The following is a 72089-nucleotide window of genomic DNA, read 5'->3' as shown; positions in this document are numbered from 1 at the left end:
CGGAAGGTAAATTATCACTTTATATTGTTTGATAATAAAAAAAAAGTTAAGAAATATTGACCTAGGATGTTGTTTTATAAATTAAAGTGATGGCCAATGTGATGATAAATGTAACCTCAGCTGGTCTACCTCTCTTAAAACTCCTAGACCAGATATTAGGAAACACAGGTTGAAATGTATTAACACTTTGTGACATAAACCCGGCACAAAATGTTGTGTTGGGAATTTCTTTCCAACACAAATCATGATTTGTATTGGAAAGTTGCATTAAAAAAAATGCAAAGTAGCGCTATACCCTACTTTGTGCTATTTTGTAACAAAGGTACATCCAATGGGTTGCACGTAGGAGCTCCCATGCAACCATCTATAGGTTTGAGGCCTAATACATATCTATGAATATTTGTAGACAGGGATTTGCGCAAAAAAATGTCCATCCTCTTTAAGGCAAGTGTAACAGTGGAGCAAGTTCTAAAAGTCTCCACACTTTTCGAACTTTGCATGCGTGCTGCACGGTACATCACACATGCAAAGCTGGACCAAAATTACTATGTCAAAGCATAGTTTTATTCTAGAACTTTAACTTTTCAGTACAAAATCTATGCTTGATAGAACACACAGAGCGTTGTACTCCGGTGCAAGGTTATGTGCGTTGGCTGCTTTGTTTGCTGTGCAGCGAGCCAAAAGTTAGTACATTTGGCCCCGTTATCCTACATGTTCAAGACAGGAAATAATAATTTCCTGACTTTACAAGGTTTAGATGAGGCATATTTTCAGTTTTTGACGGTTGGCCAGCTAGGTTGCGATGGTGTGCAGATGTTAGCAAGAACAGAGTCTTACAGTAGGGTGGCCCTGAAATGTGAAACACCGCCTTCTTTAGGTTGGTGGTGTATTTCAGGAATCCGTGATACAGTATGGTTTGGAAAGCAGAACTGCCCAGCTGGACTGGCCATATGGGACATAGGACTATCCCCATGTGGACTGTTGACAGTGGGCAGCTTTCAACAATTAATTAGCCTAGTGATTCTCAATCCACCAACCCTTCAATCAAGACAGAGGGAAAGTGCATAATTTTCTTAAAGGCATATGCAATATTTCCTAGAAATACAGGTTCTTAGCCCTCCTGTACTCTGAAGTATTAGGCTATTAAATTAGTTTATATTCAAAGCTGCCTATACATGATATGGCTTTATGTCACAATGTTTAGAAAATGGTGCTGTCAAAAACAAATATTGTGGTTTCTTTCAAAGAAAGAAGGTCTTAGAAATCAATGGGTGCTCCTCTGCCCACCACCCACCAAGCCACCTGAAGAGCGTCACATGCTCTTTCCTCTCGATCAGCTGCCATTAAAATATTTTCCAGGGTTGTTTTGTGCTCACCATCCAGCCTTGAGAACTTGATCCAGCTTAACCCTCCCAACGCCCAGCCAGCATACATGGGAAACTGGGGCTTTTCTTATGAGTCTGGGGTGGGTCTGCCATCACTTATGACCCTCTTTCCGAAGACTTGATGGAAAAGTAGCCTGCTTATAGAAGCATATCCATTGGTGGGGGTTGGCTTATCAGGGAGTTTGACAGTAGTACAAAAGCCATACCAAGTGAAACTGAAGGTGTGTTCCCATAAGTAATTAATGAAGAAACTAAGGGTCAGACATATCAAAGGGTTTTACCTATTCTGTGTCTATCGGAAAATGTGTTTGTACATGTGGCTCTAAAGGCCTTATTTAGAGTTTGGAGGAAGAGATATTCCATCGCAAATGTCACAGATGTCCAGTCTGCCATATTGTAAGTGCCTTATAGTCTATTGCAAACTCTAAGTAAGTCCCAAAGTCAACAATGATTGAAGGCTCATTGAAGTGCACCACTAATTTTCTAACTAGCAAATGCCTCCCACATGCTACTTGTGAGCCATACACAAATGGACAGCCTTTTTGTTGACAAAGGTACATCTGAAAAAAATATACATTTACTCACATAAGTAGGAAAAATTGCACCAGTTTCGGATTCACCCATGTTTTCTGTACATTGTATAGATGAAGTTGTAATCTGATACTGGTTGTATCAATAGCAGCACATGGTTGCCGGCATCTTTGAAAAATGGAATACCTGCCAGTCAAGTTGCAGACTTCCACCAGTGTTTCCCAAACTGTGGCTCCTGACCCACCAGCCAATATTTGTGGGACAGAAAAATCTGAACAATAAATAAAGATGCCTTTAAATTCTGGGTCTGATTCACAAAGGGCCTCTGCACTGGTGGCGGAGGCCCCCCAGTCGTGGGGGAGTCTCCGCACTAGGGGCGGAATTTCCGTAATGAGAATCTGCCCCGTGTGGAGATTCCCCCTCGACTGCGTTGCCTCCACCACGAGAGCGGAGGCCCTTTGTGAATCAGGCCCTCTGTGCTTATCTTATCACATTGGCTTGCTTCAAAGACAGAGGTCAAATGTCAGGCTATGTCTTCTGGCAAATTCCTGCTTATTCTTTTAACATGGGGATTGGTGTTTACTTTTCCTTCTCTGCCAGCAAAGTGAGAGGAGTTTTGAAAGTGAATTATGTGACAAACTTCCTTGTGTGCAAGGAATGTGAAAGGAAAGGCTGCAGGATGCGGTTAATTTGCAACGCACAACAAAATGTAAATACTTGTAACTGCACTATACATATTCATCAGTTAGGAAAGAAAAAATAAACCACATTTGTTTTGTGATTTTGAAGTGAGCTGGAAATAGAGATTTTAATAGGATCAAAATATATCAAGGCACTTTACCTGGTGATGCACAAATGACAAATATTCACAGAAACTCGATTTTCAATGGCAAATGTGCTGTCTGTAAATGAGAATGCTCTACCAGACAATCAAAAATAGACCTGCTACATTTCCATTAAAAGTAGGTGGATCACATAAGTTTGTTGTTCTAAAAATTGAGTTGTGGTTCTAAAAGGTCTGGGAAGCACTGTCTTACACTATTAAACAACATCTTGTTCCATACATCTCAGCTTAACTTCTTGTCCAAGTGGACACACTACATGAAGCAGTCTCCTAATATACTTATGTGTTTTGTATCGACACGTTTCAGTGTTATATGTCAACAGAAATAACAATCTGGGGTGTCACTTGCGTTTATCGGCGCATAAAGCTCCGGGGCACCCTGTTGTTGATGCGGGCAAAGCATTGTGTGGCCAACACATGGGGCGGGTGTAAAGTAAATGAGATTGTGATGTGTCATTAAAGGATACAGACTGGGGAGTGGTAACCGATGGAAGATGATGGAGTACTCATTGGCGCAATAATACAATAAAATGTCTACCACTGTTACCACCCACTTGATCCTCTATCTTGCTCTCCCCTTTTACTGGACGATGGGCCAAATCCAGACGCACTGGGTAAAACAATATGATCAGCGGTTATAAGAGATGGTATATTGTGACCAAAGATGGCGGCTGTGGGGTGGTCTCATGGTTGTGTCAATGACTGTAGAACTAGATCCTAGCCTCAGCCTCCTTCCTTGTGCCTCGGTCCCATTGCCTGCCAAGGCAGGTAGCCCTTAGAAGCAGGCTAGTGCCACTATTAAGCGCTATGTCTGGAAACAGCCAAGTCGAGCCCAGGGAGACTTGAGCTCCATGGTAAATGAATATCCTGCCTGTGCTGCCAGAGTGATACCAGTTTGGGATCTCCACCAAGAGGCAGGGCCAGAGTCCAGGGGTGATGCAAGCGCCAGACATGCGTGATTAATCTTTGCGAGCATCCATCTTCGTAAGTTAGGCTTAATTACGGAATGACGGCATGGCACCGCCCGGCCAGCTCACATCTGAGGCCCATTTCATGCGGGCGAGGGACATTCTCCGCTGTCAGAGCCCTCGCACGAAGCAGGTGCTGGGGAAGCGGTGATTAATAGACACAAACACTGGAGCAGAAACACCGACTATTTGCAAAAGGAAATGTTTCATTCTGGTATTTTATAATTGCAACCTCCTGCAGAGGGCCGGGAGGATGCTGATGTGGGGCCTGCCGCTGTCGGTTTACCGCTTTCAACAGATTTCTCGCTGAATCCTTTCTGGATGCCTCCACGCTTGTCGCCTTAATTTAAATGATGTAAAGTTACAAACTGCCTTCTGCTCGGGTAATATTAACATCACACGTGTTGACCTTTATCTCTAGCGCTTATAAATGGACACGTGTACAGAGAGCTGTGGTAGTTTTCTTTTTTCACCCAGCTATGCCTCCTCCCATTCACCCACATCCATCCATCTATCTTTTTATTCATCCTCTTATCCACCTCTTCATCCATCTGTCTGCCAAACTGTCAATCCATCTATGCATTTCGACTACTACAACCATCCATCCATTTCATCCACCAATCCATCCAAGCACCTATTCATCCAAAATCAATCTATCTATCTATCTATCTATCTATCTATCTATCTATCTATCTATCTATCTATCTATCTATCTATCTATCTATCTATCTATCTATCTATCTATCTCTGACCTCCTCTACAGTGTCAGGCTCTCCCCTCGTGCAGCTCCGCAGAAAGTCTCCTGCCACTTGTGCTGCCGTCCGGTGTTCAATGCCCCTGTGCCTCGGTGCTGCCCTTCGTACTTTTGCTGGTTTTTGCATTACCTTGCTCTGTTTTGTCTGTTGCCTGCGCTCTGTTTCTCTTTTGCCTTTTTCACCTCCCCCCGACCCCTACGTAGTGACTGGCGCGTGCAGTGAGCATGCCGCTGGCGCACCCAAGCGCACCAAAGGCAACCCTGTTTGCGCCTGTCCGCGACCCGACCACGACCAGCGCCAGGAACCCTGGCCCTCCGACCCGCCAACGCTACAGCTCCTCAGCTCTCTATGCACTCAACTGCTCTCTACGCACTCAACAACGGCAAGAACAACAACTGCAAGCTCGCCTCACCCCTCGACACCCACGGACCCTTCACCTGCCGACACTGCCACCACTCCTTCACTTTCGCCAAGGCACAAGACCCACCTCCACCCGTCAGCAACATCTCCCTAGCACCCCAATCCCTGCAATGCATCCTCCTCAACGTCCGCTCCCTCCACAGACACGCTGCAGAAATCTGGGACCTCCACGAGAGCACCTCCCCCGACGTCCCCTTCCCCAAGGTTCCTCCATCAGTCCGACCCTGTTCAACGTCTATATGGCCTCGCTCGCATCCATCATTAGATCACACGGACTCAACACTGTATCGAATGCAGACGACAACCAACTCATCCTCTCCCTGTCCAACGAACCCAACCTCTCCAAACATAACTTGCAAGACAGAATGGAAGCATTCGCCAGGTGGATGAAGAACAGCTGCCTACAACTCAACAATGACAAAACCGAGGTGATCATCATGGGCCCACACCCAGACGCCTGGAACGACATCTGGTGGCCCCCAGCCCTCGAGAAGCCTCCCTCCCCCACGGACCATACACGCAACCTCAGAATCATCCTGGACTCCGAACTTAAAATGGAACACCAGATCAACGCCGTCGGATGTATGACGTTACAACGCACACTTTTACAACGCATGCACTTACAACGCATTTTTTACAACGCATAATCCATTACAACGCACTACACTTACAACGCATGACACTACAACGCATTTTTAAAAACTACCATTACAACGCATACCATTACAACGCATAATATTTAATTGCATTTAAGGTAAGTATTAGATAGTATAGGGGTAAAAATTACTTTTCTAACTCCAGGGGGTGCAACAGTAGGGTAAGTGTTGGATAGTATAGGGGTAAAAATTACTATTCTAACTCCAGGGGGTGCAACAGTAGGGTAAGTGTTGGATAGTATAGGGGTAAAAATTACTATTCTAACTCCAGGGGGTGCAACAGTAGGGTAAGTGTTGGATAGTATAGGGGTAAAAATTACTATTCTAACTCCAGGGGGTGCAACAGTAGGGTAAGTGTTGGATAGTATAGGGGTAAAAATTGCTATTCTAACTCCAGGGGGTGCAACAGTAGGGTAAGTGTTGGATAGTATAAGGGTAAAAATTGCTATTCTAACTCCAGGGGGTGCAACAGTAGGGTAAGTGTTGGATAGTATAGGGGTAAAAATTGCTATTCTAACTCCAGGGGGTGCAACAGTAGGGTAAGTGTTGGATAGTATAGGGGTAAAAATTGCTATTCTAACTCCAGGGGGTGCAACAGTAGGGTAAGTGTTGGATAGTATAGGGGTAAAAATTACTATTCTAACTCCAGGGGGTGCAACAGTAGGGTAAGTGTTGGATAGTATAGGGGTAAAAATTACTATTCTAACTCCAGGGGGTGCAACAGTAGGGTAAGTGTTGGATAGTATAGGGGTAAAAATTACTATTCTAACTCCAGGGGGTGCAACAGTAGGGTAAGTGTTGGATAGTATAGGGGTAAAAATTACTATTCTAACTCCAGGGGGTGCAACAGTAGGGTAAGTGTTGGATAGTATAGGGGTAAAAATTACTATTCTAACTCCAGGGGGTGCAACAGTAGGGTAAATGTTGGATAGTATAGGGGTAAAAATTACTATTCTAACTCCAGGGGGTGCAACAGTAGGGTAAGTGTTGGATAGTGTAGTGTAATATTATGCGTTGTAATGGTAGGCGTTGTAATGGTATGCGCTGTAAAGGTATTTTTTAAAAATGCGTTGTAGTGTCATGCGTTGTAAGTGTAGTGCGTTGTAATGGATTATGCGTTGTAAAAAATGCGTTGTAAGTGTAGTGCATTGTAACAGTTGCGTTGTAAAGGTTGTTCCCCACGCCGTCACCTCTTCCTGCTACCACCCGCCCTGCCTACACCGAAACACCTTCAACTGGATTCCCATCGAACGCAGGAAAACTGTCACCCACACCCTCATCAGCAGCAGATTGGACTACGGCAACACACTCTACACCAGAATAAATAGGAACTTCACCCGTAAAATCCAGAAAATCCAGAATGCCACCGCCAGACTAGTCCTCAACCTACCGCGCCACAGCCATATCAGCCAACACCTTTGGATACTACACTGGTGACCCGTCAAGAAGAGAATCACCTTAAAATTACTCATCCACGCCCACAAAACCCTCCACAACACCGGACCCGCCTACATGAACCACCGCCTCACTTTCCACGCACACTAAAGGTACCTCAACACGGCCCAGCTCTCCCTTGCAACGGTACCATGCATCAAGAAGACCAGATCGGGAGGACGCTCCTTCTCCCTCCCAGCAGCCAGAACTTGGAACTACCTCCCTCTCCACCTCCGACAGACACCATCGCTTCCCAAATTCTTGAAGGACTTCAAGACCTGGCTCTTCGATGGAGCACCGTGATCTTCCTAGAGCTGAGCCCCCCCTTCCCACCCCCTCAGCACCTTGAGACCCCTTCGGGTGAGTAGCTGCGCTTTATAAACCTTGATTGATAAACTTTGATTGAACTTTGATTGAATCTATCTATCTATCTATCTATCTATCTATCTATCTATCTATCTATCTATCTATCTATCTATCTATCTATCTATCTATCCATCCATCCATCATCTTGTAGGAATCGGATTATCATGCGCTCGTTCTGCCAGGGTGCTTGTTCAATGCGCTGCTTGCGTGCTGCTGAAATGTCTGGTCACAAGTTTAAATCCTGATAGGCACACTAGACCTTTTATCGATCCTTGTTCAGCAAACTTAAGGCTCTGTTGAGCAGATGATGTCCCTTCTTTGGCCAATGCAAGCGATAGAGTAATTTTACTGACATGTTTCGGTTTAGGGATGTCAAATGACCTTCCTCAGAAATTAATTAATTGAATTAACAACAAACATGCATTTTAGATGATGAAGAGATGACAGGGAATAGATCTAAAAGCAGGCTGGTGGTACTTTCTTTCTTGAAGGTAGTCACTCAAAAAGTAGAGTGTGAGAAAAGCATGAACAATGTAAGGTTTCATCCACAGAGTTGACAAGAAAATCCCTACTCTGGCTCAACTCGGTGCCTAGATGTGGTAAAATCATCACTGTTCTTTTGAACATGATAAAAAATGAAAGCAGGCTAAAAATGTCACATTCCTGATGTGGGATATTAATGCGGAACGTGGAATGTGGAACGAAACCATCGACGGAATCAAGGTCATCAGTTATGGAGTTCAAAACTTTCATATATTTCGGTGCACAGGGGAACAATACAGTGCAGTTTTGAAATAACCAAGACCCATAATTCCTTAAAACTTTTCACTCCTCTGTTGTATTATTAGAAGTCCAGTGGGTATTGGGTGCTTATATTGAAGGGTAACAGGCATCATCTTAAATTCCTAGTTACACAACCCCCCACCGACGTACCCCCCACACACACGCCATCCACCTCTTCCCCCAGGGAGCTGATGCTACTCCAAGCTTAGTCCATCTCCTTCTGAACCCCCAAATGGCTCCTACTGGAGCCATCAGGTAGAGCTTTTTATTGTGTTGTGTATGCCACACGGTTGCGCAGGGGCAAAATATCAAAAGGTATACAAGCATGAACAACGAGACAACTCCTCAATCTTTTCAAACAAACAATAGAACCAAATGGGCAAACTATCAGTAGGAATCCAAGGCATAAATAACATGACAAACATTAATAAAACTCACCACTCACTTCAAAACTAACCATGTGCCTATACCACAGATCCATGGTCGAAGTGGCTTATAGGACTGTCTGGTAATGCCATCAGAGCTAGGCTAACTGGTGCGTGGGCTAGTTTCCTGGGTGCAGGTTGTTTTTCTGGCTGTTTGTGGGCCTGTTTATGGTTTGATGGGTCGATTTTTATTGCTGATTCCCCTGCCTTCAGCAAGGACACATGCATGCAATCTCCCATACCTTGCAAAATACCTCAACTGTGGGTTTTTAAAAGTTCAACTTTGCCCCTATTTCCAGAATGTGGGACACTTTTTAGCTATCTATTTTGCTAATGGAGCCCACTTTTAGTTTGTTGCATGGGCCTATTTTATGTGCCAGTCCGACCCTGAACACATCCAAATAAACCAAAACAACACAACTCAAGGAACTCACGTACCGGTCAACTGAAGTGTGTATCATACCAACCACAAATGTGGCAAATGATAAACCGGAATAAAAAAAATGCTACACAGAAAAATCCCAAACGCATGAACGTGGTAGGAAGAGTGACAGACTCAAAAAACGGTACATTTCTGTGGCTACAGTCGACCCCACTTACCAGAGAATGGAAAATGACGTGCCATCCACCCTATGTGGTGTAGGAATACTGGTTGATGCACAAAGCCCATAAAAAACAGGCTAATCCTTGATACAGCTTGCAGCCTACTAAAAACTGATCACCGCTGTATACACCATCCAAATAAAGAAGAACTGGCCATGTCACAACCCACCTTTCAAACAAGAAAATTCCAGCCACATACCTGCTCAGTCTTAACTATGGAAAGCAGGCTGGGGCACAAACACTCTTCATTCTAGGGAGAACCTACCCTTTGCTACCATAAACACACACAAGCAACACCAGCAATCATTAGACGGGCACCCAGGATATATAGCCATACCCATGCAACCAATTTACCACCGAAAACAATGGACACCAGTACAATGAAACAACAAATGTAAGAGAGACAGCAAGCCAAGAAAGGCATCTTATACCATGCATCTCTTTACAAAAGATGTAAATCAACACTTGGACCACAACACAGCAATCACAAGAGAGGCATCCAGGAACAAATGCAGCTTACCATGCATCTACTTTGCCATCAACACTAGTACAATGAAACATCAGTCATTAGAGAGACAGCCAGTAAACACCTGCATCAGATACCCACGCAACACATGCAGCACAAGCCGAGTGACAAAAACAATCTCAAAGAGGCAGTCAGAACACAAAGGTGCCCTGTGTGCAACACATGCAAGTGGTCAGGATCACACAATCGAAGCAGTATTCATGCTACCACGCAGCCCCAATCAGTGTGAATCGGTGGTACTCTCAACGACAGCGAAATATACTTTAAATACAGAATTTAAAACCACAATTCACATCAAGCATACAAGCAAGCCCACCGTTAATTCTACAATGTAGTTAAATGTACAGAACGACGTATTTTTAGAAACACTTGACATTACAGTTTGTAAATTTTTTACGATACTAATGCTAACCTATGGCAAAGGAAACCGCCATATAAAATGTTAAAAAACACCCACCACAGTGACACATTGTAGCAACATAGAAAACACGTGGATAGTATAATATGCTTTGCAACAGTTCCAAACAGTTTTCTATAGAAGTAATCTGTAGTTAAAAAAAGGTCACCGTAAAACTAAAATCCAATTTATGCTGAAACGACTCCACCTGTATGCATGAATATAAACATATACATGCCAAGAATCCAGCAACAGTAGCATAAGGTCATGGTAAGAAGGAGTCTTTGAGGAAAATGCAACTCCATTTGTACATTTTACCACAGGCCGAACTTACTTTTGCCAGCCTACCTCAAAACGAGGCCTAAATTCTGCGCCACAAAAATATAGTCCTTCTTCGCTTTCAGCGCGCCGCGCCCGACAAACATAGTGAAAGCAAGCCACTCGGTAATGTGTAGAAAACACTCACCCACCCCACTGCTAGCACCACCACAAATAACGCACATGAAAAGGTAGTTTTCGTCCTAGGAAGGACTGTGCGCTTAAAGGCATTCATTGTGGAAGTGGTAACTTGCCACAAGCAAACAGTTGCCTTGTCCACAGAACTCCCTACCAGTGTGCACAGCTCGTTCTCACCCTTGACACAGCATGTTGTGGCCTGTGTACCTGACTCACACGGATGTTACAAGGGTTCCATTCACAAAGGCATTTTAGGGGTACATAGAATAGGACACTGGTAGTACTCTTTAGCCGGGTCTGGTGGCTCAGTGGACTAATGTGTCTCCTGTAGGGGCCTGTGTTTGACCTCATGGTCACCGGATCAAATCTAGGCGATCCACTCAGCCTTTCCTCCTTCTGAGGTCGATAAAATGAGTACCATAGAGTTGGGTAACAATAAACATTTGTTACTTAGCACCAAGATGCTTCGGTTGAGCGTGCGATTTACAAATGCACGTTTTATGTACTCTTACATGCTTTTGTGAACCGGCCTCAAAACATCTGACATGGGAATAAAATGGGAATATGCAGGGAGTTGAACCTTTCAAGACCAATTAGCAAAAGAATGTAAAAGACTACTGCAGAAGGACTAATTATAAACGCTTTGTAACTCAGCTCCTAAATCTCCAATGGTGTTCACCCGCTACCAACCACGCCATATCAAAAGGTAGGAAAAGAGATTTAAGAAAAATGTAAAGGGCTGTGTCACATAAAATGAGCCCTGGAAGGGTTAATTTAAGACTGGTCTCTGACACAGTTTTGAACTGAGTAATGTCCTAAAGAATTAAACAGTGATATTATAACACCTTAGAAAGAGGATAAACTTTTTTTCACTTCATCTTTAAAGGAAAGTGCCTCTTTCGGCTTGAAATATAGTATCATTTATAGGCATCTCTACAGTTGTGGCCCGTACAGGTAAGAGGGGTGAGGTGGTGGGGGGCGAGTCAACAGAAGACAACAAGGGAAAATAAAATAAATAAAGAAGACCAGGTACCTGCGCTCGCCGCATCACCGAGTCGGCGATGTGGCGAGCGGAAGATAAGTGTTTTTTTTATTTTTTATTTTCCCTCATCGTCGTTCGTCGACTCCCCCTCCACCCCACTGCTCTTATCTGCACCGGCATCCCTAAAGTCATTTAGAGAGCACAACACAACATAAATATCACAGGACTGACATGATAAAAAAGTCAAAATAGAATGCAACACAACAACCACAGTGCAACACAACAAGAAAATGCACTACACAGCTCAAAAGTGTAGCAGTGCAAAAAACAAAACAATATGTCATCACCAAAGCACAATGCAACAAATATGCAGACATATTCTTGTCACATACGACCATTACCACCCCTACAAATCTGTTAATCCACCAACAATACTGGGGCCACAGGTTCTGGCACTAAACATTACCTCCCTTACCTCCAAGTGCATGCCATATCACTAGCCAGAAATATTTTGTGACCAAGTTCTAGATTCCTGAATCGGTTCCAAGACTATGTCAAGTCAGAAGAGCTATAGATAATTAGTTGTCCATCTCACAAATCTATTGAGGTTTGGTAGCTACCAAGGAAACCAAACAGATTTCAAAAGGGAAAAGAGTATTTTGTTTTCATCAATGAAGAGGCAAGTTCAAATTTGGAGACTCATTCCGTAATGGGCATGACTGTCAAAAACAATCGACGGCCTGTGGGTGCAGGGATGCATTGAATTACTGGTGTTCTAGGTCTGATGCAATTTACTAGAGGAATGCTCGTAGGAGGACTATTGATCGGCTGTTGTTCTTACTTTTTTTCTCCCAAGGTGTGTAGACAGGAGAGAGGGATATAAAACACATAAGAATGGTTTGTTTTCCTGTCAGGGTGCACAATGGTTTTTGTTTCCAGAGCAGCCCAGTGCAACTGAAGGTGTGCAGGGTACGATGTTGGGTGGACTATCCCCAAAAGGCCGTCGGTGCCGGTCCTCCCGACAGACAGACCATCGGTCTGACAGCGGCATTGTAATGCAGACGGTTGGACTGCAGCAGTCGGGGGAAAGACCACCGCCTCCAACAGGATCCTCTGATCCCAACGGGGCGGTGGGCGGAATCGTACTCCGAACAATAGGCAGTGCCGAGACAGACACCTCCGTCAGGATTTAGATGTCCCTTCCCGACAGCCTTTTCATGGTGGTCTGCCTGCCATGAAAAGGCTGTTGGAAAGGGACTTTGGGGGGCCCAACTCCGTCCCTCGTGGGCCACTGCAAAGTGGCTCAGGGGGCACATGTAGTGCCCCAACGGACATCCATGCACCGTGTGCCATGCACCAGATAGTGTATGGCACACAGTGCATGGATGTGCTGCTGGAATTCACAATCGCTCATCACTCAATCCAAGACAAGAAAAGAAGACCCTCTGGTTTTCCAATTGTGTATCTGGCACATTTAATCTAGATCTGGTACCAACCACACCATGCTAATATGCAGGAAATACAAGGTAACCATGTGATTGGATTCTGTTAAGCCCTAAAGAGAAACCAACAGAATCAGCTTACCCATTGCAGCTCAAGTATATGCAAATTGCTGAGATTGAAGCAAGCATCTCAGCCATAATCTTTTTGTTTACCTCAGTGCAAAGCCCTAAGTGTGATGGATATACCCAGTCGAGGGTTCCGTGCTCACTTTGCCCCTCGAATCAAGCCGCGGTGGACTGAAGAGATCCAATTAGGGCTATAACAATCTTGGGTTGCTTGTGTTCCAGTTCATGGAGGACTTGGGCTAGCAGTTTTGTTCCTATTGGAGCAGGATCAAGGCTGATGCCCATATGACTGTGCCTAATCTGAGGTGGCATAGTGGGCAAAGGAACAATTGGTTGGAATGCTACACTGAGTGATTGTCAGTAGTTCTATTGTATTGTACTGTATTTCAGCATTTAGATAGAACTTACTGCCCTGATGTGGGGAGCTTAGGTGCTTGCCTACACGACTAGCATGCTACACTGTGTAGGGTGTGTGGCCAGAATGATGTTGTCTTTGATTTGATCTTATGTGGGAAGTGTTTCCGTATTGTGCATGATGTCCATAGTGGTGTGGTTATTCTGTTAGGGACACAGTGCTTAGCAGTGTGTTTGATGATGAAGTGCAAGAGACAGATACCCAGTTTAAAGGTTTCTAACAGGCTGATAGCCCTGTACAGCTATGCTGTTCCCTTTATGGTATTTCATAATATATGGTCTGCTTGGCTGGTTACTCCATTGGGTTGTCCAATTTGACATTTTGTGTATATTTGTGGTCCTGAGCTGGCATGGTTGGAGGGAGAGAGAGAAGTGTTGGGGCAGGAATATTTAGTATCATCCCATATCTGAATTTCTTTGTGAGATGTAAAGAAGTGGTCAGATTGTATAGATATTTGGGCCTGTTGTGGTGGACTATATTAAAGTCCTCTGAATTGTACAACAACATGTGGCAGATCTCTTCAGTTATTCCATGCCTGTTCCTTTGGTTATGTTTCTTTTATTGGCTGTACAGGGGTGAAGGGCAACCCTCATAGCCGATTTGTCTGATGTGAATTTAAGAAGTACAAGTTATAATTTGTTGTTGACTGCTACGTAATATGGCTTTAGAGTTACTGTGAACCATAACTGTTATATATGCAAGTACATAACTATATAATGCCATGGTAAACCATAGGCCAGCCCTTGTTAGCTTGATGCATTTCGAAATCAGTTTGTTGGTTGAGATGTCTCCAATTCGTTGGTTGTAAGTTGAGGATTGTGCTTGAGGTTGCAACTGTTTCCTGGGCTCTGTTACCAGGATGTGGAAGGTGCCGTTATCTAGGAAATAGCCATGTTTTCAACTGTCTTCAGAAGGGTATATGCTCCTAGGTGCTTCTAATGTTGGCTGGTAGGGAATTCCTGAGCTTGGCAACTTGTACTGAGAAAGCAGTGTGTCCTAAGGGTTTGTTATGGCAAACTGGTATGTTAAGTGGTGCAAGCATGGAGTGCAGCATTCTGTTTGATTTGTGTCACTTGAATTTATTATATAAAGTTTAATAAAGTTTATTAATTCTTCCTATACTTTATCATGGGGTGATCTCCATCCCAATGGTGGACTCTCCCTATGGTAAAGCGTAACGTAAAGTTAAAAAGAGTTTGTTCAACAAAAAATATTAGTACGTATATTTTTATGATAACCATTAATGTAAATTGTATTTATATATATATACATATATATATACATATATATATATATTATCTACTGGCGGTCGCCAGTAGATAGTTATAGTTAGGACCGAGTTTCCATAGGAAATCTGAAAATTCTATTTTGAATAACTTTGGCGCCGGTTGACGAATCCTCGCAAAATTTTCAAAACTAATGGGGCGCTTCGTGCAGCTCCTACCCTGAAAGTCTCGGGGTGATTCGTCAAGCGGGGGCCGAGAAGAAAGGGGGGTCCCAAAATGCGTTTTCCCCATGCATTTTTCCATAGGACCTTTAGTCGAAGGTACAGCCCGAACAGCTGAACAGAATGTCATCAGTGATGTAATTTGAGATGTCATCAGTGATGTCATCAGTGATGTCACTGACCATGTCATGAGTGATGTAATATGTGACGTCATCAGCAGTGCATTGCGGGGGTGCGAGTAATAGTTAGCTGAACTAACTATAACAGGGGAATTTCTAGGGTTTTGTACGAGGGAAATGTCCAGCTAACTATAACGCCCCTGAAACCTATGGTTTTTTTCAGTGAATTTCTAAGGTTTTTTAAATGCTAATTCCTAACTATAACGTGCCTGAAACCTATGGTTTTTTCAGTGAATTTCAAAGGTTTTTTAAATGCCAATTCCTAACTATAACGTGCATGAAATCTATGGTTTTTTCAGTGTATTTCAAAGGTTTTTTAAATGCTAATTCCTATCTATAACTTATCTCTAAAGATATCATGAAAAGCATTCTTTTTTAAAAGTAGGGTGCACAATAGTTTTGTGGAAAAGCATCTTTGGGATTGGTTAAGAAAGCAGTTTCAACGTGGAGTACATATCATAGGATAAAATTTGCTGAGCTCAACAACTCCTGCTACTTGCATTTGGAAGGCACTGTTCGAACTTAAAACAATCGTCAACTTTTAACCTGCACGTGTCATTAAATGTTCAAGAAAATGTTACATAAAAATATAGTTAAGTTTTAAAAAACTTGATGAACTTTTAACCTGCACGTGTTGTAGAATGTTCTAGAAAGTGTGTTGATAGAATACGTTGCAGTTCTGACTTCTATGTGTTGTTGAATATTAAAAAAACGGTTCATATGGAAAATTAAAAAGAAACCAATAGAGAAGTTTTGAAACCTAAAAGAATCAAGGAACTATTCTAATTTATTGTTTACATGTATTTATGTGTGCAGCAACAAAATTATATGCACAACAGCACTAGGAAGATGAAGAAGCAGGGAGTGGGGGGAGGGGGGAGATGGGCAGAATGGCACACATGCACAATTAAGTACAACACACATATAGACTAACAATGGCCAAAATGAAACACACCAACAAGGAGCACAAGTCACACAACCCGCCAACATCACACCACTGAACGAGCATAGAAGTGAAAACCACGCTGCATTCATACAGGATGTGTACAAAGGCCAGTCGTTGGTGTTGTGGGATGTCTGAGACCGTGGTCATCATGGATGAGATGCCCAGCATGTCGCACATGGTCGAGTTGACTGTGTGTTATGTTGCCAAACGGCTGCTCCTCCCTCCCACGAGCCCCCACAATTTTGTACGGTGCACTGTTGTATCTCGTGCACTCATACGGCACACCATTGTAATGCCTATTTGCGCATGTCCTGCTACATTCCAACTACAACATCACAGTGCCGTTTGGAGGTGGTGCATGCCACTTTACAACATCGACTGCTGCGGCTCTTGTAGCAGGCCACACCAAAACACAGAGACACACTTACCTCACTTCCTGTACACGGACATGTCTGAGACACCCCGTTTCCCTTGCCGGATAGGCACACCCCTGCACTGACCTGTGAACCGCAGACCAGCACACGCCAATTGTGCATGCAGGAGGATGCATGCGTAGCTACACATCCAGGCTCACTGCCTACGCTGAGGTGACAGCACACTGTGATGTTGCAGGGCTCGTGCCTATCATGCTAAGACAATGACCACAGGGACACACTTACTAAGATGTGGGTTTGGGGGGCATTGGCGGTCCTGGAGTTGTTGAGATGAGTCTTCTGGCCCTTATGGGTATCCCTGTATCATGCTTATTGACTCTATGGCACCTGTGGGTGTTCTGGTGTGGCTCTTGGCTGTGTTCCCTTTCATGGTGCAGGTAGTTGTCCTGCTTAACACCAGCAGAAAGCAGGTGTAAAATCCCTGGTGCTAACGTGTCTTATCGCCGGAATTTGTTTCGCATTGCAATTGGTGTGAAAGTTGTGATGTGATTTTTTTCGTGTGCAGAACAATATACGAACTGAGCAGTGTATCTCGTCAAGATCCAGCACCTGACGCACTATTCCCAATCAATATAAATACAATGAGATTTCTTAATAGATTTTGTGTGTACACTGTAAGTGCAGCCAATACCTCAGTGCAATTCAATACAGGATTTTAGTATTTAGAATAAATCGGAAAGGTGCACCTTGTGTCTTTTTGCACGGGAACAGCTACTCTCCATTTCATTATCAGCACTTTAACGGAAGTAAAGTTGAGATAAATCTAACACATTATTCAGAAGTTGGTGCAAACTGCAGATATCAACAGTATTCCAGCGATAAGTGCCCCAAAATTTAACACCATAGTGGACTCCATCAAATAACAGTAATAAGAACAAGAAAGAGTCACACAGCAGTTAGAGAACAACCAAAAACGTTATACATTTTTTTTTCAAACTTTATTTTTTATAATAATAAATATATAAACGATAAACTATTTTCAAACTTTATTTTTTTATTAACATATATATGAACAATAAACTAATAAACAAAATGTAACAACAATAATACAAAACAACAAGGCGGAACACTCCTGTGGGGACCATGGATGTCGACGACAGACCTGGAAAATCAGAAAGATTGTTAAAAAAACAACAACATGGTATTCTGAACAAAATACCACAAGAAACAAATCACAGATATATAAAATGCATACAGCTAACAACATTTTATAAGTTTAACTTACAAAAACTGTAAATGTTGCCGCTTTAAAATATTTACCGAATCTGAGGAAATTTTTTTGCAGAAAGCACCACGCCCACAACGTTTTTCTTCAGTGGTGAGGAAATTTTTTACTTTTCCCAAGGGGCAAACAAAGACCAATGCCACCTTCGTCACTCGTAAGATTTGCCAAAGAGTTCTGTTACGAGGGGATCCTAACAAAAAATACTCGTGCGGCACAGCAAGTATGATGAAACACCTAAGGACCCTTTATCCAAACAATCTTGCACGAGAAGAGTGCAAACAGATGAGAAATACTCCTGTTCTGTATCTGTTAAAAAGAATCACAAATAAATGTATATTAATAACTTTCAAATTTATACTATTCCATTACTGTACAAACACATTTTATATAAAAACTGACTAAGAAACTATAGCCCTGAACCACAAGTGTGACGATTGTTAAAACACTACATGCATAGTGCACACTACTTTGAAGCAGTTCATGCCCTAAACCCTACCTCACTAAAAGACTACATGCTAACTGACTAAATGATTACAGTACTATAAGGAGACACACTGGGTGAGTGACAGGGTGTTTGTTAGAAGAGTATGAATACTAACTAGGGAATAGAAGGTGTGAAACACAACTGTGTAGGTGATTAGAGGACTGCATCCATACTGCATAGGCATTTAAAGCAGTCCATGTGCTAAGGCCTGGCTCACTGCTTGACTACTTGGGTACTGACTGAATGATTGGAGTACAGCAAGGAGAGTGCCTAGGTGAATTTATAAGTGCTAGGCTTTTCGCACAGGGAATGGATTAGTACTTGGTACTGAATGGGTCACAGAGGAGTGCAAATGGATGCTGACTAGGAAATTGAAAGTGTGAAAGACAAGTGTCTAGGTGGTTAGAAGACTGCATGCATAGTGCATAGGGGTTTGAAGGAGTCCATGTGCTAAGGCCTGGCTCAGTGTATGAATACTTAGGCACTGACTGAATGATTAGAGTACTGCAAAGATAGTATCTTGGTGAATTTATAAGTGTTTGGGTTTTAGCACAGTGAATGGATTAGTACATGGTGCTGAATGGGTCACTAGAGGACTGCAAAGGGAGTGACAGGGTATTTCCTGGAAGTGTATGGATACTGACTAGGGAATTGTAGGTGTGAAAGACAATTGTGTAGGTGGTTAGAGGACTGCATGCATAGTGGATAAGGGTTTGAAGCAGTCCATAAACTAAGGCCTGGGTCACTGGATGAGTACTTGGGTACTAACTGAATGATTAGAGTACTGCAAGGAGAGTGCCTGGGTGAATTTATTAGGGTTTGGCACAGTGAATGGATTAGTACATGATGCTGAATGGGTCACTAGAGGAGTGCAACGGCAGTGACAGGGTGTTTGCTGGAAGTGAACAGATACTGACTGGGGAATTGAAGGTGTGAAAGACAAGTGTGTAGGTGGTTAGAGGACTGCATGCATAGTGGATAGGGGTTTGAAGAAGTCCATGTGCTAAGACCTGGCTCAGTGCATGAATACTTAGGCAGTGACTGAATCATTAGAGTACTGGAAAGATAGTGTCTTGGTGAATTTATAAGTGTTTGGGTTTTGACACAGTGAATGGATTAGTACATGCTGTTGAATGGGTCTCTAGAGGACTGCAAAGGAAGTGACAGGATGTTTCCTGGAAGTGTATGGATTCTGACTAGGGAATTGAAGGTGTAAAAGACAAGTGTATAGTATGTTAGAACACTACATGCATACTGCATAGACATTTGAAGCAATCTATTTGGTACTTAGAAACTGACTAAATAATCAGACTACTTCTAGGACAGTGCTTAGGTAAAACTTTTAAATTTTCAGTTCTGCCACAGTGAACAGAATAGTACATGGTACTGCACCTTAGTGTCAAACCCTGACTCATTTTATCAACGCATAAGCAAAGACTAGCTTCTAATGCTACAAAAACTTGACAACATGAGAGGTTTTAAATTAGTTATCTGTCAGCAAATACACGATGTTACCAAATGCTTCTCTCACAGTCGTTCCCAAATGCACACAGACTCACAGTGTGATTCTAGACAACAACCACTATACCTAGGAGTTTACCAAAAATCATTCACTACTGTGGAAGTGGTAAGGGAACTGCACACAATCTTCAAATTTTAGGACTGCACTTTTGTGTCAAAGCCTGACTCATTTAATCAAAGTATAAGCAAAGACTGGCTTCTAATGCTACTAAAACTTGACAACATGACCGGTTTTAAAACAGTTATCTGTCAGCAAATACACAATGTTACCAAATGCTTCTCTCACAATCCTTACCCAAATGCACACAGACTCACAGTGTGATTTTAGATAAGCAACACTATCCTAGGAGTTTACCAAAACTCATTCACTAGTCTGGAAGAGTTAATGGTACTGCACACAATCTACATATTTAAGTACACCACATCAGTGTCAAAGCATGACTCATTTAATCAACGCATAAGCAAAGACTGGATTCTAATGCTACTAAAACTTCACAACATGACATGTTTTAAAACAGTTATCTGTCAGCAAATACATGATGTTACCAAATGCTTCTCTCACAGTGAGCCCAAATACACACTAACTCACAGTGTGATTCTAGACAAGTACCACTATCCCAATGAGTTTACCAAAACTCATTCACTACAGTGCAAGTGGTAAGGGAACTGCACACAATCTACATATTTCACGACTGCAATTTACTGTCAATGCCTGACTCATTTAATGAAAGCATAAGCCATAACTGTCTTCTAATGCTACTAAAACTTGACAACATGACCGGTTTAAAACTGTTATCTGTCAGCAAATACACAATGTTACCAAATGCTTCTCTCACAATCCTTACCCAAATGCACACAGACTCACAGTGTGATTTTAGACGAGCAACACTATCCTAGGAGTTTACCAAAACTCATTCACTAGTCTGGAAGAGTTAATGGTACTGCACACAATCTACATATTTAAGTACACCACATCAGTGTCAAAGCATGACTCATTTAATCAATGCATAAGCAAAGACTGGATTCTAATGCTACTAAAACTTCACAACATGACAGGTTTTAAAACAGTTATCTGTCAGCAAATACATGATGTTACCAAATGCTTCTCTCACAGTGATCCCAAATACACACTAACTCACAGTGTGATTCTAGACAAGCACCACTATCCCAATGAGTTTACCAAAACTCATTCACTACAGTGCAAGTGGTAAGGGAACTGCACACAATCTACATATTTCAGGACTGCACTTTTGTGTCAAGGCCTGACTCATTTAATCAAAGCATAAGCCATAACTGTCTTCTAATGCTACTAAAACTTGACAACATGACATGTTTTAAAACAGTTATCTGTCAGCAAATACACGATGTTACCAAACACTTCTCTCACAGTGGTTCCCAAATGCACACAGACTCACAGTGTGATTCTAGACAAGCACCACTATCCCTAGGAGTTTACCAAAACTCATTCACTACAGTGGAAGTGGTAAGGGAACTGCACACAATCTACATATTTCATGACTGCACTTTAGTGTCAGTGCCTGACTCATTTAATCAACGCATAAGCAATGACTAGCTTCTAATGCTACTAAAACTTGACAACATGACAGGTTTTAAAATAGTTATCTGTCAGCAAATACACGATGTCACCAAATGCTTCTCTCACAGTGGTTCCCAAATGCACACACACTCACAGTGTGATTCTAGACAACAACCACTATACCCAGGAGTTTACCAAAAATCATTCACTACTGTGGAAGTGGTAAGGGAACTGCACACAATCTTCATATTTCAGGACTGCACTTTTGTGTCAAAGCCTGACTCATTTAATCAAAGCATAAGCAAAGACTGGCTTCTAATACTACTAAAACTTAACAACATGACCGGTTTTAAAACAGTTATCTGTCAGCAAATACACGATGTTACCAAACGCTTCTCTCACAGTGGTTCCCAAATGTACACAGACTCACAGTGTGATTCTAGACAAGCACCACCATCCCTAGGAGTTTACCAAAAATCATTCACTACTGTGGAAGTGGTAAGGGAACTGCACACAATCTTCACATTTCAGGACTGCACTTTTGTGTCAAAGCCTGACTCATTTCATCAAAGCATAAGCAATGACTAGCTTCTAATGCTACTAAAACTTGACAATATGCCCGGTTTTAAAACAGTTATCTGTCAGCAAATACACGATGTTACCAAACGCTTCTCTCACAGTGGTTCCCAAATGTACACAGACTCACGGTGTGATTCTAGACAAGCACCACCATCCCTAGGAGTTTACCAAAACTCATTCACTACAGTGGAAGAGGTAAGGGAACTGCACACAATCTACATATTTCACGACTGCACTTTAGTGTCAATGCCTGACTCATTTAATCAACACATAAGCAAAGACTGGCTTCTAATGCTACTAAAACTTGACAACATGACAGGTTTTAAAACAGTTATCTGTCAGCAAATACACAATGTTACCAAATGCTTCTCTCACAATCCTTACCCAAATGCACACAGACTCACAGTGTGATTTTAGACACGCAACACTATCCTAGGAGTTTACCAAAACTCATTCACTAGTCTGGAAGAGTTAATGGTACTGCACACAATCTACATATTTAAGTACACCACATCAGTGTCAAAGCATGACTCATTTAATCAACGCATAAGCAAAGACTGGATTCTAATGCTACTAAAACTTCACAACATGACAGGTTTTAAAAGAGCTACCTTTCAGCAAATACAAGATATTACTAAATGCTTCTCTCACAGTGGTTCCCAAATGCACACAGGCTATCTGTGTGATTCTAGACAAACAACACTATCCCTTGCACTATACCAAAACACATTTCTTCATCTACAAGGAGTACTACATTTTACTGCAGAAACATAACTCAAAGAACTTTATTTGCATAATTAATTAAAACTATTACAACATACACATAGTGAATACAGTTATAATAAGTAAAATCTCTTTTTTTCCATTTTAAAAGGTAGTTAATACTGGAAATAAATAATTGGTCTTTCTATCAGAAGATGTACTTATATTGTCCAGAATTTAAGAGAGGAGTTTCATTACTTCTTCGAAGAATTTAACTCCACGGCAAGCTAAAATAATCGAGGAGCCACTTAGCCAACAAGTGACTGCCTGTCTGCAAGTTCGAATATTAAGCACCTTTAAAATTTGTTTCAAAAATTGGCGTCTCTGTTTTATCAGGGCCGGGCATATACAGAAAAGATGATCCAAGGTTTCTGTATAATACCCGCAGAGACGGCATTGTTTTGTCTGGTGCGGCGGTTTCCAAGACGGTAATAGGTCTTTTGAGACATGCATCCCCATCCTATAAGCAATAAATACGTTTTTAAGATGGGCATTGAAGTGGGAAGCTAGGTAGGGCAAAGGTTTTGAGGGTCTGAAAGAGTTCATGATTGTCCAACCATGCCGACGTTTTGCCAATGTCTCTTTGTCTTCCATAAAAGATTTCCTTTTGGCCGCCGCATTAGCTAGTTTACTAAACAGTGCCTTTTCAGACCCAGATTTCCAGACTGAATCCAACTCCAGCATTTCCACACACTGTTTCAAATACTGACCCCAAATGGTCGGCTTTTCAGATTCTCCACGTTGTTTTATTTCCTCCCAACTCAGCCAATCCAGTGTGTCTGTGTGAGCAGATCGAAGTTTATTACAAAGTTTCACAAAACTGCTCATACTCCGATGTTTCTGGTTTTGCAGTCCGAATTCAAGCCTAACTTGTGCGGCCAAAGCAGATTTTGGCAGGTTGAAGACCGCTTTATAAATTTTGGTCTGTAAGATGTTTAGTAAATCGGCCTCCTTCCCACACCATGTTACCAAACCGTAGGATAAAGTCGGAATTATCTGGGCTGCCATTACTTTTAGTTGGTGGCTGTAGTTGGGGCAATCCATTTTAGCTTTTATGGAGCGATGGGCGAAGATAAGGGCTTGTGCCTTTGTTTTTAATGCTGTTAAGGGGCGAACGTCAGAAGACAAATCAGGTGCTGGGGCCATGTTTTGCGTTGTTGCCACAAGTCTGCCCATGAAGAAGTGCGCGAGACGCACGAAACGCGTCGGCAAAGAGACTTTGATGTTCAGGTGAAGGTTTCAACTTTGAGGCTGCAGCTCACGTTCATTAAACGCTAAAAACTTACCTTCCTGTCGTGTGGCTTCCTTCAAGGGGACAACTCTGTTCGGTTGTATTTAGCGGCCAGTCCTGCCGCGAAAGAAGCCCCCGCCGTGTTCTATGGTTCTGTGCTGGTGCCAAACGACGTCAGCATTCATGAGCAGGGAGGTGCGTGAAGTGAGTAGCATGGTGCCGCCTCAGATGTGTGGGATTATTCACCGCTCCACTTGGATTTTATTTTTGTGAATTATGGCGAAGCGCGGACAATTCACTTGAAGAATACTTTGCCCAGCACTACAACAACCAGGAGACAGTTCGACTGTCCCCGCCCACAGGGTCGAACGTCAGAAGACAAATCAGGTGCTGGGGCCATGTTTTAGCGTTGTTGCCACAAGTCTGCCCATGAAGAAGTGCGCGAGACGCACGAAACGCGTCGGCAAAGAGACTTTGATAATCAGGTGAAGGTTTCAACTTTGAGGCTGCAGCTCACGTTCATTAAATGCTAAAAACATACCTTCCTGTCGTGTGGCTTCCTTCAAGGGGACAACTCTGTTCGGTTGTATTTAGCGGCCAGTCCTGCCGTGGAAGAAGCCCCCGCCGTGTTCTACGGTTCTGTGCTGGTGCCAAACGACGTCAGCATTCATGAGCAGGGAGGTGCGTGAAGTGAGTAGCATGGTGCCGCCTCAGATGTGTGGGATTATTCACCGCTCCACTTGGATTTTATTTTTGTGAATTATGGCGAAGCGCGGACAATTCACTTGAAGAATACTTTGCCCAGCACTACAACAACCAGGAGACAGTTCGACTGTCCCCGCCCACAGGGGCGAACGTCAGAAGACAAATCAGGTGCTGGGGCCATGTTTTAGCGTTGTTGCCACAAGTCTGCCCATGAAGAAGTGCGCGAGACGCACGAAACGCGTCGACAAAGAGACTTTGATGTTCAGGTGAAGGTTTCAACTTTGAGGCTGCAGCTCACGTTCATTAAACGCTAAAAACGTACCTTCCTGTCGTGTGGCTTCCTTCACGGGGACAACTCTGTTCGGTTATATATATATATATAAATGCTAAATGTGGTATATGTGGCAAACATGCAAGTTTTGCGGCTTTTAAATGTATCAACTTTTGAAATTTGGCAGGCTGGGGTCACGCAGAACCATCCCAGGGATATATGTGTCATTTGTGTGATTATCGTTTCACAGATGACAGTCACTATCCTTGTAATAATATGGAATGATTAGGGCACCTGCGTATCTCGATGCCCCTGAGGTAGCATGTTATGTAATTGTTATGATGTTGCATGATTTTGCATTAAGCAATCAAGATTATATTGTGGATATTTGCCCAGGCTCTAGTAAGCGGAGAGTCCTTGTACCGTTGGACTACGAGTCTGTTCTCTAACGCACTGGGGTTGTAGTCATATCATGTGACGTGTCACGAGCGCAAGAAACTATGTAAATAAGGCACTCGAGCTCAGTTGAATTGTTGGTGATCAAGCCTGCTTGTCAGGTGAAACGCGTACAAATCGGCTGATTGAATAAAAACTTTATCGAGCCCAGACACGGCGTCGTCATCCTTTGGCTGCGGGCAGAGGTTTGGTGGATAATTGGCGAACTTTGCTGGAGTAGTTCGCGTAAGACGACGCACCCTCTGGTTTGGCGTGCGGCGGCAGTTACTCGAGTGAGGAGGAGCAACAGATTGGACCGCCGCCCCCCCGTACCGATTACGAAGGAGGTGCAGGTGTGCACCCCGGAGCGGGATTCCAGGGCGTGTACCAGCAGACACGAGGTGGAGACTGGCGGGGTAGTCTACCAACGCTGGACACCAGTGCCGTGCCAGGTACGAATCTCCCTGTAAAGCGGTAACGGGAAGAGGGGAAGTCAGCAAACGTAGTTAATAACTGCAAGAAATAGTTCTGTGTAGTGGCTGACGGTTCTGGGCTCGCAGCAACCAGCTGTATATTGAATGCCAATATGTCAGCCGAAGAATTGAGAGAGAGGGAGGAGGCTGCACTTGCCATTTTCGATGACGCATGTGCAATATCGGCAAAACCTGGCAAGTACACAATCGGTGATAAAGGCACTGATGTGCAAGCACGTTTGAAACGCTTGGAAAAACTTAAGCGCAGTGAACTTTCTAAGTGGTGGGAATCGAAGTCCCTCCAACGTTATTTAGAGGTGAAGAGAATCCCCCGGGGGCTTCGAATTATGGTGGCCCCGACATATGAAGACCCAAACCCAGCAATGCTGAATGAATGGGCACAAAACAACTTCGAGTCATCATGCAGGATGCCGGTTATTCTAGTGAAATATGCAGATATTGATCGGTGTAAAATTTTGGAAGAAATTTCTCAAATTTCAGAAATGCTGGCCAAGGAAAGTAACCAAGAACCGATTGAGAAGTTTGAGAAGGAAATGAAAGAAAGACTTCTCAAACTGGAGAAAACGATCAAGGAGAGAAAAGCGCAAAAATTCATCCGTGATAAAAATGACTACGAACGTGGTCAAATATACACCTTTGCGAGGAAATTCGACACAATCCGCAGACAGAGGATGAACCCACAAAGCCATACACAGACAGATGCCCAGGCTGAACTCAGTAGTATCCAGAGTTCTGAGGTTGATACGGATATTGAGGATAACCCAACCCGCCCCATTGGCACTATAGTACCATCAATAATAGATGAATTTAGTTTTTTAGAGCACGAAAGGAGATTCAATCTCCGTCCACGTCCGCCCCAGACAAACGAAGGCACACGAAGAGGAAGAGGCAGAGGCAACAGAGGCGCAAGGGGGCAAAGCTCTGGCAGAGGAAAAATCAACAAACAATGATGGATGAAATGGCTGATAATGAAAATCAAATAATCAATATGACTAACATCAGACTAACGAAAAAAGAGGAAAACATTCTAAGTCTTGGCCTATCCTACTGCCCGCCGGCGGACTATGACTATGTAAAAACGAGAGTAGATGTCTTCAAATTTGTGAGAGCATTGAAACTAAAAAAACACTTTGCCTCAAATCTTGATAAGAGAGCATATTCCACGCAGCCCAATATATCGGAGGAAGTCCATCCAGCGGGCTTAGTGGTAAATGATATGGACTTGCTCATGAATTTAAGACCAATGGAGGAGGCATCTGATATTACTATGGGGGCTGTTGCAACCGATACAACAGATGAACTAGTATCGATTTCCCAGGCTCAGGAAATAGCCAGGGAACAAGAGGTGGACATTGGGGGCAGTGACCCCACTAGATTCAAACTACCCTCGAGATTCATCCCGCTAACCGCAAGAGATGCGGTAGATGTCTTTAATGACCTCGTTGTGAATGACTTGAAAAATCTGGAAAAATGCACAAGTGTCAAGAATAAAGCATTCACGAAACATCAACAAGATTACACTGCACTGGTGAATAAACTTGCAACAGATGACACCTGTATAGTGCGGAACGCTGACAAGGGGGGCAACATTGTCCTGTGGGACAGGAGTAGCTACCTGGCAGAGGCACATAAACAACTTAATAACATCAATAACTATGCTAAAATCAAAGAGAATGTCATGCAGGCAAGCTATAAAATGTTTAATGATCAACTGTACATATGGTATAATCAAAGTCTGTTGACACGTGATGAATTAGCGTTTTTGAAGATTGTGAATCCGGTTGTACCAGTATTTTACCTGATCCCCAAGGTCCATAAGAGCAAACAGAACCCCCCCGGGAGGCCGATTATTTCTGCCATAGGAGGGGCGTTTGAGAACACTTCGAGATTTATAGATTCTTTTCTATGTCCCTTGGTGAGAAATCTACCAGCCTTTATTCAGGATACTGGCGACTTCTTGAAAAAGATCTATGACCTCCCCTGGGAGGAGGATTTGCTGTTGGTTACAATAGATGTGGCTGCATTGTATACCAGCATTAGGCATGAGGACGGCCTCCAAGCTGTTAGGCACTTTTTGGGCAATCGACCAATTAAACTGTGGTCTCACACACAAATGCTGCTTTCCATGATCTCTACCTGTCTTAAGAATAATTTTTTCCTCTTTAACGACCAGCTGTACCATCAGATCTGCGGTACAGCGATGGGCACCTGCTTCGCCCCCAGCTATGCTAATTTGCATATGGGCTGGTGGGAGGAGCAGGTGGTCAAGGTTAGCCATCAGAGAGAATGGGAGGAGAATGTGCTACTTTGGAGTCGCTATATCGACGACCTTTTCATAATATGGAAGGGGTCGGAGATAGCAGCGCAAGACTTCATTAAAAGGCTACAAAATAACAACTTGAACCTTAGCTTTACCAGTTCAATCAGTAAAACCGAGGTAAATTTCCTTGATCTCACGGTCTACATCAGTGAGGGAAAAATACAAACTAAATTATTTAGAAAACCTACCTCGACTAATACACTGTTACATGCTAAGAGTTTCCATCCTTTCAGCCTTATTAAAAGCATTCCATACGGAGAGAGTATCAGAACTATCCGGAACTGTAGTGAGAGTCCAGTGATTGAAAAAGAGCTTTCGTGTCTGCAAAACCGGTTTAAAGCTAGAGGTTATGCAACAGATGTGATCGAGCAAGCGATTACGAGAGCCAAAAAAAGAACCAGGGAAGACATACTGTTTAATGAAAGCCGTGGTCAAATCAATCGCAAAAGAGGTAACACCAATGAATTACGGATGATCACCACGTACAACAAAAGCCATAAACAGATCAGGGGCATCCTCTCCAAACATTGGCATCTGATCCGCAATGACCCCTCATTAGGGAAATTGGTTCAGAAAAGACCATTGTTGTCCTTCAGGAAGGCACGCTCGTTCAAGCAGATGCTGGTGTCTAATATGATTACATCCAAAAAACAGCTGCCCATGGGCAGTGCCTGGCTGGCGAGAAGAGCGGGCTTCATAAAATGCAACAAATGCAAGGCCTGCAGCCATGGCAAAAACACGACTTCTTACACATTAGGCCTCTCTAAAAGAATCAAGAAAATAAAAGGGAGCCTCTCCTGTAAGACGGATTATGCTGTCTACGTCCTGCAATGCCCTTGTGGCTTGCGGTACGTGGGCAGCACAATCCATCCTGCCCATAAAAGGATTTTGCAGCACTTGAGGGCCATCAAGAATGGGGACAGGGCATATCCCGTGGCCCGCCACTTTGAGTCTCATCATGAGAAGGATGAGAAGGGACTTTCTTACTTTGTCATCGATAGTGTACCGCGTAATGTGAGAGGGGGCAATAGGGAAAGGAACCTGAGGAGATTGGAGTCAAATTACATCTTGGCTCTCAATACCCGTTCCCCCACAGGTCTCAACATTGAGGAAGATCTTATTACACACCTGTAATGGGATCTGTTTAGAAGTCACAGGAAATGGCAGCAGCAATCCCCCTCGACTGTGTTTTTAAAATCTGTTAAAATTGTTTTCTTGTTGCTCTTTGGTTTTGATTTTTATGGTGTGCACACACACAAATTTTCTTTTCTTTTTATGTAATTCTTTGGTATAGTCTATAGTAAGATACGTCCTATAGGTAATTAACGAATGCCCACTTGGGCATAAATGCTAAATGTGGTATATGTGGCAAACATGCAAGTTTTGCGGCTTTTAAATGTATCAACTTTTGAAATTTGGCAGGCTGGGGTCACGCAGAACCATCCCAGGGATATATGTGTCATTTGTGTGATTATCGTTTCACGGATGACAGTCACTATCCTTGTAATAATATGGAATGATTAGGGCACCTGCGTATCTCGATGCCCCTGAGGTAGCATGTTATGTAATTGTTATGATGTTGCATGATTTTGCATTAAGCAATCAAGATTATATTGTGGATATTTGCCCAGGCTCTAGTAAGCGGAGAGTCCTTGTACCGTTGGACTACGAGTCTGTTCTCTAACGCACTGGGGTTGTAGTCATATCATGTGACGTGTCACGAGCGCAAGAAACTATGTAAATAAGGCACTCGAGCTCAGTTGAATTGTTGGTGATCAAGCCTGCTTGTCAGGTGAAACGCGTACAAATCGGCTGATTGAATAAAAACTTTATCGAGCCCAGACACGGCGTCGTCATCCTTTGGCTGCGGGCAGAGGTTTGGTGGATAATTGGCGAACTTTGCTGGAGTAGTTCGCGTAAGACGACGCACCCTCTGGTTTGGCGTGCGGCGGCAGTTACTCGAGTGAGGAGGAGCAATATATATATATATATATATATATATATATATATCAAAACACAAGGTTGTCCCCAACTGGCAAAGCCACAACTCGGCGTGGTAATCCATATACCCAGGTAAGTAGCAGCCCAGCGATGTGCACACTTTTTGCCATACGCGTTTTGAGGGTGTATCAGCTCTTGTTCACTGGCGGCAAGGAGACAGGAAACGGAATTCAAGAACATGTAATTTATTTAAATGAAGAGTCCCGCCCCAATAGGCGCAGTGGCATGCTGGTCATAGTAGTCTTAGTAACTGCCACCACTACTCAATGTTCGTTAGCCAAGTGGTTCCGTACCTGCCTCCAAGTTAAAAAATAAACACCCGGTTGGGTAAGCGCTCACTGCCTGGCTTGCATCAATACATCTTGCCTGCGTTGGCCACGTCGTCCCTCAATGCCTCTTAGTATCCTGCAGAGAGGTCCCGCATGTGACGCGGTGGGGCTTCGCCGCGGCTGGACCAGCCGCTCAACATCAAAACACAAGGTTGTCCCCAACTGGCAAAGCCACAACTCGGCGTGGTAATCCATATACCCAGGTAAGTAGCAGCCCAGCGATGTGCACACTTATTGCCATACGCGTTTCGAGCTTGTATCAGCTCTTGTTCACTGGCGGCAAGGAGACAGGAAACGGAATTCAAGAACATGTAATTTATTTAAATGAAGAGTCCCGCCCCAATAGGCGCAGTGGCATGCTGGTCATAGTAGTCTTAGTAACTGCCACCACTACTCAATGTTCGTTAGCCAAGTGGTTCTGTACCTGCCTCCAAGTTAAAAAATAAACACCCGGTTGGGTATGCGCTCACTGCCTGGCTTGCATCAATACATCTTGCCTGCGTTGGCCACGTCGTCCCTCAATGCCTCTTAGTATCCTGCAGAGAGGTCCCGCATGTGACGCGGTGGGGCTTCGCCGCGGCTGGACCAGCCGCTCAACATCAAAACACAAGGTTGTCCCCAACTGGCAAAGCCACAACTCGGCGTGGTAATCCATATACCCAGGTAAGTAGCAGCCCAGCGATGTGCACACTTATTGCCATACGCGTTTCGAGCTTGTATCAGCTCTTGTTCACTGGTGGCAAGGAGACAGGAAACGGAATTCAAGAACATGTAATTTATTTAAATGAAGAGTCCCGCCTCAATAGGCGCAGTGGCATGCTGGTCATAGTAGTCTTAGTAACTGCCACCACTACTCAATGTTCGTTAGCCAAGTGGTTCCGTACCTGCCTCCAAGTTAAAAAATAAACACCCGGTTGGGTATGCGCTCACTGCCTGGCTTGCATCAATACATCTTGCCTGCGTTGGCCACGTCGTCGTCCCTCAATGCCTCTTAGTGTCCTGCAGAGAGGTCCCGCATGTGACTCGGTGGGGCTTCGCTGCGGCTGGACCAGCCACTCAACATCAAAACACAAGGTTGTCCCCAACTGGCATGCCACTGCGCCTATTGGGGCGGGACTCTTCATTTAAATAAATTACATGTTCTTGAATTCCGTTTCCTGTCTCCTTGCCGCCAGTGAACAAGAGCTGATACAAGCTCGAAACGCGTATGGCAATAAGTGTGCACATCGCTGGGCTGCTACTTACCTGGGTATATGGATTACCACGCCGAGTTGTGGCTTTGCCAGTTGGGGACAACCTTGTGTTTTGATGTTGAGCGGCTGGTCCAGCCACTGCGAAGCTCCACCGCGTTACATGCGGGACCTCTCTGCAGGATACTAAGAGGCATTGAGGGACGACGTGGCCAACGCAGGCAAAATGTATTGGTGCAAGCCAGGCAGTGAGCGCATACCCAACCGGGTGTTTATTTTTTAACTTGGAGGCAGGTACGGAACCACTTGGCTAACGAACATTGAGTAGTGGTGGCAGTTACTAAGACTACTATGACCAGCATGCCACTGCGCCTATTGGGGCGGGACTCTTCATTTAAATAAATTACATGTTCTTGAATTCCGTTTCCTGTCTCCTTGCCGCCAGTGAACAAGAGCTGATACAAGGTCGAAACGCGTATGGCAATAAGTGTGCACATCGCTAGGCTGCTCCTTACCTGGGTATATGGATTACCACGCCGAGTTGTGGCTTTGCCAGTTGGGGACAACCTTGTGTTTTGATGTTGAGCGGCTGGTCCAGCCGCGGCGAAGCCCCACCGCGTCACATGCGGGACCTCTCTGCAGGATACTAAGAGGCATTGAGGGACGAAGTGGCCAACGCAGGCAAGATGTATTGATGCAAGCCAGGCAGTGAGCGCATACCCAACCGGGTGTTTATTTTTTAACTTGGAGGCAGGTACGGAACCACTTGGCTAACGAACATTGAGTAGTGGTGGCAGTTACTAAGACTACTATGACCAGCATGCCACTGCGCCTATTGGGGCGGGACTCTTCATTTAAATAAATTACATGTTCTTGAATTCCGTTTCCTGTCTCCTTGCCGCCAGTGAACAAGAGCTGATACAAGGTCGAAACGCGTATGGCAATAAGTGTGCACATCGCTAGGCTGCTCCTTACCTGGGTATATGGATTACCACGCCGAGTTGTGGCTTTGCCAGTTGGGGACAACCTTGTGTTTTGATATATATATATATATATATATATATATATATATATATATATATACATATATATATATATATATACACATACATATATATATATATATATATAATTAGACAGGTTTTAACACCAAATTATATTTATTTATATTTACCTATTTTAATTAATTTTAATTTAACATTATTTCCTACGGGATATTATTTTAAGTCCCTTCCTTCATTATTTTAAATGAGAAGTTGTTGCTGTACCAGTGAATGGTAACGTACGTCGCTAGACTTCAGCTCTGAGGTGGAGTAATTTACTACTGTTTTGGGTCCCTTTTTGGCTGCAGTAACTTTAGATGCGCAGTTTGTGAATATCATTGGGCTTACTCTTTTGTGGGTAGTGCATGTCCCTCCCTAAATTCCTCCCTAAACCTCATTAAACTCCTCCTTACTCCTCCCTAAACCCACCCCATTAGTAGTAAGTATGCCCCTTTTTCTACCCACTACCCTGTTTCTCCCACATTTACTAATAAGTAGTAAACTTACATGTGTGAGGATCTCCCAACATAAAATTTAGTAGAGGGGAAGGTGGAGATTTACACTCATAGGTTTGTGAATAGCATTTTGCAGTACATTAGTAGAACTATTTCAGTACTGCTAAATATACCACAGAATGGAGTTTATGAGTAGGCCCTTATATTGATCACTGAAGACAACTTCCAAGAAGAGGTCTTGGGAGAAGTCTACACCATGTCCTCTTCACATTTGCTGACAATTGTCCCTTTGCCCATGACGTAAGGATCTTAGGTTGAAAGTGAATACACTCATTTAAAATTTTTTAGGATTATTGCATGATTTCTCATCATCACATTTGTGTGTTTGATGTACCGCCTTTGGTGCCACTGAAACCAAGCTACACCCGACTGATGAGCCCCAATCAGTTAAAAACATGTCTTGAGTTGCATGCGTTCCAGTTCAGAGAGGACCTGGCATAGCAGTTCGGGCTGGACTGTTACTACTGGAGCAGGGTCAAGACTGATTTGTATATGGCTGAGTTCAAACTGAGGTGGCATGGTGGGCAAAAGAAAGAGGGGCTGAATTGCTACCAGTGGTTAGATTTACTGCCAGCATTTCTCTCATCACCTTCTGTGTGTTCTTTACCTGCTGGGCAGGTTGTGTTAGAAACCTGACTGTTAGAAACTGTCCTGCCTGCTGGTGAATTTCCGAAAGAAATATATTCCCTGAAACTCATTCAAAAGAAAACTACTGGACCTCAATGTCAAAGACAGTAATGCAGTATTTTCCAAGATCAGCATTTATTGTATGAGATTATTGCATGACATAATGCCAGCTGCCCTAGTGGACTGAAGTAATTTGTCCTGTGTAATATGTGAGTAGCATTGGCCCGGTCTCCCACTTGCCCATAACCGATCAAAGCACTTCAGGGTCTGTGGATTGTGGCATAAAGGAACTGCTGAAAAACATGAGGATGAGTATATTAATTACTTCAGGTAGATGGCTCTTCTGAGAGTGGCAGGTTGCACTCATTCGACAATGCAGTTAATGAAACTGCAACAGGAGGAGGAATGAGTATGGAATCATAATTAGATGTGTCAAGCAAAAAGAGCGAGATAGCTGCAAGCTCTTAAATTATAGCTGATTACAAAATGTAAACCATAGTAAAAATAAAATACAGTGTCGCCCATCAAGGTCTTAAGTGGTTACCCAGGTTTATCCGGTGGCTAATTGCTTAATCTGGCCCCATGAGTCATGCTGAGTGCTTTCTTTCCAGACTTGCTGTTTACTTGCATGACAACAACACTGAATGCCACTGAGGAAGCAGTGCAAAGCACACCTCATCTAAAAAACATCTAAAAAAATAAGATGTGCTCTCATATCACCCTTCCGCATCATCTTAAGATTCTCTATTAATTATGTTGATGTTCAATAGAGAAGACATTTAGAAGTTGGCGATCAACGCCTGCCCATAGGCTACTCAGGACCTTGTGAGTATCATGTAACCAGGTCCCTGGAGCACACTGATGCTAGTATGATCAGATCGGTGTGTCCAACGAAGGACCTGTCTTTTCCAGTAATTTATGTCAGAATATCGCTAACAAAAATTTAGCCTGACAAAAATAGTGTGTCCTAAATATCGCCTATAAAAATGTCATCCCATCAGGTGTAGATTTTGTGCCATTAACTCCGATGGGAAGCAAAACCAAAGGGGATGATGGACGGCGTGTTGAACATTGCAAGCATTAACTCCGATGGGACAATAGTTTTCTCAGCTTGCTGCCGCTCCACATCCCACCTTCCCCCCGTTGAACTTATGCTCCCCCTTCCCTTCTCTCCTACCCTCTATAGTCCATGTGCTGCCCCTGGCCCTCTCTCATACCCTCTGTTCTCTGTGCAGCCACTGCCCCTCCCACCTAGCCTCTGTTGTGTGTGTATTGCCCTCTGCTCCTCCCCTTGTTCTCCATTGTTAGTCTGCTGCCTGTCCCACCTTCTCACCATTGTCACCGTCCTGCCACTGACCCACCCCACCTACCCACTTCTGCAATAGTTGCCAAGACACTTGGGGTTAAATTTGACAACAATGTTTGTTTCCAGCCTCCAGTGTCCTCTGTGGTCGACTCATGTTTCGCCCTCCCTCGTGCTGCCAAAAATTTCTCTATCTTCTTCCCATGCACTCCCAGAAGATTGTGATTCATGCACTAGTGACTTCTAGATTGGACTATGCTAATGTTTTGTACGTGAGTCTTCCACGTAGCCTGCTTAAGCGGCTACAAGTGGTTCAGAATGCGGTAGCGTATGTGATTTTAAAAATCCCTTGCTGTGCTTCCATCACTCATCATCTCACTGATGAAGAAAAGGATTATCTTTAAGGCTCTGGTTTTGGGCCTTTTATGGGAACACTCCTCTGTATCTCTATGAGAGATTCCTTCCTTAACCTCATCTAGAGCAATACATTCATCTCAGGCTCTTTTAATTGAATCTCAGGCGAGCCAGGAAGAATGGCTGCTCCTTTTCTTATATGGCAGCACCGGCCTGGAATGAGCTGCCGGTCCATATTCGGAGTACAAGTACAGAACTGCAATTTCATAAGCTGTTGAAAACTTGGCTGTTTGCCTCACCTTAACTGGTCCCTGGCTTGGTGTGCAGTTATTTGGTAGCGCCATGGCACTCCTAAGAGTAGCTGTGCACTTTTTAATAAAAAATAAAATAAAAAATAAGCATTAACATGTTTTAATAGAGCAAATGAAACATACAATGGGTTCATGGCTTAAAAAGCAAATAGAGTGGGATGTGATCAGCAGGTCCCAGAGGCCGAGCTGCCAATTCGACGAGCCAAGAGATTGCCCAGCGGTTAAAACTCTCACTGAAGAGAAAGGATGTAGAGAATTGATACCAGAAGTGAGAGGAGAGCTCTATGAGAGAGGAGGCAAAGTCAGAGAGAAAGGAGGGGATGAGCAGGGCCGGACTGGCCGTAGCGGGCACCGGGCAATCCCCCGGTGCACCGCACGGGTGGGGGCCGGTTTTGGGCCCCTGGGGGCCGTTTTTGTTACACGGCCCTGTAACAAAATCGGACGAAAACCGGCCCTGGCAAAGAGCTCGGCGGCCCCCCCCCCTCCCCCAGGGGGCCAGCCGAGCACTTTGCCAGGGCCGGTTGTGGTTCCCAGTCCGGCCCTGGGGATGAGTGAAGGTGACTACAACATCAACCACAAATGAGTACGGTAGCTATAGGCAGAATGTGAATGACTGTATTCCTACCTAGGAAAAAACAGATAGTTGCACCAAGGGAGAGATATAGATGTTAAAAAGCATGGTAGACAAAGACGACTCCTGAGGCACCCCACAGGGCAGAGAAAAAGCAGCAGATTTAAAACTGCTCAACTCAACGATTTGTTCTCTGTCCGCTAAGAAGGATCTCAACAGGGCCAAGGCTGAGCCCCCTATCCCAAACCCCTGACAGTGACCCTGTGGTTCACTGTATCAAACGCAGCTGAGAGGTCTAGGAGGATCAAGGCTGCTCTACCTCCCTTATCCACATTTCTGTGGATCTCCTCGGTTGCAACCACTAGGGCAGATTCCGTGCTGTGTTTTGGCCTAAAGCCATGTTGAGAGGGGTTAAAAAAGTTTGTGGAATGCTGATAGATTGCAAGATCCTCGTTTATGCCTTTTCTAAGGTTTTTGCAGGTAAAGGCAGGCGAGATATTGGACAGTAATTCTCAGTCATAATAGGATCTAGTGATGTTCCCTCTAATGGATGGTCTTACCTAGGGTAGTGGCACCAAAGTGTTGGATTTTGTAGAATGCATACAAGATATGACCACACGATTTAAAAGGATAGGTCATGATTACTGGCTACTAAACAAAACCAGACACAGGATAGACACAATTGACAGACAGGACACATTGAGAGAACACACCAAACAAGATACACGACAGGATTAAGAATACTTGGTGACAGACTATACTGAATTACCAGGAACATTAATACGTAGCCTGAAAAAACATTGGCATGTACTTAGGGCAGATAAAACATTGGAGGGGTTTGTCACTAGCAAGCCTGAAATTACCTACTGTAGAAGAACGTGTTTACGCAATTTGCTCAGTCCTAGCTACTTACGTACCATAACGAGAACTAACTGGATGACACCCTATACACTTGGTTTCCACAAGTGTGGACACTGTGTCAACTGCCAATGGGCAGATGACAAAAAAAAAGAGTTTGGGGGTGCGAACAATAGAAGCTACAATATCATATTCTGCATTAATTAGGACACTAAGTTTGTTGTGTACATTATAGAATGTAGGTGTCGCAAGAAGAAATATGTTGGCAGCACAATTCTATAATTGAAAGACAGAATAGGGGAACATATGAGAGCAGCGAAGCAAGTCGATATTAGGTAGCCCATCTTCCAACACATATTGGACTGCCCAGCGCAAGGCAGGAACAAAAGTTTCAAGTTTTATGTTATTGACCATGTGCAGAGACATCCCAGAGACAGCAATAGGGAACTCATGTTGAGGAGGAGGGAATCAACCTGGATTTTGAAGCTACAGAGGGTCGAGTTAGGTCTGAACATAGACCATGAGATGCACCCTTTTTAGTTACATGAATTTGTGCAACATTATACGTAATAGAGATCATGTGGTGTACTATGTCTCAGAGACACTAACTGTCGCAATACTACATTATGTACTGAGCCAATATTATAGTATGGGAAGCACGGATATCACATTGCAGATTGGGAATAATGTACCATGCCTTTAAGTACACTTGTCATCTGATAAAGGGAGATGATCCAATACTATGTACTAAATACTATTTGTAATGAGATAATGCCATGCACACTAAATTTACGTGTCAGGCTATTATATTTAATTTCTGGTCTCTTAATATTGGAATACAATTGCCATATAGCATGCACTTGTTTATCCCCGCGGGTTGGATCTTCTGGCCAATCTGGCGCGATGGAGTTTTTTGGACGTGACATACATTTGGCACTATTTTGTAATCTACATTGTCATGAACAAGGTTTTTTCTCTGCTTCACTCTAGCCAATATAATAAGGAGATGATGAAGTTTATATGCTTGTCCGAATGATGAAAAGTACAGGATGAGGGGTACCATACTTACAGAAGAAGTTATAATATTTACTTTTAAGTGAACGTCGAACTTTAAATATGGAGCACATATTAAGTAGTGAGGACATTTGAACTATATTCCTCTTCGTAATACAAAAGGCCGTTCTGGCTAACACGGAATATACACGTTACAATAATGCGCTCACCTTTATTCTGGCATAGTCCTATTTCGATGCGTATGTACACGTTACGCGGACCCGCCGATACGGAGGCTTTCAAATGACTTTGTCGTACTTGCAGAGACGGCACAAGATACATAGGTAAGACCACACGAACCCGGGGGTGAGGAATGCGGCGGAATGTAGAGTACAGCGTTAGTTTGATGTCTGTCGTTTTTTCAGATACAGGAGTGAGGAACACTTGTTGGAGCATGGATACAGGAATATTAGGCATGATAAACCATCTGGAGTCAAGCAATAGTTGCATACGGTCTTAGATTTATGGTAAGAGATATTATGCCATTTCTGTACCATTTCACACTACTTAGAAAGCAGTTTTTGGCATATGGTGATGCTGTGATGGTGGATAGGCTTTAATATATATATTTTTTGCATATTTCTTATTAGAGAGATCTTGATGAATGAGGACACAAATTTGCAGACACTCAAGAGGATTGGCCGCGTCCTGTTTGGAATTATCACCTGAACGATAGTAGGTGCATTTAGAGTGTTCGCTGTTTCAAATAAATGGAGGTCGATGTGTAGCTTATACTTACCAGTGTATGTTCACTTCTTCAGGTTGTCCTGTCAAATATATAAGAGGTACGTGGCGCATGTTAAATCAATTGCACTTTTTCCCACTTTCTCACCTTTTACACATTGGGTAATATTTTCTTTGTTTCTCACCAGTGGTGCACGGATGTGCATGCCATGACACGTGGACAAGGTGTCCATGGCAACCTGTTTTCGAAATATTGTGCGAATACCGTATGTATTAATACTGCCAACCGATGTCAGGTATGGCACATATCTGTATAATAAAATACAAAGAATTGTTCACAATTATCTTCACAATGTAAAGCATTAATGTGATTGATAGAAAACATGATTACGCATGGGTTTTCCATGCCATGATCAGGCGCTAGAGGCTGTTAGGCCTCTGTTCTGATCATGAAAAGAACTCCAGGATTGTCACAAGAGATGTTGATAACTTAGTGAGAATTGTTATAGCTGCGTTACTGATTTCTATTTACATATGGTTTCTTAGCCCTGAAGAAGTCACGAAAACTGCAACGAAACACGTGTTGGCTAAGCACAGAGGGTGTGATGAAGAAGAGCAATAAAGAAGTGGAAGGATTACATGATTGAATTTGTCTTTTGGATTGATTGTTACAATCGGGTGCTGGGGATTGTAATTTTAGGATCTAGTGATGGTTTCTTTAGAATAGGAAGGACCAATGCCTTTTTCCAGGCCTTTGGTTAGTGGTCTACCCTTATGATACTGTTCAGTAATTCTGTCAGATGGATTGCGATCAGACCAGGGACAAGATGCAAGACAAAAGGCGGACATGGATCAGAGAGGAAGCCCAATTTAGTGGCTCCAATTAATCTAGTTACTTTACCCACTGTTAGTGAGGAAAAGTTAATCAGGCCATCTGGGAGATCCATACTGCCCATTGTTTCTAATGGTACAGACCGTGGTGCACTGGCTGGCATCTCCCCTGATTAGCAGCAAATTCTTTGTAGACACAATTAACCTTACTCTGAAAAAAGTCTGCCATTTCATTGCAGAAAGATTGATCAGGGATAAAAGTATTACCCTTGTCACAGTTAGAGAGTTTAATTACTGTTTTAAACAGTTTTGTGGAGGAGTTTTTGGTTGCCCTTATTTTGTCCGAGAAGTATTGCATTCTCACTAAGGTGATAAGATCATTATACTCTTTGCATACTGGGATGTATTTGGCTTTTTCATCTGGATCATATTCTTTCCTCCAAATTCGTTGAACATCTTCTACCACAAGGGTTTGTCAGAGGGGATGACTAATGCCGTACTCCTGCCTACTACTGTAATGTGAGAGATTTCATTGAACATAATAGAAGTTTACAACCTGGAGCACAGTGTGATACAAATCCATGTGAAAAGCTGATTCGGCTTTAACAAATGTTTTCCACAATAAATAAGCCCGACCTACTGTTGTTTTCATAACTTTTTCATGATAAACAAATCAGACCTATGGCATTGGACATAACTTTTTCAAATGAATCAATCGCGCCTGTTTCCTTTACCATGGGATTGACACCACAATCTACCCAGGCCTGCAGTATAGAAGTGTGTAATAAGGATTATCACAGTCCTACTCTACTATCCCCACAGTTACTCAGAAGCAAGAAAACCACTCCCATACCCTTTCCGACTATAGTAATATGTGAGATTCCATGTAACAAAATACCTCTCTGTTGGCTTTAATAATAAGTAATGACAGCCCACCCTAAAATGCATATTGACATTACCATATGTTTCTCACAAAAAATATGTCACACCTACTGCCTTGGTCATATTTTTTCATATTAAACAGAAAAAGCCTATCGCCTTTTATTCTCGGATTGCCACCATAACTAACTCTGCACTAGTGTACTGCACATAAGATTTCCAACAAGGCAAGAAGTGTGATACAAATACTTTTTTTCATTTGGAAGCACACATCTTTTTTATTATAATGTTGGTGTTAAGTATATAATGTCTCACAAATCTTTCTCAGATAAGCCCTAAGGAGCAGATTGAGCCCACATGTTAAAGAAATAGAGGTCAAGTGGGAGGTTGTACAATAGTATGAACATGATGTACTGTCAAGCCAGATCCCAAAAAGAATGCACAGGACAGATTAGCAATATCCTCTTTGACATTATAGAGTGAAGATTACACAAAATAGAGTTTCCTGAGGGAGACAACTCCCAGAAAAAAGCACCGCTTATTCTAAAGCAGGACTTTTCAAATGAGGCCCATGAACATAAAACAAAGTGTGGCATTTTTCTTAAGAATTATCAAAGGATGTCAGTATGTTTCCGGTGAACACAGCCTTGTACAGTATTTGGTTTACAGGAAGGATGAGTTTGGTTTCCTCTCCATTGGGTATAGTGGTCAAGGGTATCCTATCCCAGGGAGGTCAAACCCCAAGATTACAAAGAGTGACATGTGACGGAAAGGGATGAAAATCAAAGATGTGTAGAGAACAATTATGGCTACATGGTCCACTGTGATCCACTGGCCAGTTGCAACTGGCGAAGAGTAAAGATGTGTTGTGATTAGTAACACTTTCCATAGTAAGTGAGAATTGAGGCATTTTACTCATAGCCATTACATAGCCACACACCTAATGGGTATATTTTAGAAGAAAGTGGAAGAAAACATTATTTGACTGGCAGTGGGTGGATGCCATTCTCAGAGCGTGGAGTATAGAATTTGCAAGATTATTTTGATGGCTAAAGTCAATTAAGTTGTTTTCAATATTTAGTCACTTTAAGTTTTAAATATGGCTATTATCATTGCTTTGGTAAAAAATGTACCTGCACATTGTACATCATCCATTTTTTAAATTTATATAGCAAACACCACCCACTGGGTTTTTGTTTGATGATTAAATAGTAAGTGTAATTTTCCTACAGGGAGGATGAAAAGCTAATTCAGCTTTTCTGGGGTTTAAAATGGTCATGTGCAAATTGCACACAAATCTCTGCCGCTGTTGCACAATACTCTCATCTGCTTTGCCCTTATACTTGTAGTGCAATTCTTGAAGATGTTGTTTCCAGTGGCGCAGCAGTCAAGAGATCTATATAAGGCTGTGGGGCTGATCAACCAGAATGTGTGCCAATCCATGCACTGGACAACACTGTGATGGTGCTATAGAAGCATATGGTGGATTCAAATATCTCCCTAGTGATCATGTCTTAAAGTATCTCTTCTGTGTGCATTCTGAGGAACATGAAGGAGTAATATCTCCCAAGTCCAGCAGGTACCCATGAGTTGGAAATGGCAGGGGATAAACAATGATTCAGAAAAAAGCATTTGCATTGCTGCAGGTTCTGCTCTCAGCTTACATGCGCATGAATCACTCTAGGCATTCACGCTTGTGCAAAAACATAGCGAATCACCCCTCGACCAAATGACACAAAAAAGTACTTGAATGGATGTAATATTGTTGATACTGAAGTTGCAAAATCTAAATAAAATTGAACACCTGAAGGCCAGGGTGAGACAGGTGCCTCCAAAATGAGTGCCCAGTATGCATTTCGAAACAAGCATTTGCAGTGCAATAGATCTTGCATTTACGAGAGTTTGAGCTATTGGCATTGTGAATGACAATAGCTTAAATTCTTGCAAATGTGAGAGACATTGTATTGCAAATATTTTTTGTTCTTTTCAAGCGCCCCATGCCGCGATTTCACGTTAATAGAGGCCAACCACCTTACTTTTGACAAGCCGCGTTTAAAGAAAGGGGCGTGGCCGCCATTAAAGTGAAAGCACAGTATGGAGCGCTTTTACAAAAAAAACCATTTTTTTGGCAAGTTGACAAACAAATGCTTTTTTTGTAAAAGAGCCCCATTACGCGCTTTCACTGTAATAGCGGGCGGGGACCTTTCTTTAGACGTGGCTCATCCAAAGAAATTGTCGCGGCCCCTATTAATGTGAAAGTGTTGCATGGGGTGCTTCAAAACAAAATAAAAAAATATATATATATGGAGAAAAAAACATGTGCCCACGTTAGGCGGCGCAAATAAACGAAACGCGCGGCCAGCACTGTGGCGTGCTGTGCGATATATTAAGAAAAGAGTTAGAAGAGAGCATGTCTTGCCTGCAACAGCAAGCAGGTGAAAACAATTTAAGGAACTAGTGCTCGGAGGATGTAATTAAAGCCTACCGAGTAACAACAAACGTAAGAGGGCCAGTCCTTATGCGAGGTTACAAGATGAGACAAGGCGGTACTAAGGAGGGACTTCTAAGCCTATTGACCAAAGAAAAGCTACAGTTTACAAAGGACAAGGACACAAGCCAATGAAAAATATGGGTTGATAGTGGGCGGAGCTTCATGTCCTTACCTGAATATAGCATGCCTCACAGAGCAGTGCATGTGCTGCCCAGACTCGACCTAAAACTACATCTCTTTCTACAGATGCCAATTTCCAGAGCTTAGGTTCCAGAGGAAGAGTCATGCCACACGGTACAACGAGCATCCTTCAGTGGTATCATGGTGGCATCATACCAGAATATCGAGCCCTAAATATCATGATACAAAAATATTGTGGCCAGACTATCGACAACCAAAATATTATGTTGTTATGTATATCTAGGTGAGTAAAGATTTACTACATATAATTCCACATATAGGCATGTTGATAATATATGTCTCAAATCATGGCATGTGTGTTACCAGATTGGAGGCAATCCTAGATCAAGAAAATTCATTGTTACCCTGCAGGTATTGTTAGATGCCAACTCACTTTGACAATTAATCATTTTGCTTGCCTGATTGTAACCTTGCTCAGATGTCTCTGCAAAGCACAGCTGAGTTCAAAGCAAACAGAGTCTTGTATAGAATTGTATCTGTGCTTGTCTATTTCCACATCTGCTAAACTCTGTTCTGCACACCTCACTGTCCCTCCTTCCCAGTGCCACCCTGAGCTCAGCAGTCAGCCTTGCATCTCAGCCTTCATCTCATGGAGAGGAATCTGTCCATCTGTGACACATCGAGAGAACCTTGCAGCTCCAGGGACAGAGATAAGTAGAACTGGCAAGTAAAGATGTCCGCTGTCATGCGTGCCCTGGTGTATTGATGGGAATTGGTGCAGTGTGAACCTTTGTTAGAATATAGACAGGCTCCTCTGAAAGAAAGGGTGCTTTACAGCGAGAATTTCTTACACTGTGTGGCGAGTCACAAAAGCATTTTATGAGAGCAGGAAGTAGAACTACAGGAGTAGTCTTTTACAGGGCACAAGTCCTAAAAAAAGAAGTGGGGGGACGCTGTCACCGGAAGTGACGTCACAACAGGAATCTCATGAAAAGAAGTGGGGGGACGCTGTCACCGGAAGTGACGTCACAACAGGAATCTCATGAGTATTCATATGCCTTTAGATGACGGGGCATTTCACAGCACTGCTACCCCTGGTCTGTTCCTCGATGTCCTTTGCAACCCCCCCTCCCCCCCACTCCCCCGAGGGGGTGCCCCAGTTGCACAACGAAGTGCTCAAAAGTGCACAAGATACAGAAGGACACACATTCCAAGCGTTAACCGCCAACGCCTGCTCGCTCCGCCTCCCAATCACTCCAGCCTGCACACACCACCGGTGCCTCTTAAAGTCTCCAATTACAAACATTTACGGGAAACTTCCCTCCCACCCGGGCTCTCTGCTCACACAATGCTGTCCAGCTTTTGGGCAGGGGGGACGGCGTCCACCCGGAAAAACCTGGTAAAATAAGTGGGGGGACGCCGTCCACCCGCGTGGTACCCCGACTCGAGCCCTGGTCTTTTACGTATTCATACATGCCTTTGCAATTCCGCCCGAAACCTCCAACTTCCTGTTAGTAAAAGTGCAAAGGGGATACAATCCTTTCTCTTTGTACTAATTGTATGTAAATATTCCCGGAATATTCCCATTTTAATTCCATTGTACGTTTTGCGGCCAGTTCTCAAAGGCATGTAAAAGAAAACTACGGGAATCGGCCACTGGTTACCACGATTGCCTTTACCATGCATACTTTTACTACGCAATACGTAGTAAAGGCATGTGTGCTAAAGGTAATATTAAAAAAGGAGGGTTGGGGGGGTATCCCCCCCACTAAAACCAAAAACCAAACCTGATTCCATCGATGTGGAGGCAATCGGCATCGTACCGTCGTTAGAGGAAACAGAAAGACACTTCCGCTTCCTGTTTACGACGTGCGACGCAGATCAGAAGAGCTTCAAGAGGAGAGGACGTAGCGAGGTAAGGGGGAATTTAGTTTAAGGAATTAATGAGGTGTAGCGAAGGGATACATTTAAGGGTTTGTGGGTGGGGGAATCGCACAGGGAAACATTTTTAAAGTTGAGGGGAGGGGAATTTATTAGAAGAAAAAGGGGTGGGGGGGTCGCACAGGGGTATTATTAAAAAAAAATACATTTACCACGAAAATGCATTTACCGATATGCGTGGTAAATGCATTTTCGTGGTAAATGTTATTCATGGTAACGGCATTCGCGTTGTAACGCATGTGTAGTAAAGGCATGCGTTGTAATGACATACAACCGAAAACTACGACTATGGCAGTACGACTTTACGTACTTCAAAATGCATTTGTAAATAGGCCCCCACATTTGTCCAGTCACAGAGTGGCAACTAGGGGTAGACATAACTCGTGTAATTCAGTATAGGGTAATCCGATGGAATTACCCGGAAATGTCACTATATTTCACTTGATTATGCAAAAAGAGTAATTCTGCATTTAGTGCTATTTTTAGTGCAAAAATGCCTCCTCGCGTGTAGAATGTGCACAAGAATGTCTTTTGCCTAAATGTGCTCTTAGGCTAAGATTTACCTCCAACTTACTCCTCACATTTAGCACTATTTGCTTAGTGCAAAATGCACCCTCATGTCCAAAATGGACGCGAGAATGCATTTTGGGCGAAGACTTTTCTAATATTTTTTATTTAATGGGCTAAGAATTTTCGCTACACGCAGTACAAAATGAAAAGCTAGCATCAGCATCTTCCTGCACTCGCTAAATGTGCTTTTGCGGTAGGATTCTGCAGTAACCACACTACAAATGGTAAAAGTAGAGTACCACATTTATTGTCTGTCTGTCTCCACAGCTTCCAGGAACCAACTGGTCAGCCTGGGGATTCAAAGCACAACACTCCATCACCACTGACATCACAGTGACCATGGAGCAGTACATGCATATACTATAAACACAAGATAAAGAAGAGACTACCACAGATTCCAACACGCTAAATTACTTATAATTAGGTGAGCAAGAGTAATAGAGTAATTATAGGTAATTCTGCATCAAAGAGTAATGCGGAAGTACCAAAATTACTCAGATTATTTTGGCATAATTGAAAATTATGCCAGGGCCTAGTGGCAATATGCAGATTATGATACCAGGGGCCATATGTATGAACACATTTTCCCATAGACACAGAATGGGAAAAACCCTTTGATACATCTGGCCCCAGGTCCTTCCACGTGATGTTTCTAAAGCAAAAACGTATATATCAACAGCTGTCATTAATACATCAGAGGGGATGCTCCTGGTAATTCTGTACCCATTTCACTTCTGCTCCCAGTTCTGAGGCTGATGCTTACTGAAGTTTGATCATCAATTGTACAGTTCAAGGGTCACGGGGCCATTTTTCTGGTGGGACTTTCTGCGCTTCGACCAGTCCCTGGTCCAAGATTTTTGTCCAATCCACTTTCAGGCAGTATTGGAGTTATAGTTTCATTTATTTCGCACTCACTTATACAGAACCAGCATGTACAAACATGTAATAACAAGCATTGACAAAGCCAATAGGTGTTTCCTACCAGACTTTTGTCTTTGTCAGTGCTTGCTTTGTTTCTTCGTGGTTTTTTGCAAAACTTTATACCTGGTGAAGCTGCTGGACGTCATCAATCTGAAAATAAACATTGGCTAAATGCAAAAATATCTTGGGGTCTTTAAAAATACACATTTCAAAAGCAGAATCTGACATTTAAGAGAACTACTTTATGTGTGGACGTGCTCCTTGTCAAAGGACAGAGTGCCATCCCTCATTGTGAAGTTTGGTAATGGCTGAAATTGGGTGGCCCACTGGCCCAAGCTGTATGCTGTAGTGGGCAGAATAATAATGTGAATGACATAAAACCAGGCCAATGAGAGAGTGGGGGTGGGGGAGGGGGAGACAATTTTAGTGATTTCCTTGATATCGAGCTGAATGCTTATGATGAGAAATCAACAACTGTAATACACAGAAAGACAACAGCTACAAACTCAACTCTGCTTGCAAACATAGGTCATTCAGCTGTGTTAGAATGGAGCATACCATATGGACAGATGTTGAAAGCAAGGAGGATTTTCTCCACAGATAATGAATAAATTTGATAAGGAAGTGACAAAACTGAGGAAAACATTCGCTCAACGTGGATATCCTTGAAGTGTCATGATAGATGCAAGGGAGAGGCCAGTAAAAAGCAAAGGGATCATCTACTGTACCACCAAGGCAAAGATCCCACATGAAAAGGTGAGAAGGCAAAGAGTATCTTTCTAGAATATAATAAGGTTCAAAAAGAACCTACAAAGAAAGTGGCATATATTTGAGAAAGACAATCACCTAAAAGAAGTCATTGGCTCTGGTCCCGAAAAACCTCAAGGAAACAAGATTGTTAGGAAACATCCTTACACAAAGATTTTTTGATCCAGGGAAAGAGAGGAATTGGTGGTCAAACAACATAAATGGCTTCATTAAATGTAACTCTTGTTAAGCTTGCCAGTATGCGTTAAACCAGAGGTCATGTCAGACATTTGAGGGACACAACGTCCGGATTCAGGATCAGATCACCTGCAATACGAACCATGTTGTATATGTGCTGAAGTGTGACTGCAATAAACTGTACGTGGGCAGCACTATCAGTAGATTGAGAATCAGGATTAAGCAACAAATAAGAGCTATATAGAATAGGGACAACAGTTATCCCATGACCTATTATTTTGAACGACATCATGAGCGATCCTTGGCAGGCTTACAAGACTATGGGATAAAACATCTCAATGGCTCATGGGGTTGTTGAAATGAATGAAAGGGACGCCAATATATATAAAACAGACCAAAAGAAATACAGGAACTTATTGAATCTGGAAATTGAAGGAAATGATTGCTTCTCTGTATAAATGTCGGGAGACACTCAATGTTGTATAGCTGATGTAATTAATGAAATGTCTTGTCAGAAGATACAGCTCACGGACAATGTTATAAAATGGAGGTCAAGGTGGGTCACTTTGCCAGATGTTGAACGCTCTAGTATTTCATGGGTGAATGAAAGTGTTGTAGGACTATACAATGAACACTGTCCACCATGACGGTAACATAGGCCCAGTAGAAGGCATTCAGCCGAAATGCGTCGGCCGTGAAATTTTTTCCCTTTGTATTTTGCACTCTAGTAAAGAGCTTGACGACACACAGTTATTCTGCACCACCAGCTGCTGTGAATTTTTCCTTGTTTTGTGCCGCCGCACCACAAGTTGGGGAATCGACTACTTGAAAAAGTATGTGTATGTGTGTATATGTGTATATATATATCTAGAGTTGTAGTACGCAATGAAGCTACAGCATTGTGGATGATCACATGGTTGGGGGAGGTGTCAACTCCTTATCAGGGGAGTGGTGCAGAACTATTTAAAGCGGGCTGAACTTACCTTCAGTTTAGCAGCGGCATCTGAGGAAGGCGTTAAGAAGCTGAAATGCATCATGCCACATCTGCTGTTTAATAAAGAAACCTTGTCAGAAATCCCTGCCTGTGGCCTCTGCCTTCTGTGCCGCTGGAGGTTTTGTTGCATATATCTAGATATATATATATATTATCCAGAGGCAAGCCTGTCTGCGCCTGTCCGCGCCCTGACGCGCCCAGCACCCAGCATTGTCTGCTCATTAGCTGCTCCTACTCCCAATTTCTTAAAATATTCAGCTGACGATCTGTGGTCCCCGCGATGCTTGATCTCGCCTCTCTGTGTTGTAGCCAAATTTCAATCAGGTAGGTTTGTTTGCCCTAATTGTCATCTTGCTTGGGGTCGGGGCTCTAGAGCACATCGAAAGCCCTTTGACCTCCCCTGCCCAAAGGAGAAGTCACTACCAGGAGCAGGCAATTCCCTCCATTTCTGGAGCCTTAATTGTCGTTCGCTCCCGAAATATAAGGCCCACATTCATGACTTTTTACAGTAAAAAAAACCTGATGCCTTATTTATTTCTGAAACTTGGCTTCATGCCAGCTCTGGTCCAGATATTGCTTGCGCTCTTCCCCCTGGTTATTTTATTGTTAGGCATGACAGAAGCACGGGAAGGGGCGGCGGGATAGGGATAATTTTTAAATCAAAGTATTCCTGTAAGTTTGAACCCCAATCCTTCTTAGGCTGTGAGGCCGCCTTGTTCAAACTCACCATTTCATCCCAAATGACTATATCTGGAATGCTCATTTATCGCCCCCCTGGCTTCGCGAAACATTGGTCCTCCTCTTTACCAGATCTAATCGCTCCTTTTATTCTACAAGCAGCTAATTTTATGATTCTGGGCGATCTAAACCTTCATCTGGAGGACCCTGTGATCTTGGATAGCTCTATCTTTTTAGCTGACTTAGAAGCCCTGGGCTTGACTCTTCATAACAAGGGATCTACACATCTGGCAGGGCATCTACAGGACCCTATCTTTTCGAACCTCTCTTTAACCTGCAATCAGCCTGCCCTTCCCTTAGTTTGGTCAGATCATTTTGCGGTCCACTTCCAACTCATTGTTCCCAGCTTCCCTTTATCTCTGCCCACTTATAGCACTGGCACTAAGAGACCTTGGCACAAGTTAAATTCAAATCAATTAAATAGCCTTCTTGAAGTAAACCATCCGAATCTGGAACTTTCACTTAATTCTCTAAATTCAGCGGTGTTTGAGTGGTTGTTTTCATCAATCAATCTTTGCTTGCCTTTTCACCGAAAACCTCCTCCTCCCACCGCATTCCAGTTCCGTGGTTCAACGACGATATAAAGAGTTTGAAAACTAAATGTAAATGCTTGGAAAGAAAATGGCGCAAATCATACGCTTCCAGCTGCAAAATTGACTATAAGGCAGCTCTTCACATTTATCACTCTGCTTGTAAAGCAGCAAGGGTGACATATGTCTCTACTATTATTAATAACTCATTGAATCATTCTCAAGTTCTGTTTTCAATGGTGAAAAAATTGGCTGGTGCTAATACTCTTCCCTTACCTCCTGCTCTTGATTCCACCAAATGTAACAACCTGGCCAATTTCTTCATCAATAAGGTGAAGACGATCCACAATAACCTAACTTCCGCTGCCCCCAATGTTTCAAATAAGTCCTGCTCAGCTACTATATCTGTGGATCCTCTCCCTGATGTAGAAAAAATTTCACAATGGCCCCTTCTCGATGAGATATCTTTTGAGAACTGCTTAACTAGGGTAAAATCTGGTTCCCCTTTGGCTCCCCTACCATCTAACATTCTACAACAACTCTCCCCAATTGCGCTAGAAACTTGTAGAGGGCTCCTGAATTCTTCTCTACGTGAGTCCTCCGTTCCATCCAACTGGAAACATGCGATGGTGGTTCCTTTGTTGAAAAAGCCCAACGCCGATCCTTCAATCTTAGCTAACTACCGCCCAATTTCGCTTCTGCCAGTGTTTTCCAAAATTTTGGAAAAACACGTTAATTTCCATCTAACCACTCACATTGAAAATTCTGGATTTTTACACCCTTCTTAATCAGGTTTCAGAACATATTTTTCAACTGAAACTACACTTTTAGGAGTTACTGAACAACTACGCTCTCGCCTTGATCAAGGTGAGACTATGGCACTCATCTTATTGGATTTGAGTGCAGCATTTGACACTGTATCTGACCCTATCTTGTTGAAATCTCTTCAATTAGTAGGTGTAGAAGGTCCAGCCTTGCTGTGGCTGTCCTCTTTCCTTAGTGATCGTACATTTCAGGTTTTTTCCTCTGGCTCTTCATCCACTTTCCGTTCCTCGACATTTGGAGTCCCCCAGGGCTCTATCTTGAGCCCTATGCTTTTTAACATCTACGTTCGACCCCTTGCTACCATCGTCGAGGACGCTGGCCTTACGTTATACTCCTATGCCGATGATACCCAAATCAACTTCTCTCTATCTTCTTCCAAAGACACTCTTGTATCCTCTTTACAGAGCGGCCTACGCCGAGTCTCGGAATGGATGAATGCCAACTGCCTGAAATTAAATGGGGATAAAACAGAGGTCATTATCTTGGGCAAAGATAAACATCTCTGGAATCCCTCGCACTGGCCTCTAGAAATGGGTCCGTTCCCTCAGCCAGTTGCTCAAGCTCGAAATTTGGGGTTCATCATTGACAGCCAACTCTCCATGCGGCAACAAGCAGTTAATACCGCTGGTACCTGTTTTTCCATACTGAGATGGCTGCGGAAGATAATTAGGATGCTCCCTCTTTCTACACACAGAACCGTAGTCCAGTCCCTCGTCATCTCTCGTCTGGACTACGGGAATGTACTTTACTTGGGAAGCAACAAGGAACTTCTGAACAAGCTCCAGGTTGTCCAAAATTCTGCGGCGCACCTTCTTTGTCATGTCTCTAGAAGAACTTCCATCACTCCTTTTCTCTACAACCTCCATTGGCTCCATACTGGCAATCAAATTCAATTTAAGACCCTCTGCTTCATTTTTAAAATAAAGCAAGGTGAAGCACCAACGTATTTACAGAAACGTATTTGTCCCTACACGCTGTTTCGCGCCTTACGTTCTGCCACACTAGGAAATATGGCACTTCCTAGATTTAAACTGACCAGAATGGGTGGACGCTCCTTCTCATTCCTTGGACCCACACTCTGGAATTCCCTTCCTAATTGCTTGAAACAGGAATCCTACTACCTTAAATTTCGACGTGACCTCAAGACCTGGCTCTTTACTCAGTAATAGGCTCAGTTACCTAGTCTGGTTTTGTCTTTCAGACTCATTGCGCCGGGAAACCCTGAATAGGGTAGCTGTGCGCCCAATAAATTTAATAATAATAATAATAATAATTATATATATATATATATATATATATATATATATATATATTATCAACTGGCGGTCGCCAGTAAATAGTTATAGTTAGGACCTATTTTCCATAGGAAATCCGCAACATTCTATTCCCAATAAGTCTGGCGCCGGTTGACGAATCTTCGCGAAATTTTCCAAACTTTTAGCCAGCTCCACTCTGCTCCTACCCTGAAAGTTTCGTGGTGATTCGTCAAGTGGGGGACGAGAAAAAAGGGGGGTCCCAAAATGCGTTTTCCCCATGCAATTTCCCATAGGATCTGTTGTCGCAGCTACAGCCCGAACCGCTGAACGGAATTACACCAAATTTGGCAAAGAGGTAGTCCTCAGTTCAGACTCATGCCTTTCGCATAAATGGTGTGAATACGTTGAGTAGTTCCTGAGAAAATTTGAGTTAAAAGTACATACATATCTATGGCCCGAGAGGATCCGCGGACCCTACCTGCACCGTAAGCGCACCCTCCCCGAACCGAGCGCGCACCCTCCCGATCGCACGCTGAATGCTAATTGGCTGTCGAGTGTCTGTCTACATTCGAAACCAGGAACTGTTGGCGGCCATTTTCTGCCTCGGTAGAAGCGAGGCTGAAGAAGCAAGGGGAATAAGTGTGTAAAACATATAAAGTGGGCAGAGTGGAAATACTCTGACCCTCTAGAGGTGCTTAGGGGGTCCCAGAAGGACCCCCAGGGGCCCCCTTTTAAAAATAAAAAAAACGGCGAAATGCGCGCACGGTGCGCGCATCCCATCGCGTTAGGTGCACGGATTCTCTTGCGTTGGGTGCGCGGTTGCAAGGAAAAAAAATTTAAATTGTTGGGAGATAAAGATCAAGCTTAAGTGTTTTGTTCTTGAGTGGGTCTAAAAAGAGCCATTGTGTTCATTGAGAGTTTTTGGTACTTATAAGTAAGTACATACAGAGTCTAAAGTTGTTGAGGAAGACTCTGTTTCCTTCATCAGTAAAGTGTACTCCATCTCTCCTATACATCTCTTGCATATGAAAGCGCAGATTGTTATTGTAAATGGACCCCATTCTATAGTCTCGGAGAAAAGCGGAAACAGATTTATTCACATGTTTCCTAGCTTTCTCAATCTGTGGACAAAATGATCGGACCAGTTCCATTTCTGCCTTTGGCATATGTTAGAATACACAAAGGCAGTTTTGGGGAAAAGTGAAATCAGTTCTGCAAAGGTATCCTTCATAAGCATTTCCAGACCTACCCCAGTCAAAATGCCTAGGTCATTGCCACCACAGTGCACTATTATGAGGTCAGGGTGTTGGATTTGCATGAAGGATTTCACCAATGGCATCAATTGGTGCCACTTTAACCCTCTCTGTCCAATCCATTTAATGTCTACATTTGGCAAACCTAGGTCTTTGTGAATGCTTTTGTTTTCTGCATACCTTTGGCTCCAGAAAATACAGCTGTGTCCCACAATCCACACTCTAAGCATCTTGAAAGGAGGTCTGGATGCACTCAGATGGTCTCTGTAAATTAAATGGCAGTTTGGAAAGTAAGATGTTTCTAAAATGGTGGCTAAGATGCAATTTTGAAAAAAGCAAGAAATCATTGGTTGTTTGACAATCTTCTACACTGAAAGGTAGGGTGTATATTTCTGTTTTTTAAACGCATGATTCTTATTGGTTAACAAAAACTGATTGTAAGGAACATTATATATGATAAGCGGATATGTTGAAAAGCCAAGCACACTTGCTGACTTGATTAGCAACATTGTGTGCTGAACTTGTGACCTGTGTGCTCAGTACAGTGTTCCATGACCTTTTTCAATGGTAACGGGCAGAAGGCAGATTGGGGGAAGGGTTCAAATTTATGTCATTTGGAAAGGGTTGAAATGTTTAACCAATAGAAATGTGTGTTTGCTTTTGAATTTATGTGGGAAGGAATGTGATTTGATGTTTACATGTATATGTGTGGAAAATGAGAGGGAAACTTTGCCATTCTTTGGTTCTGCTGACAGGTGCACAGTGCAGACATTCTGTATAAGAAAATCTGGTGTGTGACTGATATCTGGTGTGTGACTGATATACTTCTTAATCTACAAAACAACTTGAAACGTGAGTTATTTAATTATGAGGGGATGTATGTAGACTATTTTGATTTTAATCAGACTAATGTATTTCTCCTGCTAAAGTGTAGGGAGTACTTTTTTTCTCTATAATTTTATTGACAGTGTGTGTGCATGTAGAAACCATTCTGTGATAAGCATTTGTGTTTTTCATGTGTTTGTAGACAGATAACTGTGCTGTTTTTATATTTTGGTAGAATTAGAAACCAGTCATTGTTTATGAATTTGTGAAATGAGTTATGTTTCTTCACTAAAATGTAGTACTCCTTCTAGATGAAGAAATGTGTTTTGGTATAGTGCAAGGGATAGTGTTGTTTGTCTAGAATTACACAGTGAGTCTGTGTGCATTTGGGAACCACTGTGAGAGAAGCATTTGGTAACATCGTGTATTTGCTGACAGATAACTGTTTTAAAACCTGTCATGTTGTCAAGTTTTAGTAGCATTAGAAGCCAGTCTTTACTTATGCATTGATAAAATGAGTCATGCTTTGACACTAATGTGTTGTACTCTAATATGTAGATTGTGTGTAGTCTCCTTATCCCTTGCACAGTAGTGAATGAGTTTTGGTAAGCTGCTAGGGATAGTGTTGTTTGTCTAGAATCACACTGTGAGTCTGTGTGCATTTGGGAACCACTGTAAGAGAAGCATTTGGTAACATTGTGTATTTGCTGACAGATAACTGTTTTAAAACCTGTCATGTTGTCAAGTTTTAGTAGCATTAGAAGGCAGTTTTTGCCTATGCTTTGATTAAATGAGTCAGGCTTTGACACGAAAGTGCAGTCCTGAAATGTGTAGATTGTGTGCAGTTTCCTTACCACTTCCACTGTAGTGAATGAGTTTTGGTAAACTCTTAGGGATAGTGGTGCTTGTCTAGAATCACACTGTGAGTGTGTGTGCATTTGGGAACCACTGTGAGAGAAGGATTGGGTAACATCATGTATTTTCTGACAGATAACTCTTTCAAAACCGGTCATGTTGTCAAGTTTTAGTAGCATTAGAAGCTAGTCTTTGCTTATGCATTGATAAAATGAGTCAGGGTTTGACACTAAGGTCCAGTACCATGTACTATTCTCTTCACTGTGCCAGAACTGAAAATTTAAAAGTTTTACCCAGGCACTGTCCTAGCAGTAGTCTGATGATTTAGTCAGTTTCTAAGTACTTATGTTGTGAACCATACATTACCACATAGACTGCTTCAAATGTCTATGCAGTATGCATGCAGTCTACTAACATGCTATACACTTGTCTTTCACACCTTCAATTCGCTAGTCAGTATCCATACACTTCCAGGAAATACCCTGTCACTCCCTTTGCACTCCTCTAGTGACCCATTCAGTACCAAGTACTAATCCATTCACTGTGCCAAAAGCCAACCACTTATAAATTCACTCAGGCACTCTCCTTGTTGTACTTTAATCATTCAGTCAGTGCCTAAGTATTCATGCACTGAGCCAGGCCTTAGCACATGGACTGCTTCAAACCCCTATCCACTATGCATGCAGTCTTCTAACCACCTAGACACTTGTCTTTCACACCTTCAATTCCCTAGTCAGTATCCATACAGTCCAGCAAACATCCTGGCATTCCCTTTGCACTCCTCTAGTGACCCATTCAGTACCAAGTACTAATCCATTCCCTGTGCCAAAAGCCTACCACTTATAAATTCACCCAGGCTCTCTCCTTGCTGTACTCTAATCATTCAGTCATTACCCAAGTACTCATGCAGTGAGCCAGGCCTTAGCACATGGACTGCTTCAAATGCCTATCCAGTATGCATGCAGTCCTCTAATCACCTACACAGTTGTCTTTCACACCTTCAACTCCCCAGTTAGTATTCATACACTTCTAGCAAACACCCTGTTACTCATCCAGTGTGTCTCCTTATAGTACTGTAATCATTCAGTCAGTTGGCATGTAGTCTTTTAGTGAGGTAGGCTTTAGGGCATGAACTGCTTCAAAGTAGTATGCACTATGCATGTAGTGTTTTAACCATCATCACACTTGTGGTTCAGGGCTATAGTTTCTTAGTCAGTTTTTATATAAAATGTGTTTGTACAGTAATGGAATAGTATAAATTTCAAAGTTATTAATATACATTTATTTGTGATTCTTTTTTACAGATACTGTTTTTCAACGTTAAAATAGAGAAATCATGCCAGAAAAAAAAAGAAAAAGAAAAGAACAGAGACAGGAGGATTATTTGAACAAACATCAACCACAAGTATTGAATGTACAAGATAATGTGGCTAAAAGGAAAAAATCTTCTGATAAGATCACAAAGCAATTTATTAAAAATGTTTGTAGGAGCCAACAGAATGTAGATAATGCTTGAACTACTGAGAATTCTTCAAGTAAGAAAAAAATTCAAAATAAGAGGAAAAGTAAAAAAGCAAATGGTCAGTCAAAGGAGATAAAGCATGGTAAAAGAAGGCAAAATCAGTATAAGGAATTACGCCAAAAAATATTTTACAAGAGAGTAGTGCAGAATTTGCTGAAAGATATAAAGAAATATAAAAAGAGAGCTTTATTTTATAAAAAGAAGAAGCATATTGAAAACATTGTGGAAAAGGCGTTTGAAGTAAAAAGGAAACTGTTTATTTTAGTGTAAAACAGAATTCGATCACTAGATAAACCAATACATGTAATGAAGGCCAAAAGTAGGAGGAAAAGAGTTATTAATAAAAAAAAAATGTGTGATTTTTTTTGAGAGAATGGAAACACAGTTCCAGTTCAGAGCCTTTTTTTAATGAAGAGAGTTATTCACTGAGCGAAAAATTATTGTATGCAGTTGACACCAGTGGTAGAGGTTATGAGGTTAGCGATGGTTGTCCAATTGAGAAAGAGAAAATGGTTGAAAGAAATGCAGAAGAAGTGATAGCTGATGAAGTTTTAGGGAGACGTGCTAAAAACCCTGTGTACACTTGGGATTGCAGTAGTGTTTGCAGTGTACGACAGGAATCTATTGAAAAATTATGTAGTTTTTTACGAGCCTATACTAAAAAAAGTGTAAAATAAAAGATTAAGCTGTTTGCAAGGACTAGACCCTTGCAGAGTGAGAAAACATATTGGTTTGCAAGGTCATTCTCTGGCTTGTCTTTCTAGGAAAGTTTGTCAAAGTGTTTTTCACCATTTCAGAATGCTGGCAGTGCATCATATTCAAATGCGGAAGTTAGTGAGAAGGTTGTATTATGCAAAAAGTCCAGCACTAAAGTTAAGTGAGTTGAACAGTGCTCTTTTGCGTGGGTCAGTATCAGATGTGAAGCAGGTCTGTGATGATATTGAGTTTTGTTACTTTGGTCCTCAGCAAGAGAGTGAAGAAACTGACACATTAGTAGAACAAAATGTTGAAGACAATGTACAACCCGTAATTACAGAAAAATTTGAGGATGAAATCACAAAGTTTAAGGTAATTTCAGGTGAAAGACCAAATGTTTCTTGCATTTGTTGTCGGTGAAGTCACTATACAAATCAGACTAGGGGTGTCAATCTGTATTTAAAAAGTGAGATAATGATAAGTGGAAGGAATTTGCAACTTATTTGCTTGTAGAGGATTGTTTTGATTTGGTATGTGAGCAGCGCATTTGCAAATATTGTTATAACAAATTAGATGAGAATAAAATGCCTGCTAGAGCTGTTCATAATAATCTAGAGTTGGTTGCTATTCCTCCAGAGCTGATAGATTTAAATACGTATGAGTCTATTCTCATACAATGTGTTCACCTGTTTCAGGCTATTGTTCGTATGGAGCCCAAAACAAGTAAATTACCTCTATCAGAGTTGCAAAGAGGATTGAAAGGAAGAGTTGTGTATTTACCATTAGATTTAAGGAAAAATATTGAAACTATTGGTGTAGACTTTGCAGAAAATGAGCCACTAGTCATTCTAGTTAATGGTGTTCCTACTAAGAATAAGAAAATCTGGCAAGAGTTAGTGGATGTTAGAAAAGTGCAAAAGGTGTCATTGTATCTGTTAAAAAATAATGAGTACTATTGAAATGTGTTTGTTGGAGAAGAAGAAATAGATTTAGCAGAAGATACTGAAACATTAAGTGGACAAATAGAAAAAGTGGACATGTCCAGATGTGAAGAGATCTATGAACATTACAGTGTACATCCACTTCATTCCAAAGAGGTGATGGGGAATACGATTGAGTTGTTTCAAATGAAAAAAGCAACAGGAAGTCCCATGAGTGTATGGGAAGAGAGCTTGGAAGCTTGTTGTTTCCCGCAGTTGTTTCCAACAGGAAAAGGTGGACGATATGATGAACGTCCTGTGCAGATTCTTGCATCTGAATATCGGACAACAAGATTATATGCAGAAGATCCAAGATTTCGACAATGTATCCCTTATATGTTTCATCTTCTGTTTGAAAGTGACTTGTCTGGACTTTCATATGCAGTAAATCACATTTTAAAAACTGGAATGCATCTTCAAAATTTAACTGCAAAGGATTTTATCGCTAAAGTGCATCAGAGAGATGATCATTTAGAATCTCAGTTGATTAATCTGATGGCATGTCAGCGTGGGACTAATGAATATTGGTACCGTCGACATGGAGAACTGAAATATATGCTACGGAACTTGGGAACTCCTACATGGTTCGTTACACTAAGCTGTGCTGAGTATGCTTAGGATGATTTACTTGAATTTCTTAGAGAGGCAAATTCCAATATAAAAAATATTGAATACAAGACACCTGGAGAATTGTGCTCTTTGGATCCTGTCAATGTATGCAGATATTTCATTCATAGATTTGAAGCTATGATGTCTTTCATCTGCAATAAAAAGAATCCTCCTCTTGGAGAAGTTGTGGATTTCTTTTGGAGAAAGGAGTATCAAGCAAGAGGTGCTCCTCACATACATATGTTGTTATGGGTCAAGGACGCCCCCAAATTTGGAACAGATTCAGATGAAACTGTTTTGTCTTTCATTGAAAATTATGCTTCATGTGCTCTTCCAAATAGCAGAGAAGACAAAAACTTAAAACAACAAGTCTTACGATTTCAAAGCCACAGGTGTGGAAAATACTGTTGACGAAAGTACAAGTCAAAGGATAAGTTATATACCAAATGTAGTTTTGGTTTTCCACGTCCTGTATTATCCAAAGGAAGAGTGAACAGTTTTATGTCAGCTATACGGCATACCATCACAAGAAAGTCTCCGAAAAACACCTACAACTTAAGAAGAAGCGAAGAATCAAAATACATAAATGACTACAATCCAGTTATTTTATCCATGTGGAACGCTAACATGGATATGCAGTATGTTGCGGACAATTCCATTGCTGTTGCTCGATATATAACGTCTTACATTACTAAATCAGAAAAGACTGAATTGAAAGAAATGTGGGAAGAGATTTCTCACAAGAAGACTCTAAGTAAGAAATTATACAGTTTCAGTTTGAAGATGTTATCGCATCGTGAAATTGGAGCATATGAATGTTCAGATCGGTTATCATCTGCAAGTCTATATTCCAAAAGTAGAAGAATCATTTGGGTGAGTCTAGGTCTTGCAGGAATGCGAAATCGGGTACTGAGATCTGTTCAAGAAATTGAATATTCAGCAGAAAATGACCCAGAAAGTACAGATATTTTGAAAACGAATATGTTAGACGCATACTATCCAAATAGAAGTCATCATCTTGAGAACATGTGTCTCTATAAAGTGCTGCAAAACTACACTTTTAAACGGAATACTACAGAGAACATCAACGATGGAAAATATGGAGTGATTGGTTCCGAAGGATGTCTGGTGAAACAAAGGAAAGGAAATTTAAATAATCACAGGAAACTGAGTTGCGACACTGCTGACAAAAGGGAATTTTACTATTTAGCCCTTTTGCAAATGTTCAAACAATGGCGTTCAGAACTGGAATTACTTGGAGATTTTCCCAGCTATGAAGATTCATTTAATGCTTGTAAAGATAGCATACAATGCAGTGCTTCCGCAAATTATGTCAAAATGTTGAATGATGAAATTGATCAAGAAGCTATAATTGCAGCTGAGATTGCTAGAGACAGTTCTCAAGACAGTCAAAGTTCTGCTGCACTGAGTCAAGATCCACTAGGACAACCAATTGTTGAAAATGAAGCGGTGATTGCAATGAATGAGGTGGAAACAGCAATGTATCAAGCACAAGAAGATGCAATACAGTTAGGAAACTTGGAAGAGCAACTAAATATTGAACAGAAACAAATATATCAGCAAGTGAAAGAGCAGATTGACCATGGATTACTTCATGAAAAGAGAGGGTGCTCATGTACATCATTTCAACCTATCTGAATGTATGTGAGTGGTCAAGCTGGAACAGGAAAAAGTTTCTTAATTAAAGTAATTACAAGTTATCTGCAGAAAACAACTGATTCGCATTTGTCTTGTGTTGTCACTGCTTCAACTGGGTTGGCAGCTCATAACATTAAAGGAATTACTTTACATCGTTTACTAATGCTGCCAGTAGAGCATGAGAACAAATTGGAATACCACAAGCTATCTGGAGAAGCTTGTTGTGAAGTTTCAAGAGTCCTGAAGAAAATGAAACTTCTCATTATTGATGAGGTGAGGATGGTCTCAAACTTGATGCTTGCCTTTGTGCATTTAAGAATGCAGCAAATTCTTAAAACAGAGTATGACGTGTTATTTGGAGGAAAACACGTCATAGTTTTTGGAGATCTACTGCAACTGACTCCGGTAAAAGGACAACCGGTATTTAAAACACTTGCCCATGAAGATACCAGAAAGTCTCTTGGCAGTGTTGGTAATGTGAACATTTGGAGTAATTTTGAATACAAAGAACTGACAACAAATATGCGACAGGCAAATGATGCTGAATATGGAAGTATTCTTCAAGATATAAGAATTGGAATTCTTTCAAAACAAGGGAAAGAAGATTTGGAGAGTCGATTACTTTGCAATGTCTTTCCAAATGAAAATGCAGTTCCTGCAAAAGTGTACATGGAAATTGCTAAAAATAAGTCAGTGATTTGCTTAATGCCAACACTGCGTGAGTGTTCAATATTCAACGAAGAATTATTAAAACTGGAAAATGAAGAAATTGTAAAAATGGAAGCCATCGATAAAATACTGCATGAAGGAATCACTATTATTTTGACGGGAAAGTTGAGATCAAAACTGGATTGTTTAGAAAAAAAAATATCTAAAACTGCTGGTTTAGAAAAGACACTATATGCGTGTGTAGACTGTCGGGTAATTTTAAGGCGTAATTTGGATGTAGAGAAAGGTTTAGTTAATGGTGCAATGGGCAAAGTGGTGGATTTTGTGAATTATCAGAAAAAAGAAGGAATTGAATTTTTAAAAATTAAATTTGATCAGATTGATGAAGTTAAAGAAATTGGTCGTTGTTCAGTTCGTTTTTTGCTTGTTAAAGATTTATGTGTCCGTAGGAAACAATTTCCATTTTCTCTGGCATATCCAGTGACTATTCATAAATTTCAAGGATTAAGTGTAGACAGTGCATTGGTGAACATTGGATCTACCGTATTTAAAGAGGGTATGGCATATGTTGCTTTGACGCGAGTCAGAACATTATCTGGTTTGTTTTTGATTGATTTTGATGAGACAAAAGTTACTGCAGGTGCAAACTGTGTAAAAGAGTATAATAAGTTAAGAAGGGTGTATGCTCCAAATTTAGGTCAATATCCTGTATTTGAAAAGCGTGTGGTTGGTCGAAAAAGAAGGTTAGAGAATATCTGTTCTGAAGGTGTCTAGAAGGGAAAAGAACAAGATAATGTTGTGATTGCAGGTAAAAAGAAATTGGACACTGTTGGAGAGATTGTTGGTTATCAGTTTGAAAATAGTTCTGGTGTCAACTGCTATGCTAATGTAGTGGTCAATGTTCTTTTTTATCTTGAAGGTTTGCAAGAACAAATTATGCAGAATCGGCAAAAAAGATGTTGTTCTCTGTTGCATTCTGTTTATGAAAAATTGACAACAGATAGAAGTAAAATACAATCTGATTCAGATGTTCGTAGTCTTTTGGATGTGTGTTCTGGTTCTACACAATTTACACAAAATATCCAACAAGATGCTCAGGAATTTTTAATGTATATGCTTACCATTTTTGAAAATGAAGGTGTAGAAATAGAAAATATTTTTGGCCTTTTTACAAATGGGAACATTATTGTGAAAATTGCATGTATACATGTAGCACCAATGTAGACACTGAGAGATTTCTGTATTTAACATTACCAGACTGTAAATCAGTGTCTTTCAATAAATTACTTAAAGGTGCAATTCAACACATGGAGTGTAGCCAATGTAAATCAGAAATGTTATCCACATTATTCTTAACAAAATATGGAACATACATAATTTTAATGATGCAACATTGTACAGCTGACGGAAGAAAATTGGATACTTTAATAAAGCAATTTGTAGCAGCACAACTATCAATATCAGGAAGGACTTTTGTAGCAATTGCAATAATTTTCCATGATGGTCCTTCCACAACATCTGGAAATTACACTGCCTATCTAAAATGTGACAAAGGCTGGACACTTTGTAATGATGCCCAGTTGGTTTTCAAACAACGTTTGCCTAGTGAATTACCAAATTCATACCTAATATTTTTAAAGCCAAAGTTTTAGGAAGATAATTCACTCTCTGAGTATTTTATTATTATAATTTAATAGGACTACCATTGGACAATTTACATGAAGAAGGAGTGCAAAAACAGCATTTGGCCTCAAGGAAAGGTATATTTTTGAATTATGGACTTTTTGGTGGTCATTCATTCGGTGATTATTTTAAAGCGGCAATATTTACAGTTTTTATAAGTTAAAGTTATAACATTTTGTAAGCTGTAAGCATTTCATATATGTGTGATTTGTATTTTTTGGTATTTTACTGAGAATAGTATGTTGTTTTTTTTTTAACAATCTTTCTGATTGTTTTTTTTTTTGCCCGCTGTTAAGTGATGAGTACAATTGAAATCACCATTTCTAGTGAAATTCAATATATTCTGAGAACAGCAAAAAAGGCAAACAAATTACTTTGTGGAAAATATGCTGTGTTGTATAAAATGTATTATTACATGTTATAATTTTTTTTTTTTCTTTTCTTTCACGGATCCAAATTTTAAAATAATCAATTTATATAAATTTAGATTGCAATGAAAATCTGAAAAAAATGTATACCATTTTTTATTCCTATTATTGTGAAGGTAAGTTTAACTAAGTCTCAATATGCAGAATGACGAGGTCTCCAAGAAGCTACAAAGTTGAAACACGTTTCTAAAAACACTCTGTTTATACCTATGTAGTTTTGAAATCTGACCATAATCAGATATCATGTGACCTGCAAAAAAAGAGATTTGAGGGGTTCATAATATTTCCCATTGTATCTATTGAAGGACCGCAATCATTTCAATCATTCTTCTTTGAGCATCTTTGCAGACAAAACTCTGTGCTTACCTTCTATCATTCGCAAGGAATTTTAAAACCGGAAATATGTCACTTTTTGTAACATAGTTATTGCGCAAGACACTCTTTTATATTTACAAAGAGGGGAAAAGGCACTCTGTGTACTTTTTCTAATCCATGTAAATACAACCTCATCATACACACCACTTTGAGTTGAAAGGTTGTTCTATAAGTGTTGTTGTGCATGATTGCACTGAATACTCATAGAACAAGATATATCTCTAGATTTATCATAAATCATAAATCTCGATATTAATGTGAATGATGCACCATTCTAAAATTGGTGTAGGAAAGTACAATAAGGAAAATTATTTTTATTTCTCCACATTTTTATATCTTCAATGCATGCTAAAATGTTCAGCATACATTGAAGGAGAAAAATGCATTTTCTCATTGTTTTTGTGCAGGAAGGTGTGTCTTCCTGGAGAAAAACAAACAGCACATGACACAGATATCCTTGCACTATGGTGCAAGGGTGCCTGTGTCACCACATGGCTGCAGTTTAAGCAGCCGTGCAGAGAGAAGCATAGATTTGCAACATATTTATGTACATATGTTGCATCCCTGTGCTACGGAAGTACTACAGCACACAGCAGTTAAAGAGGTTACTGTGTGATGCTGCAGCACTTCCTCATAGTTCTGCACTTATATATTCACCATATGCTACTAATGCATTCATTCAGTCAATTACGTACTACACATACATTCATCTACATTTTCACACACTAACAAAGAAATTTAGCTTTTTTTTTAAACCAGGAAAGTTAGTTCTTACAAGAACTTTTTTTTTCTTCTTTTATATTTTTGGGGGGGTTTTCTAACAATTTTGTGATTTTTTGGGATTTTTTGGGGAACCAAACAATGAACTTCAGGGAACAATAAAACATTTTTTTTAAAAACTAGCAAATGTGACTTTCTTGCCGGCGGCAGATCAGATCGATCAACTGCTCACCGTAGCACAAAGTCGCATTGCACTTAGTGCAGAGCACTTTTAAAAATTGAAATTGAGGACGGCTGTCCAAGTTTTGGGCTGATGGATGCACTCTTGAAGTGCTCGGCTGCGATGAGGTGGAAGGCGCAGGAGCAGGAGTGTTTCTCATCCGATTACACTCTTCTCGTGCAAGATTGTTTGGATGAAGGGTCCTTAGGTGCTTCATCATACTAGCCGTGCCGCACGAGTATTTCTTGTTAGGATCCCCTCGCGACAGCACTCTTTTGCAAATCTTGCATGTGACCAAGGTGGCATTGATCTTATTCCGCCCCTCGGGAAAAGTAAAAAATTTCCACACCACTGAAGAAAAACGTTCTTTGGGTGGTGCCTCCTCCAAAAATTAATCCTCAGATGTATGAGGAGAAGCAGGTGATGCCTGCTGCCCTGAAGCCAATTATAGGTCAAAAAAGTTAGAGCTAAGTGTAAACTTAGTCTAGAAAATCTTCTTCTCTGCAAAGAGATGCTCCTCCAAAGAAGGTAAAAGAAGAATGATTGAATTGGGTGGGGTCTTTCAATAGTTAGAACAGGAAGTGTAATGAACCAGTCAAATCTCTTTTCTTGCAGGTCACATAGGATCCGCGCACCCTGCGCTTACGCAGCACGCACCCAGCGCGCATCCGCGAAATTGAATTAAAAAAAATTATAGGATTAGATGTAAAAATATGATAGTTTTAAGACTAGTTTAGAGTTTGTCTTCAATTAATATTTACATGAAATACATATATATATGTTTTTTTAAATGTTAAATATTTCGCGGGATCCGCGCACCTACCGCATCATAGACGCACATGACGCATCGCGGAAGCGCGTAAACGTCGCGTTACGTACATCGAACGTGTCGCGTATAGGCTGGGAGTCGCGTACCAGTCGCATTGCAATCGTGCACTAAACACGTACCCAACTCGTACCATGCGTGGATGCTAACGCGTCGGGATCGAGAACGGTGCGCGGATCCAAAAACATGGAAAAAATATATATAAAATAAAGTTTTGAACATATAGTTACAAAAATATTTTGAAAAATATAAAAAAATATGTTTGAAAACCCCATTAAATTCAAATAATATTTTTTAATTTTAAAAGAATTAATTGAAAAAATAAGTTTAAAAACTGGTGATAAGAGGAGCCTAGCGCGCAACCAAGATGGCCGCGTAGGTGCGAGGCTCCCGAGGACCTCCGCGACCTCCTGAATTAATCCTGGCGATATCCTGTCCTTGTTGAGGGGACTGTGTTGGGGAACCGGAGCTGAGGCGCCACCCGTTTTTTGGGCTCGAATCGGACCCCGGACGCCGGTGGGAGCATCGATCGAAGGTTGTGGCCTTCTCCTCGCCGGCCCCCCGGATTGGAGTAGTGGGGCGATCCGGGGACAAAGTGAATAACAGCGGCGAACGGGGCTGGGCGACTGGCGTACCCCGCACTTTCACTTTCGCTTTTGCGCCCTCCTAGCTCTCAAGCGGGGTCGGACTGCGGAGCGGGGTGTGGTGGTGTGGCCTTGTCCAGGAGCCCGGCTGACCCGCCGGCGGTGGGTTGACCCGCGGTTCGGTGGTCGCCCCTGCCCCCCCCCTGGCACCCGTGACTTGGTATAGCGGCCCGTTTGGGGTGCTTGGCACGACGGTGGAAGAGCCAGCATGTCCACCAAACAAGATGGCGACCGGGCGAAGGTGAAGACGACCCGCCGTGGCACGGCACACCAGGCCAACAGTATGGACCGCTACACGCTCCAGAAGGGTTCTCCGGAGACATCGCGTGCATCCCCGGTGGGCCCGACGGAGGCATCCGCTCATCCGGTGGATCTGACCCTCCGGGACGTCATGGGCGCCATCGCAGAGATGAAGGCCTCGGTGGACCAGCGTTTCGACACCTTAGCGCAAAAAATAGACTCGGTCCTGGTGGATGTGAGCCTTGTGAGGGCAGACTTGTCCAAAACAAACGACCGAGTCGACTCCCTGGCCCACACCACAACGAGCCTCACGACAGACGTGGTGGCCCTCCAGAAGGAGGTGCGCCGGCTTGGCCAGGCGAGCGCCCTGATGGACCGGCGACTGGAGGACTCCGAGGGTCGGGCCCGGAGGAATAATGTCCGTATTGTGGGGGTGCCGGAGGGACGAGAGGCGGAGGCGGCGGATCTTTTCGTGGAAGAGTTGATCCTGACCCATCTCCAGCCCCGGGGGCTGAGTAAGTTTTTTGCGGTGGAGCGCGCTCACCGGGTCCCCGGGGGCAGACCTAAGACTGGTGCCCCGCCGCGGCCTCTCATTGCCCGGATTTTTAATTTCCGGGACAGAGATGCTATCCTCCAGACCTCCAGACAACAGGGACCGGTCAAGCTTGACAACATGGAGGTACATTTCTACCCAGACTTTACCCCGGCGGTCCAGAAGCAGCGGCAGAGCTTTCTTGGTGTTAAACGTCGCCTAAGGGACCTGAACCTCAAGTACTCAATGCTCTTTCCAGCTAAGCTGAGGGTAGAGGTGGATGGTCGCACGCACTTCTTCGACCGGCCCGAGGCGGCTGGGGACTGGCTGGACACTCTGCCTGGAGATCGGGGCCGGGGGGGCGGGGGGGGCGCGGCTGGCGAGGAGGGCCCGCCGGAGCAGAATTGAGGGGTGACTGCATAGGCCGTGCTCTGGACGTTGTTCCTTCACCATTTATTGATTGCGTATTTTCCCCTCCTATGGAGGTCGTGCGGGGTCTGTTGGGGGCTTCCCTCCTCCTCTGGGGGACTAGTTAGTATTTTAGCTATGGGGCGACAGGCACACTGCACTTTGGGGGGGCTGTCTGGGCTCATGCAGGGGTGCAGGGAGGGGGGAGTTTTGTTGGGACCGGGGGGTGGGGGGGGTGTGTTGTTTGTTAGCACCGCAGGGCAAACCCGCTACTATGTTGTTGTTTTTAGGATGCTCGATGGGGGACGACCGATTGTTTCGACGTATGATGGGGGGTAGGGATTTGGCTGTGTTGTCATGGAATGTTAATGGCCTGGGGGATAGGATTAAGCGTGGTGTGGTCCTGCAGTACTTAAAACGTATTTCACCAGATGTTGTCTTCCTGCAGGAGACGCACCTTATAGGTAACTCCTTTCATGCAATGAACCGGCGGGGATATCGTTTGGCGGCCCATTCTGGCTTCACCTCGGGCTCGCGGGGGGTGGGTATTATGATCAAGAACTCGCTCCCGTTGGAGATTGATGAGGTGCGCCATGATGAGAGGGGACGTTACACGGTTCTGGTGGGAAGAATGGAGGGTAGAGTGTTTGTCTTTATATCAGTGTACGTCCCGCCTGGGTTACAAGCCACCACATTTGCGGACCTGGGGCGCCTCCTTCTGGACCTTCCGAGTGGCCTGCTGGTGGTTGGAGGGGATTTTAATGCGGTAGCCTCTGGGTCTATGGATCGCCATCCCCCTAGGGACCTCCCCCGGGCACAGGCGTGGCTGCCCGGCCTTCTGGACACGCTGGGCCTGGTGGATTGCTGGCGATTAAAGCATCCTGCATTGCGACAATACACCTTCCACTCGGGTGCCCATGGTAGCCTCTCGCGGCTTGATTACATCCTTGTCCCGGCGGCCCACGCAGGGAGGGTGGGGGAGGTGCGCCATCTGGCGCGGGGTATCTCAGACCACTCCCCATTGTTGTTGCATCTCGATGTCTTCCCGAGGGGGGATGGCAGGGTGGCCCCAATCAATGCATGGTATTTGCGCGACCCCACCATTCGTGCTGATTTGACCAAATCCTTACAGCGATATTTCGATGAGAATGTGGGGTCGGTCTCTTCGGCCATCTCCCTGTGGGAGGCTTTCAAGGTAGTCCTTAGAGGGGAGGTCCTCTCCTTTATCTCCCATGCCCGGCGGCGCGAGCGGGAGGAGGTGACCCGGGTAGAGGCCGAGATTGCAGAACTGGAGGGTGACCTGGGAAGCGGGGTAACAGACGACAAGTTGCATGTTCTACACCTAAAGCAGGCGGCCTATCGGGCCCTCGTCACGGAGGCGGCCAGGGGCCTCAGTAGAGAGCAGCAGGGGCGATTGTATGATGTGGGTGATAAGGCTGACAAATTGATTGCGTGGTTGGATAAGAGGGAGAGAGCGAGCCGTGTGGTGCCTTTGATTGAGAGTGTTGATGGTGCGTGTGTCACTGAGCCGGAAGCCATTGTCTCTTGCTTCGCGGATTATTTCCGCGAAGTCTACTCCCCGGTTTCCCCCTGCTCGGAGGCAGACTCCCATGCCCTGCTTCGGGACATCGCACTGCCCTCCCTAACGGTGGAGGACAGGGATTCGCTGGACGCCCCTCCCACCTCGGACGAAATTGCCTTGGCTATTCGCTCGGTTGCATCCGGCAAGGCCATGGGCCCCAATGGTATTCCCATCGAGCTCTACAAGCTACGCCCGGATGTGTTGGCGCCCCACCTGCGCGCGATGTTCCTGGCGGCCCACTCGCGGGGTTCCCTCCCGCCGGACCAGCGTCTAGCCACAATTGTGGTGATCCACAAGGAGGGGAGGCCCCGTGAACGGGTCACATCCTATAGGCCGATTTCGCTTTTGAACGCGGAGCCCAAAATCCTCGCCAAGGTGTTGGCCAACAGGTTGGTTGGCGTGGTGGGCGATTTGGTCCACCAAGACCAATCTGGCTTTATACCGCACCGCAACACGGCGCTCAATCTGCGGCGCTTGCACGGGGTGCTCGCGCGTGTCCCATTTGTGCGGGAGCCGGCCATCTTGGCGTCCTTGGACGCCACCATGGCGTTTGATACGCTTGAATGGCCATACATCTGGGCGATGCTGGCAAAATTCGGGTTTGGCCCGGGTTTCATTAGCTGGGTCAAATTGCTATATTCGGGCCCATTGGCGCAGGTGGTAGTGAATGGGCGAGTCTCGGCCCCATTCGCACTGGGGAGGGGTACGCGACAGGGTTGCCCCCTGTCGCCTCTCCTGTTTGCCCTGGCCCTGGAGCCCCTGGCGGAGTGGCTGCGGTGGCACCCTTCTATCCGTGGTCTCCGCTGGACCCCCGAGCATGAGGACCGTGTGTCCCTCTATGCTGACGATATCCTTCTGTATCTCGCCTCCCCGCGTAAATCACTGATCGTCCTGGTTGATGTTTTGCGTTCATTCGGTCGCAACTCAGGCCTGGTCATCAACTGGGCGAAATCCTGTGTATATGTGCTTTCCGGGGAGGCTCCGGCCCTACCACGGGACTGTCCGATCCAGATTGCCTCCCAAGGTTTTCGGTACCTGGGTATCTATATCACTCTTGACCCGGAGGCCCGCTACGAGCGGAATTTGTTACCCCCCCTTCGGCGTTTGAGGGAGGACGTGGTGCGCTGGCGGCGTCTGCCGCTCTCGCCGCTCGGCCGAGCGGCCTTGTTTAAAATGATGTCCCTGCCACGCTTCCTCTACGCCCTCCAGAATACTATGGACTTGGTCCCGGCACGCTATTTCCGTGAGGTGGAGGGCCTCCAGCGGCGCCTGTTCTGGGACGGGAGGCCGCGCATTGCTCTGGCTAAATTGACGCTCCCGTGATACGATGGGGGGGTCGCCCTCCCTGACATTAAACGGTATTACTGGGCCTCCCAACTAGCTGCAATTAATCATGGCCTTTACGGGCCCGCCTTGAACCCGGCATTCGAGATGGATAAGATGCTCCTGCCCGGTGGCGATTACAATCGAGCGCTCTACGCTGGCGCGCCCGACTCCCGTTTGACGGGACCGACGCGTGTCATGGTGCGTGTCTGGCACGCGGCTAATGCAGCTATGGGGTGGAAGGACCGTTTGACCCGGGCGTCACCGCTGTATGCGTCTGAGAGGTTGGGCTCCCTGTGGACGTCGAAGGGCTTCGAGAAGTGGGACACGATCGGAATCAGCACGGTGGGAGATCTCTGGACGAGGGGGGGATTCAAAACTTTTGAGACGCTGCAGGCGGAGTTCCAGCTGCAGGGCAGTGAGTACTTTCGGTACCTACAGGTCCGCCATGCGCTGGGCTCCGTCTTCCCGGATGTCGCATCCATTCCGGAGTCTTCCCCCCTGGAGGACAGAGTCCTAGATGGCCATGTCCCGGACAGCACGATCTCCCTCATATACAAAAAACTGATCAACGATAGATCGTGCCTGCTGACTAGTCTCCGCGAGGCTTGGGTTGCCGACGGGCTGGAGCTGGACGATGAGGATTGGATTTCCGCGGTGGCCTCTCCGAAAGAGGTGGCCATCCCGGCTCGCCTTCGTTTCGTCCAGCTCAAGATCCTTCACCGGGTTTACGTGACGGGGCCAAGGCTTCTGCGTATGGGTTTTGCTGGTGACGGAATGTGTAAGCGTGGCTGTGGTGCGCTGGCGACTTTCATGCATATACTGTGGGAGTGCCCGAAGGTGGAGCGATTCTGGCGCGGTGTGCATGAGGTCCTGCGTGTGGTGACGCGTGTTGCGCTGCTGCCTGAAGCGAGGAGATGCTTGCTGAATGTATGGGAACCGAATGACTATTCGGTCCCGCAGACGCGGTGGGTGACTCTGGGATACATGATAGCCAAGCGCGACATTGCTCAATTGTGGGGATCCCAGAGGCCCCCTGCGGTGTTGGCCTGGAAAGAGCATATGGATTGGTGTATGTTTCGTGAAAAGGTGGTGTATGTGGCGAGAGGTAAGCCTGGGGCGTGGGTGAAAATCTGGGGCCCCTGGAACGCCTACCGCGGGGGTATTTGTGAGCCACCACTGCTACAGGCGGCCTCGCCTGCTCCGTCTCCCTAGACGGCCCCCCTCCCTCAGCCGCGGGCGCGCGGTCCCCCAGTCCCTGATCTATTCCCATTCCCCTCTCCAGAGTTCTGCTGCTGGTTTGGATCCCCCACTTATGGAGCACGTGCTGTTATCTTGGATCGCGGGTTGCCTTGCGGGTGTGGTTTTTTGGTGTTGTTTTGTTTCAAGAAAAGGGAACCGTACTGTGGGCTTGGAGCTGTGTGGCCTGCACCATTGATTACTCCTGTTTCACTGCTCTACACTGCCTAGAGACTTTTACTGTATGTGTGCAATATGTTTTGGTCATTCTAGCGGCCGGCCGGATGGTTGTAGGCCCATACCTGTAACTTTTACGAACTGCAATAAACGGTTTAAAAAAAAAAAAAAAAAAAAAAAAAAACTGGTGATAAAAAATTATTTGAAAAAAAACATAATTAATGAAATTGACACACTGAATTTGAAAAATATAGAAATCCAATGATAAACATGATATCTTTAGAGATAAGTTATAGATAGGAATTAGCATTTAAAAAACCTTTGAAATTTACTGAAAAAAACATAGGTTTCATGCACGTTATAGTTAGGAATTGGCATTTAAAAAACCTTTGAAATTCACAGAAAAAACCAAAGGTTTCAGGGGCGTTATAGTTAGGAATTGGCATTTAAAAATCCTTAGAAATTCACAGAAAAAACCATAGGTTTCAGGGGTGTTATAGTTAGCTGGACATTTCCCTCGTACAAAACACTAGAAATTCCCCTGTTATAGCTAGTTCAGCTAACTATAACTCGCGCCCCCGCAATGCACTGCTGATGACGTCACATATTACCTCACTCATGACATGGTCAGTGACATCA

The sequence above is a fragment of the Triturus cristatus genome, chromosome 7, assembly GCF_964204655.1.
Source record: "Triturus cristatus chromosome 7, aTriCri1.1, whole genome shotgun sequence".
NCBI classification, from domain to species: domain Eukaryota; kingdom Metazoa; phylum Chordata; class Amphibia; order Caudata; family Salamandridae; genus Triturus; species Triturus cristatus.
Note: the sequence above shows the minus strand (reverse complement) of the source record.